This window comes from Pristiophorus japonicus, unplaced genomic scaffold, assembly GCF_044704955.1.
Source record: "Pristiophorus japonicus isolate sPriJap1 unplaced genomic scaffold, sPriJap1.hap1 HAP1_SCAFFOLD_43, whole genome shotgun sequence".
Taxonomy (NCBI): domain Eukaryota; kingdom Metazoa; phylum Chordata; class Chondrichthyes; family Pristiophoridae; genus Pristiophorus; species Pristiophorus japonicus.
In genome coordinates this window covers 1,537,356-1,609,444 of record NW_027254201.1, presented here as the reverse complement: position 1 = coordinate 1,609,444, position 72,089 = coordinate 1,537,356, and positions in this window count along the sequence as shown.

The following is a 72,089-nucleotide window of genomic DNA, read 5'->3' as shown; positions in this document are numbered from 1 at the left end:
CTCACATTCACACACTCTTGAGCTGGGTCTGGATCACTGGACTCTGAGACTGGTCGCTCACATGCTGAGCCTCACATGCACACACACTTCAGCTGGGTCTGAATCACTGGACCCTGAGACTGGTCACTCACACACTGAGCATTTCATTCACACACACTTCAGCTGGTTCAGGGTCACTGGATCCTGAGACTGGTCCCTCACACACTGAGCCTCACATTCACATACACTTCAGCTGGGTCTGGATCACTGGACCCTGAGACTGGTCACTCACACACTGAGCCTCACATTCACACACACTTCAGCTGGGTCTGGATCACTGGACCCTGAGACTGGTCCCTCACACACTGAGCCTCACATTCACACACACTTCAGCTGGGTCTGGATCACTGGACACTGAGGCTGGTCCCTCACACACTGAGCCTCACATTCACACACTCTTCAGCTGGGTCTGGATCACTAGACCCTGAGACTGGTCCCTCACACACTGAGCCTCATCTTACACACACTTCAGCTGGGTCTGAATCATTGGACCCAGAGCCCGGTCCCTCAAACACTGAGCCTCACATTCACACACACTTCAGCTGGGTCTGGATCACTGGATCCTGAGACTGGTCCCTCACACACTGAGCCTCAAATTCACACACACTTCAGCTGGGTATGGATCACTGGACCCTGAGGCTGGTCCCTCACACACTGAGCCTCACATTCACACACATTTCAGCTGGGTCTGGATCACTGGACCCTGAGACTGGTCCCTCACACACTGAGCCTCACATTCACACACACTTCAGCTGTGTCTGGATCACTGGAACCTGAGACTGGTCCCTCAAACACTGAGCCTCACATTCACACATACTTCAGCTGGGTCTGGATCACTGGACCTTGAGACTGGTTCCTCACACACTGAGCCTCGCATTCACACACACTTCAGCTGGGTCTGGATCACTGGACCCTGAGACTGGTCCCTCACATACTGAGCCTTACATTCACACAAACTTCAGCTGGGTCAGGGTCACTGGATCCTGAGACTGGTCCCTCACACACTGAGCCTCACATTCACACACACTTCAGCTGGGTCTGGATCACTGGACCCTGAGACTGGTCCCTCACACACTGAGCCTCACATTCACACACACTTCAGCTGGGTCTGGATCACTGGACTCTGAGACTGGTCCCTCACATACTGAGCCTCACATACACACACACTAAAGCTGGGTCTGAATCACTGGACCCTGAGACTGGTCACTCACACACTGAGCATTACATTCACACACACTTCAGCTGGGTCAGGGTCACTGGATCCTGAGACTGCTCCCTCACACACTGAGCCTCACATTCACAGACACTTCAGCTGGGTCTGGATCACTGGACCCTGAGACTGGTCACTCAGACACTGAGCCTCACATTCACACACACTTCAGCTGGGTCTGGATCACTGGACCCTGAGACTGGTTCCTCACACACTGAGCCTCACATTCACACACACTTCAGCTGGGTCTGGATCACTGTACTCTGAGACTGGTCCCTCACACACTGAGCCTCACATACACACACACTTCAGCTGGGTCTGAATCACTGGACCCTGAGACTGGTCACTCACACACTGAGCATTACATTCACACACACTTCAGCTGGGTCTGGATCATTGGATACTGAGGCTGGTCCCTCACACACTGAGCCTCACATTCACACACACTTCAGCTGGGTCTCATCACTGGACCCTGAGACTGGTTCCTCACACACTGAGCCTCACATTCACACACACTTCAGCTGGGTCTGGATCACTGGACCCTGAGGCTGGTCCCTCACACACTGAGCCTCACATTCACACACTCTTCAGCTGGGTCTGGATCACTAGACCCTGAGATTGGTCCCTCACACACTGAGCCTCATCTTACACACACTTCAGCTGGGTCTGGATCACTGGACCCAGAGCCCGGTCCCTCAAACACTGAGCCTCACATTCACACACATGTCAGCTGGGTCGGGATCACTGGACTCTGAGACTGGTCACTCACACACTGAGCCTCACATTCACACACACTTCAGCTGAGTCTGGATCACTAGACCCTGAGACCGATCCCTCACACACTGAGACTCATCTCACACACACTTCAGCTGGGTCTGGATCACTGGACCCTGATGCTGGTCCCTCACACACTGAGCCTCACATTCAAACATACTTCAGTTGGGTCTGGATCACTGGTCCCTCAGCGTGGTCCCTCACACATTGAGCCTCACATTCACATATACTTCAGCTGGGTCTGGATCACTGGACCCTGAGGCTGGTCCCTCACACACTGAGCCTCACATTCACACACACTTCAGCTGGGTCTAGATCACTGGACCCTGAGACTGGTCCCTCACACACTGAGCCTCACATTCACACACACTTCAGCTGGGTCTGGATCACTGGACTCTGAGGGTGGTACCTCACACACTGAGCCTCGCATTCACACACACTTCAGCTGGGTCTGGATCACTGGACCCTGAGACTGGTCCCTCACACTCTGAGCCCCACATTCACACACACTTCAGCTGGGTCTGGATCACTGGACCCTGAGACTGGTCCCTCACCCACTGAGCCTGACATTCACACACACTTCAGCTAGGTCTGGATCACTGGACCCTGAGGCTGGACACTCACACACTGAGCCTCACATTCACACATACTTCAGCTGGGTCTGGATCACTAGACCCTGAGACTGGTCCCTCACACACTGAGCCTCATATTCACACACACTTCAGCTGGGTCTGGATCACTGGACCATGAGACTGGTTCCTCACACACTGAGCCTCACATTCACACACACTTCAGCTGGGTCTGGATCACTGGACTCTGAGACTGGTCCCTCACACACTGAGCCTCACATACACACACACTTCAGCTGGGTCTGAATCACTGGACCCTGAGACTGGTCACTCACACACTGAGCATTACATTCACACACACTTCAGCTGGGTCTGGATATTTGGATACTGAGGCTGGTCCCTCACACACTGAGCCTCACATTCACACACACTTCAGCTGGGTCTCATCACTGGACCCTGAGCCTGGTTCCTCACACACTGAGCTTCACATTCACACACACTTCAGCTGGGTCTGGATCACTGGACCCTGAGACTGGTCCCTCACACACTGAGCCTCACATTCACACACACTTCAGCTGGGTCTGGATCACTGGACCCTGAGGCTGGTCCCTCACACACTGAGCCTCACATTCACACACTCTTCAGCTGGGTCTGGATCACTAGACCCTGAGACTGGTCCCTCACACACTGAGCCTCATCTTACACACACTTCAGCTGGGTCTGGATCATTGGACCCAGAGCCCGGTCCCTCAAACACTGAGCCTCACATTCACACACACTTCAGCTGGGTCTGGATCACTGGACCCTGAGACTGGTCCCTCACACACTGAGCCTCACATTCACACACACTTCAGCTGGGTCTGGATCACTGGATCCTGAGACTGGTCCCTCACACACTGAGCCTCAAATTCACACACACTTCAGCTGGGTATGGATCACTGGACCCTGAGGCTGGTCCCTCACACACTGAGCCTCACATTCACACACATTTCAGCTGGGTCTGGATCACTGGACCCTGAGACTGGTCCCTCACACACTGAGCCTCACATTCACACACACTTCAGTTGTGTCTGGATCACTGGAACCTGAGACTGGTCCCTCACACACTGAGCCTCACATTCACACATACTATAGCTGGGTCTGGATCACTGGACCCTGAGACTGGTTACTCACACACTGAGCCTCGCATTCACACACACTTCAGCTGGGTCTGGATCACTGGACCCTGAGACTGGTCCCTCACATACTGAGCCTTACATTCACACAAACTTCAGCTGGGTCAGGGTCACTGGATCCTGAGACTGGTCCCTCACACACTGAGCCTCACATTCACACACACTTCAGCTGGGTCTGGATCACTGGACCCTGAGACTGGTCCCTCACACACTGAGCCTCACATTCACACACACTTCAGCTGGGTCTGGATCACTGGACCTTGAGACTGGTCCCTCACACACTGAGCCTCACATTCACACACACTTGAGCTGGGTCTGGATCACTGGACTCTGAGACTGGTCCCTCACATACTGAGCCTCACATACACACACACTTCAGCTGGGTCTGAATCACTGGACCCTGAGACTGGTCACTCACACACTGAGCATTACATTCACACACACTTCAGCTGGGTCAGGGTCACTGGATCCTGAGACTGGTCCCTCACACACTGAGCCTCACATTCACATACACTTCAGCTGGGTCTGGATCACTGGACCCTGAGACTGGTCACTCAGACACTGAGCCTCACATTCACACACACTTCAGCTGGGTCTGGATCACTGGACCCTGAGACTGGTTCCTCACACACTGAGCCTCACATTCACACACACTTCAGCTTGGTCTGGATCACTGGACTCTGAGACTGGTCCCTCACACACTGAGCCTCACATACACACACACTTCAGCTGGGTCTGAATCACTGGACCTGAGACTGGTCACTCACACACTGAGCATTACATTCACACACACTTCAGCTGGGTCTGGATCATTGGATACTGAGGCTGGTCCCTCACACACTGAGCCTCACATTCACACACACTTCAGCTGGGTCTCATCACTGGACCCTGAGCCTGGTTCCTCACACACTGAGCCTCAATTGACACACACTTCAGCTGGGTCTGGATCACTGGACCCTGAGACTGGTCCCTCACACACTGAGCCTCACATTCACACACACTTCAGCTGGGTCTGGATCACTGGACCCTGAGGCTGGTCCCTCACACACTGAGCCTCACATTCACACACTCTTCAGCTGGGTCTGGATCACTAGACCCTGAGATTGGTCCCTCACACACTGAGCCTCATCTTACACACACTTCAGCTGGGTCTGGATCACTGGACCCAGAGCCCGGTCCCTCAAACACTGAGCCTCACATTCACACACACGTCAGCTCGGTCGGGATCACTGGACTCTGAGACTGGTCCCTCACACACTGAGCCTCACATTCACACACACTTCAGCTGAGTCTGGATCACTAGACCCTGAGACTGATCCCTCACACACTGAGACTCATCTCACACACACTTCAGCTGGGTCAGGATCATTGGACCCTGATGCTGGTCCCTCACACACTGAGCCTCACATTCAAACATACTTCAGCTGGGTCTGGATCACTGGTCCCTCAGGCTGGTCCCTCACACATTGAGCCTCACATTCACATATACTTCAGCTGGGTCTGGATCACTGGACCCTGAGGCTGGTCCCTCACACACTGAGCCTCACATTCACACACACTTCAGCTGGGTCTAGATCACTGGACCCTGAGACTGGTCCCTCACACACTGAGCCTCACATTCACACACACTTCAGCTGGGTCTGGATCACTGGACTCTGAGGGTGGTACCTCACACACTGAGCCTCGCATTCACACACACTTCAGCTGGGTCTGGATCACTGGACCCTGAGACTGGTCCCTCACACACTGAGCCCCACATTCACACACAATTCAGCTGGGTCTGGATCACTGGACCCTGAGACTGGTCCCTCACCCACTGAGCCTGACATTCACACACACTTCAGCTAGGTCTGGATCACTGGACCCTGAGGCTGGACACTCACACACTGAGCCTCACATTCACACACACTTCAGCTGGGTCTGGATCACTAGACCCTAAGACTGGTCCCTCACACACTGAGCCTCATATTCACACACACTTCAGCTGGGTCTGGATCACTGGACACTGAGGCTGGTCCCTCACACACTGAGCCTCACATTCACACACACTTCAGCTGGGTCTGGATCACTGGACCCTGAGGCTGGTCCCTCACACACTGAGCCTCACATTCACACACACTTCAGCTGAGTCTGGATCACTGGACACTGAGGCTGGTCGCTCACACACTGAGCCTCACATTCACACACACTTCAACTGGGTCTGGATCACTGGACCCTGAGGCTGGTCCCTCACACACTGAGCCTCACATTCACACACACTTCTGCTGGGTCTGGATCACTGGACCCTGAGACTGGTCCCTCACACACTGAGCCTCACATTCACACACACTTCAGCTGGGTCTGGATCACTGGACCCTGAGGCTGGTCCCTCACACACTAAGCCTCACATTCACACACTCTTCAGCTGGGTCTGGATCACTAGACCCTGAGACTGGTCCCTCACACACTGAGCCTCATCTTACACACAATTCAGCTGGGTCTGGATCACTGGACCCTGAGACTGGTCCCTCACACACTGAGCCTCACATTCACACACACTTCAGCTGTGTCTGGATCACTGGACCCTGAGACTGGTCCGTCACACACTGAGCCTTACATTCACACACACTTCAGCTGGGTCTGGAACACTGGAAACTGAGACTGCTCCATCACATACTGAGCCTCACATTCACACACACTTCAGCTGGGTCTGGATCACTGGACCCTGAGACTGGTCCCTCACACACTGAGCCTCACATTCACACACACTTCAGCTGGGTCTGGATCACTGGACCCTGAGACTGGTCCCTCACACACTGAGCCTCACATTCACACACACTCTTCAGCTGGGTCTGGATGACTGGACCCTGAGACTGGTCCCTCACACACTGAGCCTCACATTCACACTCACTTCTGCTGGGTCTGGATCACTGGACCCTGAGACTGGTCCCTCACACACTGAGCCTCACATTCACACACACTTCAGCTGGGTCTGCATCACTGGACCCTGAGACTGGTCCCTCACACACTGAGCCTCACATTCACACACACTCTTCAGCTGGGTCTGGATGACTGGACCCTGAGACTGGTCCCTCACACACTGAGCCTCACATTCACACACACTTCTGCTGGGTCTGGATCACTGGACCCTGAGAGTGGTCCCTCACACACTTAGCCTCTCATTCACACACACTTCAGCTGGGTCTGGATCACTGGACCCTGAGACTGGTCCCTCACACACTGAGCCTCACATTCACACACACTTCAGCTGGGTCTGGATCACTGGACCCTGAGGCTGGTCCCTCACACACTGAGCCTCACATTCACACACACTTCTGCTGGGTCTGGATCACTGGACCCTGAGTCTGGTCCCTCACACACTGAGCCTCACATTCACACACACTTCAGCTGGGTCTGGATCACTGGACCCTAAGACTGGTCCCTCACACACTGAGCCTCACATTCACACACACTTCAGCTGGGTCTGGATCACTTGATCCTGAGACTGGTCGCTCAAACACTGAGCCTCACATTCACACACACTTCAGATGGGTCTGGATCACTGGACCTGAGACTGATCCCTCACACACTGAGCCTCACATTCACACACACTTCAGCTGGGTCTGCATCACTGGACCCTGAGACTGGTCCCTCACACACTGAGCCTCACATCCACACACACTTCTGCTGGTTCTGGTTCACTGGACCCTGAGACTGGTCCCTCACACACTGAGCCTCACATTCACACACACTTCAGCTGGGTCTGGATCACTGGACCCTGAGACTGGTCCCTCACACACTGAACCTCACATTCACACACAGTTCAACTGGGTGGATCACTGGACCCTGAGACTGTTCCCTCACACACTGAGCCTCACATTCACACACACTTCAGCTGGGTCTGGATCACTGGACCCTGAGACTGGTCCCTCACACACTGAGCCTCACATTCACACACACTTCAGCTGGGTCTGGATCACTGGATCCTGAGACTGGTCCCTCACACACTGAGCCACAAATTCACACACACTTCAGCTGGGTATGGATCACTGGACCCTGAGGCTGGTCCCTCACACACTGAGCCTCACATTCACACACATTTCAGCTGGGTCTGGATCACTGGACCCTGAGACTGGTCCCTCACACACTGAGCCTCACATTCACACACACTTCAGCTGTGTCTGGATCACTGGAACCTGAGACTGGTCCCTCACACACTGAGCCTCACATTCACACATACTTCAGCTGGGTCTGGATCACTGGACCCTGAGACTGGTTCCTCACACACTGAGCCTCGCATTCACACACACTTCAGCTGGGTCTGGATCACTGGACCCTGAGACTGGTCCCTCACATACTGAGCCTTACATTCACACAAACTTCAGCTGGGTCAGGGTCAATGGTTCCTGAGACTGGTCCCTCGCACACTGAGCCTCACATTCACACACACTTCAGCTGGGTCTGGATCACTGGACCCTGAGACTGGTCCCTCACACACTGAGCCTCACATTCACACACACTTCAGCAGGGTCTGGATCACTGGACCTTGAGACTGGTCCCTCACACACTGAGCCTCACATTCACACACTCTTGAGCTGGGTCTGGATCACTGGACTCTGAGACTGGTCGCTCACATACTGAGCCTCACATACACACACACTTCAGCTGGGTCTGAATCACTGGACCCTGAGACTGGTCACTCACACACTGAGCATTTCATTCACACACACTTCAGCTGGTTCAGGGTCACTGGATCCTGAGACTGGTCCCTCACACACTGAGCCTCACATTCACATACACTTCAGCTGGGTCTGGATCACTGGACCCTGAGACTGGTCACTCACACACTGAGCCTCACATTCACACACACTTCAGCTGGGTCTGGATCACTGGACCCTGAGACTGGTCCCTCACACACTGAGCCTCACATTCACACACACTTCAGCTGGGTCTGGATCACTGGACCCTGAGGCTGGTCCCTCACACACTGAGCCTCACATTCACACACTCTTCAGCTGGGTCTGGATCACTGGACCCTGAGACTGGTCCCTCACACACTGAGCCTCACATTCACACACACTTCAGCTGGGTCTGGATCACTGGATCCTGAGACTGGTCCCTCACACACTGAGCCTCAAATTCACACACACTTCAGCTGGGTATGGATCACTGGACCCTGAGGCTGGTCCCTCACACACTGAGCCTCATATTCACACACATTTCAGCTGGGTCTGGATCACTGGACCCTGAGACTGGTCCCTCACACACTGAGCCTCACATTCACACACACTTCAGCTGTGTCTGGATCACTGGAACCTGAGACTGGTACCTCACACACTGAGCCTCACATTCACACATACTTCAGCTGGGTCTGGATCACTGGACCCTGAGACTGGTTCCTCACACACTGAGCCTCGCATTCACACACACTTCAGCTGGGTCTGGATCACTGGACCCTGAGACTGGTCCCTCACATACTGAGCCTTACATTCACAAACTTCAGCTGGGTCAGGGTCACTGGATCCTGAGACTGGTCCCTCACACACTGAGCCTCACATTCACACACACTTCAGCTGGGTCTGGATCACTGGACCCTGAGACTGGTCCCTCACACACTGAGCCTCACATTCACACACACTTCAGCTGGGTCTGGATCACTGGACCTTGAGACTGGTCCCTCAAACACTGAGCCTCACATTCACACACACTTGAGCTGGGTCTGGATCACTGGACTCTGAGACTGGTCCCTCACATACTGAGCCTCACATACACACACACTTCAGCTGGGTCTGAATCACTGGACCCTGAGACTGGTCACTCACACACTGAGCATTACATTCACACACACTTCAGCTGGGTCAGGGTCACTGGATCCTGAGACTGGTCCCTCACACACTGAGCCTCACATTCACATACACTTCAGCTGGGTCTGGATCACTGGACCCTGAGACTGGTCACTCAGACACTGAGCCTCACATTCACACACACTTCAGCTGGGTCTGGATCACTGGACCCTGAGACTGGTTCCTCACACACTGAGCCTCACATTCACACACACTTCAGCTGGGTCTGGATCACTGGACCCTGAGACTGGTCACTCAGACACTGAGCATTACATTCACACACACTTCAGCTGGGTCTGGATCATTGGATACTGAGGCTGGTCCCTCACACACTGAGCCTCACATTCACACACACTTCAGCTGGGTCTCATCACTGGACCCTGAGACTGGTTCCTCACACACTGATCCTCACATTCAAACACACTTCAGCTGGGTCTGGATCACTGGACCCTGAGGCTGGTCCCTCACACACTGAGCCTCACATTCACACACTCTTCAGCTGGGTCTGGATCACTAGACCCTGAGATTGGTCCCTCACACTCTGAGCCTCATCTTACACACACTTCAGCTGGGTCTGGATCACTGGACCCAGAGCCCGGTCCCTCAAACACTGAGCCTCACATTCACACACACGTCAGCTGGGTCGGGATCACTGGACTCTGAGACTGGTCCCTCACACACTGAGCCTCACATTCACAAACACTTCAGCTGAGTCTGGATCACTAGACCCTGAGACTGATCCCTCACACACTGAGACTCATCACACACACACTTCAGCTGGGTCTGGATCACTGGACCCTGATGCTGGTCCCTCACACACTGAGCCTCACATTCAAACATACTTCAGTTGGGTCTGGATCACTGGTCCCTCAGGCTGGTCCCTCACACATTGAGCCTCACATTCACATATACTTCAGCTGGGTCTGGATCACTGGACCCTGAGGCTGGTCCCTCACACACTGAGCCTCACATTCACACACACTTCAGCTGGGTCTAGATCACTGGACCCTGAGACTGGTCCCTCACACACTGAGCCTCACATTCACACACACTTCAGCTGGGTCTGGATCACTGGACCCTGAGACTGGTCCCTCACCCACTGAGCCTGACATTCACACACACTTCAGCTAGGTCTGGATCACTGGACCCTGAGGCTGGACACTCACACACTGAGCCTCACATTCACACACACTTCAGCTGGGTCTGGATCACTAGACCCTGAGACAGGTCCCTCACACACTGAGCCTCATATTCACACACACTTCAGCTGGGTCTGGATCACTGGACCCTGAGACTGGTTCCTCACACACTGAGCCTCACATTCACACACACTTCAGCTGGGTCTGGATCACTGGACTCTGAGACTGGTCCCTCACACACTGAGCCTCACATACACACACACTTCAGCTGGGTCTGAATCACTGGACCCTGAGACTGGTCACTCACACAGTGAGCATTACATTCACACACACTTCAGCTGGGTCTGGATCATTGGATACTGAGGCTGGTCCCTCACACACTGAGCCTCACATTCACACACACTTCAGCTGGGTCTCATCACTGGACCCTGAGCCTGGTTCCTCACACACTGAGCTTCACATTCACACACACTTCAGCTGGGTCTGGATCACTGGACCCTGAGACTGGTCCCTCACACACTGAGCCTCACATTCACACACACTTCAGCTGGGTCTGGATCACTGGACCCTGAGGCTGGTCCCTCACACACTGAGCCTCACATTCACACACTCTTCAGCTGGGTCTGGATCACTAGACCCTGAGACTGGTCCCTCACACACTGAGCCTCACATACACACACTTCAACTAGGTCTGGATCACTGGACTCTGAGACTGGTCCCACACACACTGAGCCTCACATTCACACACACTTCAGCTGGGTCTGCATCACTAGATCCTGAGGCTGATCCCTCATACACTGAGCCTCACATTCACACACACTTCAGCTGGGTCTGGATCAATGGATCCTGAGGCTGGTCCCTCACACACTGAGCCTCACAATCACACGCACTTCAGCTGGGTCTGGATCACTTGACCCTGATACTGGTCCCTCACACACTGAGCCTCACATTCACACACACTTCAGCTGGGTCTGGATCACTGGACCCTTAGGATGGTCCCTCACACACTGAGCCTCACATTCACACACACTTCAGCTGGGTCTGGATCAATGGACCCTGAGACTGGTCCCTCAATCATTGAGCCTCACATTCACACACGCTTCAGCGGGGTCTGGATCACTGGACCATGAGACTGGTCCCTCACACACTGAGCCTCACATTCACTCACACTTCAGCTGGTTGTGGATCACTGGATCCTGAGACTGGTCCCTCACACACTGAGCCTCACATTCACACACACTTCAGCTGGGTCTGGATCACTGGACCCTGAGGATGGTCCCTCACACACTGAGCCTCACATTCACACACACTTCAGCTGGTTCTGGATCACTGGACCCTGAGACTGGTCCCTCACACACTGAGCCTCACATTCACACACACTTCAGCTAGGTCTGGATCACTGGTCCCTGAGGCTGGTCCCTCACACACTGAGCCTCACATTCACACACACTTCAGCTGGGTCTGGATCACTAGACCCTGAGGCTGGTCCCTCATACACTGAGCCTCACATTCACACACACTTCAGCTGGGTCTGGATCATTGGACCCTGAGACTGGTCCCTCAAACACTGAGCCTCACATTCATGCACACTTCAACTGGGTCTGGATCACTGGACCCTGAGGCTGGTCCCTCACATACTGAACCTTACATTCACACACACTTCAGATGGGTCTGGTTCTCTAGACCCTGAGGCTAGTGCCTCACACACTGAGCCTCACATTCACACACACTTCAGCTGGGTCTGGATCACTAGACCCTGAGGCTGGTCCCTCATACACTGAGCCTCACATTCACACACACTTCAGCTGGGTCTGGATCATTGGACCCTGAGACTGGTCCCTCAAACACTGAGCCTCACATTCACGCACACTTCAACTGGGTCTGGATCACTGGTCCCTGAGGCTGGTCCCTCACATACAGAACCTTACATTCACACACACTTCAGATGGGTCTGGTTCTCTAGACCCTGAGGCTAGTGCCTCACATACTGGGGCTCACATTCACACACACTTCAGCTGGGTCTGGATCACTGGATCCTGAGGCTGGTCCCTCACACACTGAGCCTCACATTCACACACACTTCAGCTGGGTCTGGATCACTGGACCCTGATACTGGTCCCTCACAAACTGAGCCTCACATTCACACAAACTTCAGCTGGGTCTCGATCACTGGACCCTGAGGCTGGTCCCTCATACACTGAGCCTCACATTCACACACACTTCAGCTGGTTTTGGATCACTGGACCCTGCGACTGGTCCCTCAAACACTGAGCCTCACATTCACACACACTTCAGCTGGGTCTGGATCACTGGACCCTGAGACTGGTCCCTCACACACTGAGCCTCACATTCACACAAACTTCAGCTGGGACTGGATCACTGGTCCCTGAGGCTGGTCCCTCACACACTGAGCCTCACATTCACACACACTTCAGCTGGGTCTGGATCACTAGACCCTGAGGCTGGTCCCTCATACACTGAGCCTCACATTCACACACACTTCAGCTGGGTCTGGATCATTGGACCCTGAGACTGGTCCCTCAGACACTGAGCCTCACATTCACACACACTTCAGCTGGGTCTGGATCACTGGAACCTGAGACTGGTCCCTCACACACTGAGCCTCACATTCACACACACTTCAGCTGGGTCTGGATCACTGGACCATGAGGCTGATCCCTCATACACTGAGCCTCACATTCACACACACTTCAGCTGGGTCTGTATCACATATCCTGAGGCTGGTCCCTCACACACTGAGCCTCACAATCACACACACTTCAGCTGGGTGTGGATCAATGGATCCTGAGACTGGTCCCTCAAACACTGAGCCTCACATTCACACACACTTCAGCTGGGTCTGGATCACTAGACCCTGAGGCTGGTCCCTCATACACTGAGCCTCACATTCACAGACACTTCAGCTGGGTCTGGATCACTGGACCCTGAGACTGGTCCCTCACACATTGAGCCTCACATTCACACACGCTTCAGCGGGGTCTGGATCACTGGACCATGAGACTGGTCCCTCACACACTGAGCCTCACATTCACTCACACTTCAGCTGGGTGTGGATCACTGGATCCTGAGACTGGTCCCTCACACACTGAGCCTCACATTCACACACACTTCAGCTGGGTCTGGATCACTGGACCCTGAGGATGGTCCCTCACACACTGAGCCTCACTTTCACACACACTTCAGCTGGGTCTGGATCACTGGTCCCTGAGACTGGTCCCTCACACACTGAGCCTCACATTCACACACACTTCAGCTGGGTCTGGATCACTGGTCCCTGAGGCTGGTCCCTCTCACACTGAGCCTCACATTCACACACACTTCAACTGGGTCTGGATCACTGGACTCTGAGACTGGTCCCACACACACTGAGCCTCACATTCACCCAAACTTCAGCTGGGTCTGGATCACTGGACCCTGAGACTGGTCCGTCATACACTGAGCCTCACATTCACACACACTTCAGCTGGGTCTGGATCACTGGACCCTGAGACTGGTCCCTCAAACACTGAGCATCGCATTCACTCACACTTCAGCTGGGTCTGGATCACTGGATCCTGAGATTGGACCCTCACACACTGAGCCTCACATTAACACACACTTCAGCTGGGTCTGGATCACTGCACCATGAGGCCGGTCCCTCACACACTGAGCCTGACATTCACACACACTTCAGCTGGGTCTGGATCACTGGACCCTGAGACTGGTCCCTCAAACACTGAGCCACACATTCACACACACTTCAGCTGGGTCTGGATCACTGGACCCTGAGGCTGGTCACTCATACACTGAGCCTCACATTCACACACACTTCAGCTGGGTCTGGATCACATATCCTGAGGCTGGTCCCTCACACACTGAGCCTCACAATCACACACACTTCAGCTGGGTGTGGATCACTGGATCCTGAGACTGGTCCCTCAAACACTGAGCCTCACATTCACACACACTTCAGCTGGGTCTGGATCACTAGACCCTGAGGCTGGTCCCTCATACACTGAGCCTCACATTCACAGACACTTCAGTTGGGTCTGGATCACTAGACCCTGAGACTGGTCCCTCACACATTGAGCCTCACATTCACACACGCTTCAGCGAGGTCTGTATCACTGGACCATGAGGCTGATCCCTCATACACTGAGCCTCACATTCACACACACTTCAGCTGGGTCTGGATCACATATCCTGAGGCTGGTCCCTCACACACTGAGCCGCACAATCACACACACTTCAGCTGGGTGTGGATCACTGGATCCTGAGACTGGTCCCTCAAACACTGAGCCTCACATTCACACACACTTCAGCTGGGTTTGGATCACTGGTCCCTGAGACTGGTCCCTCACACACTGAGCCTCACATTCACACACACTTCAACTGGGTCTGGATCACTGGTCCCTGAGGCTGGTCCCTCACACACTGAGCCTCACATTCACACACACTTCAGCTGGGTCTGGATCACTGGACCATGAGGCTGATCCCTCATACACTGAGCCTCACATTCACACACACTTCAGCTGGGTCTGGATCACATATCCTGAGGCTGGTCCCTCACACACTGAGCCTCACAATCACACACACTTCAGCTGGGTGTGGATCACTGGATCCTGAGACTGGTCCCTCAAACACTGAGCCTCACATTCACACACACTTCAGCTGGGTCTGGATCACTAGACCCTGAGGCTGGTCCCTCATACACTGAGCCTCACATTCACAGACACTTCAGCTGGGTCTGGATCACTGGACCCTGAGACTGGTCCCTCACACATTGAGCCTCACATTCACACACGCTTCAGCGGGGTCTGGATCACTGGACCATGAGACTGGTCCCTCACACAATGAGCCTCACATTCACTCACACTTCAGCTGGGTGTGGATCACTGGATCCTGAGACTGGTCCCTCACACACTGAGCCTCACATTCACACACACTTCAGCTGGGTCTGGATCACTGGACCCTGAGGATGGTCCCTCACACACTGAGCCTCACTTTCACACACACTTCAGCTGGGTCTGGATCACTGGTCCCTGAGGCTGGTCACTCACACACTGAGCCTCACATTCACACACACTTCAACTGGGTCTGGATCACTGGACTCTGAGACTGGTCCCACACACACTGAGCCTCACATTCACACACACTTCAGCTGGGTCTGGATCACTGGACCCTGAGAGTGGTCCGTCATACACTGAGCCTCACATTCACACACACTTCAGCTGGGTCTGGATCACTGGACCCTGAGACTTGTCCCTCAAACACTGAGCATCGCATTCACTCACACTTCAGCTGGGTCTGGATCACTGGATCCTGAGATTGGACCCTCACACACTGAGCCTCACATTCACACACACTTCAGCTGGGTCTGGATCACTGGACCATGAGGCCGGTCCCTCACACACTGAGCCTGACATTCACACACACTTCAGCTGGGTCTGGATCACTGGACCCTGAGACTGGTCCCTCAAACAATGAGCCACACATTCAAACACACTTCAGATGGGTCTGGATCACTGGACCCTGAGGCTGGTCACTCACACACTGAGCCTCACATTCACACACACTTCAGCTGGGTCTGGATCACTAGACACTGAGGCTGGTCCCGCATACACTGAGCCTCACATTCACACACACTTCAGCTGGTTTATGATCGCTGGACCCTGCGACTGGTCCCTCAAACACTGAGCCTCACATTCACACACACTTCAGCTGGGTCTGGATCACTGGACCCTGAGACTGGTCCCTCAGACACTGAGCCTCACATTTACACACACTTCAGCTGGGTCTGGATCACTGGACCCTGAAACTGGTCCCACACACACTGAGCCTCACATTCACACACACTTCAGCTGGTTCTGGATCACTGGACCATGAGGCTGATCCCTCATACACTGAGCCTCACATTCACACACACTTCAGCTGGGTCTGGATCACATATCCTGAGGCTGGTCCCTCACACACTGAGCCTCACAATCACACACACTTCAGCTGGGTGTGGATCACTGGATCCTGAGACTGGTCCCTCAAACACTGAGCCTCACATTCACACACACTTCAGCTGGGTCTGGATCACTAGACCCTGAGGCTGGTCCCTTATACACTGAGCCTCACATTCACACACACTTCAGCTGGGTCTGGATCACTGGACCCTGAGACTGGTCCCTCACACATTGAGCCTCACATTCACACACGCTTCAGCGGGGTCTGGATCACTGGATCATGAGACTGGTCCCTCACACACTGAGCCTCACATTCACTCACACTTCAGCTGGGTCTGGATCACTAGACCCTGAGGCTGGTCCCTCATACACTGAGCCTCACATTCACAGACACTTCAGCTGGGTCTGGATCACTGGACCCTGAGACTGGTCCCTCACACATTGAGCCTCACATTCACACACGCTTCAGCGGGGTCTGGATCACTGGACCATGAGACTGGTCCCTCACACACTGAGCCTCACATTCACTCACACTTCAGCTGGGTGTGGATCACTGGATCCTGAGACTGGTCCCTCACACACTGAGCCTCACATTCACACACACTTCAGCTGGGTCTGGATCACTGGACCCTGAGGATGGTCCCTCACACACTGAGCCTCACTTTCACACACACTTCAGCTGGGTCTGGATTACTGGTCCCTGAGGCTGGTCCCTCACACACTGAGCCTCACATTCACACACACTTCAACTGGGTCTGGATCACTGGACTCTGAGACTGGTCCCACACACACTGAGCCTCACATTCACACACACTTCAGCTGGGTCTGGATCACTGGACCCTGAGACTGGTCCGTCATACACTGAGCCTCACATTCACACACACTTCAGCTGGGTCTGGATCACTGGACCCTGAGACTTGTCCCTCAAACACTGAGCATCGCATTCACTCACACTTCAGCTGGGTCTGGATCACTGGATCCTGAGATTGGACCCTCACACACTGAGCCTCACATTCACACACACTTCAGCTGGGTCTGGATCACTGGACCATGAGGCCGGTCCCTCACACACTGAGCCTGACATTCACACACACTTCAGCTGGGTCTGGATCACTGGACCCTGAGACTGGTCCCTCAAACAATGAGCCACACATTCACACACACTTCAGATGGGTCTGGATCACTGGACCCTGAGGCTGGTCACTCACACACTGAGCCTCACATTCACACACACTTCAGCTGGGTCTGGATCACTAGACACTGAGGCTGGTCCCGCATACACTGAGCCTCACATTCACACACACTTCAGCTGGTTTATGATCGCTGGACCCTGCGACTGGTCCCTCAAACACTGAGCCTCACATTCACACACACTTCAGCTGGGTCTGGATCACTGGACCCTGAGACTGGTCCCTCAGACACTGAGCCTCACATTTACACACACTTCAGCTGGGTCTGGATCACTGGACCCTGAAACTGGTCCCTCACACACTGAGCCTCACATTCACACACACTTCAGCTGGTTCTGGATCACTGGACCATGAGGCTGATCCCTCATACACTGAGCCTCACATTCACACACACTTCAGCTGGGTCTGGATCACATATCCTGAGGCTGGTCCCTCACACACTGAGCCTCACAATCACACACACTTCAGCTGGGTGTGGATCACTGGATCCTGAGACTGGTCCCTCAAACACTGAGCCTCACATTCACACACACTTCAGCTGGGTCTGGATCACTAGACCCTGAGGCTGGTCCCTTATACACTGAGCCTCACATTCACACACACTTCAGCTGGGTCTGGATCACTGGACCCTGAGACTGGTCACTCACACATTGAGCCTCACATTCACACACGCTTCAGCGGGGTCTGGATCACTGGACCATGAGACTGGTCCCTCACACACTGAGCCTCACATTCACTCACACTTCAGCTGGGCGTGGATCACTGGATCCTGAGACTGGTCCCTCACACACTGAGCCTCACATTCACATACACTTCAGCTGGGTCTGGATCACTGGAACTTGAGGATGGTCCCTCACACAATGAGCCTCACTTTCACACACACTTCAGCTGGGTCTGGATCACTGGTCCCTGAGACTGGTCCATCACACACTGAAACTCACTTTCACACACACTTCAGCTGGGTCTGGATCACTGGTCCCTGAGTCTGGTCCCTCACACACTGAGCCTCACATACACACACTTCAACTGGGTCTGGATCACTGGACTCTGAGACTGGTCCCACACACACTGAGCCTCACATTCACACACACTTCAGCTGGGTCTGCATCACTAGATCCTGAGGCTGATCCCTCATACACTGAGCCTCACATTCACACACACTTCAGCTGGGTCTGGATCAATGGATCCTGAGGCTGGTCCCTCACAGACTGAGCCTCACAATCACACGCACTTCAGCTGGGTCTGGATCACTGGACCCTGAGACTGGTCCCTCACACACTGAGCCTCACATTCACACACACTTCAGCTGGGTCTGAATCAATGGACCCTGAGACTGGTCCCTCAATCATTGAGCCTCTCATTCACACACGCTTCAGCGGGGTCTGGATCACTGGACCATGAGACTGGTCCCTCACACACTGAGCCTCACATTCAGTCACACTTCAGCTGGTTGTGGATCACTGGATCCTGAGACTGGTCCCTCACACACTGAGCCTCACATTCACACACACTTCAGCTGGGTCTGGATCACTGGACCCTGAGGATGGTCCCTCACACACTGAGCCTCACATTCACACACACTTCAGCTGGTTCTGGATCACTGGACCCTGAGACTGGTCCCTCACACACTGAGCCTCACATTCACACACACTTCAGCTAGGTCTGGATCACTGGTCCCTGAGGCTGGTCCCTCACACACTGAGCCTCACATTCACACACACTTCAGCTGGGTCTGCATCACTAGACACTGAGGCTGGTCCCTCATACACTGAGCCTCACATTCACACACACTTCAGCTGGGTCTGGATCATTGGACCCTGAGACTGGTCCCTCAAACACTGAGCCTCACATTCACGCACACTTCAAATGGGTCTGGATCACTGGACCCTGAGGCTGGTCCCTCACATACTGAACCTTACATTCACACACACTTCAGATGGGTCTGGTTCTCTAGACCCTGAGGCTAGTGCCTCACACACTGAGCCTCACATTCACACACACTTCAGCTGGGTCTGGATCAGTAGACCCTGAGGCTGGTCCCTCATACACTGAGCCTCACATTCACACACACTTCAGCTGGGTCTGGATCATTGGACCCTGAGACTGGTCCCTCAAACACTGAGCCTCACATTCACGCACACTTCAACTGGGTCTGGATAACTGGTCCCTGAGGCTGGTCCCTCACATACTGAACCTTACATTCACACACACTTCAGATGGGTCTGGTTCTCTAGACCCTGAGGCTAGTGCCTCACATACTGGGGCTCAAATTCACACACACTTCAGCTGGGTCTGGATCACTGGATCCTGAGGCTGGTCCCTCACACACTGAGCCTCACATTCACACACACTTCAACTGGGTCTGGATCACTGCACCCTGATACTGGTCCCTCACAAACTGAGCCTCACATTCACACAAACTTCAGCTGGGTCTCGATCACTGGACCCTGAGGCTGGTCACTCCTACACTGAGCCTCACATTCACACACACTTCAGCTGGTTTTGGATCACTGGACCCTGCGACTGGTCCCTCAAACACTGAGCCTCACATTCACACACACTTCAGCTGGGTCTGGATCTCTGGACCCTGAGACTGGTCCCTCACACACTGAGCCTCACATTCACACACACTTCAGCTGGGTCTGGATCACTGGACCCTGAGGCTGGCCCCTCATAAACTGAGCCTCACATTCACACACACTTCAGGTTCTGGATCACTGGATCCTGAGGCTTTTCCCTCACACACTGAGCCTCACATTCACACACACTTCAGCTGGGTCTGGATCACTGGACCCTGAGACTGGTCCGTCATACACTGAGCCTCACATTCACACACACTTCAGCTGGGTCTGTATCACTGGACCCTGAGACTGGTCCCTCACACACTGAGCCTCACATTCACACACACTTCAGCTGGGTCTGGATCACTGGACCCTCAGGCTGGTCCCTCACACACTGAGCCTCACATTCACACACACTTCAGCTGGGTCTGGATTACTAAACCCTGAGGCTGGTCCCTCATACACTGAGCCTCACATTCACACACACTTCAGCTGGGTCTGGATCACTGGACCCTGAGGCTGGTCACTCACACACTGAGCCTCACATTCACACACACTTCAGCTGGGTCTGGATCACTAGACACTGAGGCTGGTTCCTCATACACTGAGCCTCACATTCACACACACTTCAGCTGGTTTATGATCACTGGACCCTGCGACTGGTCCCTCAAACACTGAGCCTCACATTCACACACACTTCAGCTGGGTCTGGATCACTGGACCCTGAGACTGGTCCCTCAGACACTGAGCCTCACATTCACAGAAACTTCAGCGGGGTCTGGATCACTGGACCATGAGACTGGTCCCTCAAAAACTGAGCCTCACTTTCACACACATTTCAGCTGGGTCTGGATCACTGGTCCCTGAGACTGGTCCCTCACACACTGAGCCTCACATTCACACACACTTCAGCTGGGTCTGGATCACTGGTCCCTGAGGCTGGTCCCTCACACACTGAGCCTCACATTCACACACACTTCAACTGGGTCTGGATCACTGGACTCTGAGACTGGTCCCACACACACTGAGCCTCACATTCACACACACTTCAGCTGGGTCTGGATCACTAGACCCTGAGGCTGATCCCTCATACACTGAGCCTCACATTCACACACACTTCAGCTGGGTCTGGATCAATGGATCCTGAGGCTGGTCCCTCACACACTGAGCCTCACAATCACACGCACTTCAGCTGGGTCTGGATCACTGGACCCTGATAGTGGTCCCTCACACACTGAGCCTCACATTCACACACACTTCAGCTGGGTCTGGATCACTGGACCCTGAGACTGGTCCCTCACACACTGAGCCTCACATTCACACACACTTCAGCAGGGTCTGGATCACTGGACCCTGAGACTGGTCCCTCAATCATTGAGCCTCTCATTCACACACGCTTCAGCGGGGTCTGGATCACTGGACCATGAGACTGGTCCCTCACACACTGAGCCTCACATTCACTCACACTTCAGCTGGTTGTGGATCACTGGATCCTGAGACTGGTCCCTCACACACTGAGCCTCACATTCACACACACTTCAGCTGGGTCTGGATCACTGGACCCTGAGGATGGTCCCTCACACACTGAGCCTCACATTCACACACACTTCAGCTGGGTCTGGATCACTGGACCATGAGACTGGTCCCTCACACACTGAGCCTCACATTCACACACACTTCAGCTGGGTCTGGATCACTGGTCCCTGAGGCTGGTCCCTCACACACTGAGCCTCAACTTCACACACACTTCAGCTGGGTCTGGATCACTAGACCCTGAGGCTGGTCCCTCATACACTGAGCCTCACATTCACACACACTTCAGCTGGGTCTGGATCATTGGACCCTGAGACTGGTCCCTCAAACACTGAGCCTCACATTCACGCACACTTCAACTGGGTCTGGATCACTGGACCCTGAGACTGGTCCCACACACACTGAGCCTCACATTCACACACACTTCAGCTGGGTCTGGATCACTAGACCCTGAGGCTGGTCCCTCACGCACTGAGCCTCACATTCACACACACTTCAGCTGGGTCTGGATCACTGGACCCTGAGGCTGGTCCCTCACATACTGAACCTTACATTCACACACACTTCAGATGGGTCTGGTTCTCTAGACCCTGAGGCTAGTGCCTCACATACTGGGGCTCACATTCACACACACTTCAGCTGGGTCTGGATCACTGGATCCTGAGGCTGGTCCCTCACACACTGAGCCTCACATTCACACACACTTCAGTTGGGTCTGGATCACTGGACCCTGATACTGGTCCCTCACAAACTGAGCCTCACATTCACACACACTTCAGCTGGGTCTCGATCACTGGACCCTGAGACTGGTCCCTCACACACTGAGCATCACATTCACACACACTTCAGCTGTGTCTGGATCACTGGACCCTGAGGATGGTCCCTCACACACTGAGCCCCACTTTCACACACACTTCAACTGGGTCTGGATCACTGGTCCCTGAGACTGGTCCATCACACACTGAACCTCACATTCACACACATTTCAGCTGGGTCTGGATCACTGGTCCCTGAGGCTGGTCCCTCACACACTGAGCCTCACATTCACACACACTTCAACTGGGTCTGGATCACTGGACTCTGAGACTGGTCCCACACACACTGAGCCTCACATTCACACACACTTCAGCTGGGTCTGGATCACTAGACCCTGAGGCTGATCCCTCATACACTTAGCCTCACATTCACACACACTTCAGCTGGGTCTGGATCAATGGATCCTGAGGCTGGTCCCTCACACACTGAGCCTCACAATCACACGCACTTCAGCTGGGTCTGGATCACTGGACCCTGAGACTGGTCCCTCAATCATTGAGCCTCTCATTCACACACGCTTCAGCGGGGTCTGGTTCACTGGACCATGAGACTGGTCCCTCACACATTGAGCCTCACATTCACTCACACTTCAGCTGGTTGTGGATCACTGGATCCTGAGACTGGTCCCTCACACACTGAGCCTCACATTCACACACACTTCAGCTGGGTCAGGATCACTGGACCCTGAGACTGGTCCCTCACACACTGAGCCTCACATTCACACACACTTCAGCTGGGTCTGGATCACTGGTCCCTGAGGCTGGTCCCTCACACACTGAGCCTCACATTCACACACACTTCAGGTTCTGGATCACTGGATCCTGAGGCTTTTCCCTCACACACTGAGCCTCACATTCACACACACTTCAGCTGGGTCTGGATCACTGGACCCTGAGACTGGTCCGTCATACACTGAGCCTCACATTCACACACACTTCAGCTGGGTCTGGATCACTGGACCCTGAGGCTGGTCCCTCACACACTGAGCCTCACATTCACACACACTTCAGCTGGGTCTGGATCACTGGACCCTGAGGCTGGTCCCTCACACACTGAGCCTCACATTCACACACACTTCAGCTGGGTCTGGATCACTAAACCCTGAGGCTGGTCCCTCATACACTGAGCCTCACATTCACACACACTTCAGCTGGGTCTGGATCACTGGACCCTGAGGCTGGTCACTCACACACTGAGCCTCACATTCACACACACTTCAGCTGGGTCTGGATCACTAGACACTGAGGCTGGTCCCTCATACACTGAGCCTCACATTCACACACACTTCAGCTGGTTTATGATCACTGGACCCTGCGACCGGTCCCTCAAGCACTGAGCCTCACATTCACACACACTTCAGCTGGATCTGGATCACTGGACCCTGAGACTGGTCCCTCAGACACTGAGCCTCACATTCACACACACATCAGCTGGGTCTGGATCACTGGACCCTGAGACTGGTCCCTCACACACTGAGCCTCACATTCACACACACTTCAGCTGGGTCTGGATCACTGGACCATGAGGCTGATCCCTCATACACTGAGCCTCACTTTCACACACACTTCAGCTGGGTCTGGATCACATATCCTGAGGCTGGTCCCTCACACACTGAGCCTCACAATCACACACACTTCAGCTGGGTGTGGATCACTGGATCCTGAGACTGGTCCCTCAAACACTGAGCCTCACATTCACACACACTTCAGCTGGGTCTGGATCACTAGACCCTGAGGCTGGTCCCTCATACACTGAGCCTCACATTCACACACACTTCAGCTGGGTCTGGATCACTGGACCCTGAGACTGGTCCCTCACACATTGAGCCTCACATTCACACAAGCTTCAGCGGGGTCTGGATCACTGGACCATGAGACTGGTCCCTCACACACTGAGCCTCACATTCACTCACACTTCAGCTGGGTGTGGATCACTGGATCCTGAGACATGTTCCTCACACACTGAGCCTCACATTCACACACACTTCAGCTGGGTCTGGATCACTGGACCCTGAGGATTTTCCCTCACACACTGAGCCTCACTTTCACACACAATTCAGCTGGGTCTGGATCACTGGTCCCTGAGACTGGTCCCTCACACACTGAGCCTCACATTCACACACACTTCAGCTGGGTCTGGATCACTGGTCCCTGAGGCTGGTCCCTCACACACTGAGCCTCACATTCACACACACGTCAACTGGGTCTGGATCACTGGACTCTGAGACTGGTCCCACACACACTGAGCCTCACATTCACATACACTTCAGCTGGGTCTGGATCACTAGACCCTGAGGCTGATCCCTCATACACTGAGCCTCACATTCACACACACGTCAGCTGGGTCTGGATCAATGGATCCTGAGGCTGGTCCCTCACACACTGAGCCTCACAATCACCCGCACTTCAGCTGGGTCTGGATCACTGGACCCTGATACTGGTCCCTCACACACTGAGCCTCACATTCACACACACTTCAGCTGGGTCTGGATCACTGGACCCTGAGACTGGTCCCTCACACACTGAGCCTCACATTCACACACACTTCAGCTGGGTCTGGATCACTGGACCCTGAGACTGGTCCCTCAATCATTGAGCCTCTCATTCACACACGCTTCAGCGGGGTCTGGATCACTGGACCATGAGACTGGTCCCTCACACACTGAGCCTCACATTCACTCATACTTCAGCTGGTTGTAGATCACTGGATCCTGAGACTGGTCCCTCACACACTGAGCCTCACATTCACACACACTTCAGCTGGGTCTGGATCACTGGACCCTGAGGATGGTCCCTCACGCACTGAGCATCACATTCACACACACTTCAGCTGGGTCTGGATCACTGGACCCTGAGACTGGTCCCTCACACACTGAGCCTCACATTCACACACACTTCAGCTGGGTCTGGATCACCGGTCATTGAGGCTGGTCCCTCACTCACTGAGCCTCAACTTCACACACACTTCAGCTGGGTCTGCATCACTAGACCCTGAGGCTGGTCCCTCATACACTGAGCCTCACATTCACACACACTTCAGCTGGGTCTGGATCATTGGACCCTGAGACTGGTCCCTCAAACACTGAGCCTCACATTCACGCACACTTCAACTGGGTCTGGATCACTGGTCCCTGAGACTGGTCCCTCACACACTGAGCCTCACATTCACACACACTTCAGCTGGGTCTGGATCACTGGACCCTGAGGCTGGTCACTCACACACTGAGCCTCACATTCACACACACTTCAGCTGGGTCTGGATCACTAGACACTGAGGCTGGTCCCTCATACACTGAGCCTCACATTCACACACACTTCAGCTGGTTTATGATCACTGGACCCTGCGACTGGTCCCTCACACACTGAACCTCACTTTCACACACACTTCAGCTGGGTCTGGATCACTGGTCCCTGAGACTGGTCCCTCACACACTGAGCCTCACATTCACACACACTTCAGCTGGGTCTGGATCACTGGTCCCTGAGGCTGGTCCCTCACACACTGAGCCTCACATTCACACACACTTCAACTGGGTCTGGATCACTGGACTCTGAGACTGGTCCCACACACACTGAGCCTCACATTCACACACACTTCAGCTGGGTCTGGATCACTAGATCCTAAGGCTGATCCCTCATACACTGAGCCTCACATTCACACACACTTCAGCTGGGTCTGGATCAATGGATCCTGAGGCTGGTCCCTCACACACTGAGCCTCACAATCACACGCACTTCAGCTGGGTCTGGATCACTGGACCCTGAAACTGGTCCCTCACACACTGAGCCTCACATTCACACACACTTCAGCTGGGTCTGGATCACTGGACCCTGAGACTGGTCCCTCAATCATTGAGCCTCTCATTCACACACGCTTCAGCGGGGTCTAGATCACTGGACCATGAGACTGGTCCCTCACACACTGAGCCTCACATTCACTCACACTTCAGCTGGTTGTGGATCACTGGATCCTGAGACTGGTCCCTCACACACTGAGCCTCACATTCACACACACTTCAGCTGGGTCTGGATCACTGGACCCTGAGGATGGTCCCTCACACACTGAGCCTCACATTCACACACACTTCAGCTGGGTCTGGATCACTGGACCCTGAGACTGGTCCCTCACACACTGAGCCTCACATTCACACACACTTCAGCTGGGTCTGGATCACTGGTCCCTGAGGCTGGTGCCTCACACAATGAGCCTCAACTTCACACACACTTCAGCTGGGTCTGGATCACTAGACCCTGAGGCTGTTCCCTCATACACTGAGCCTCACATTCACACACACTTCAGCTGGGTCTGGATCATTGGACCCTGAGACTGGTCCCACACACACTGAGCCTCACATTCACACACACTTCAGCTGGGTCTGGATCACTAGACCCTGAGGCTGGTCCCTCACACACTGAGCCTCACATTCACACACACTTCAGCTGGGTCTGGATCACTGGACCCTGAGGCTGGTCCCTCACAAACTGAACCTTACATTCACACACACTTCAGATGGGTCTGGTTCTCTAGACCCTGAGGCTAGTGCCTCACATACTGGGGCTCACATTCACACACACTTCAGCAGGGTCTGGATCACTGGATCCTGAGGCTGGTCCCTCACACACTTAGCCTCACATTCACACACACTTCAGCTGGGTCTGGATCACTGGACCCTGAGACTGGTCCCACACACACTGAGTCTCACATTCACACACACTTCAGCTGGGTCTGGATCACTAGACCCTGAGGCTGGTCTCTCACACACTGAGCCTCACATTCACACACACTTCAGCTGGGTCTGTATCACTGGACCCTGAGGCTGGTCCCTCACATACTGAACCTTACATTCACACACACTTCAGATGGGTCTGGTTCTCTAGACCCTGAGGATAGTGCCTCACATACTGGGGCTCACATTCACACACACTTCAGCTGGGTCTGGATCACTGGATCCTGAGGCTTGTCCCTCACACACTGAGCCTCACATTCACACACACTTCAGCTGAGTCTGGATCACTGGACCCTGATACTGGTCCCTCACAAACTGAGCCTCACATTCACACACACTTCAGCTGGGTCTGGATCACTAAACCCTGAGGCTGGTCCCTCACACACTGAGCCTCACATTCACACACACTTCAGCTGGGTCTGGATCACTGGACCCTGACACTGGTCCCTCACAAACTGAGCCTCACATTCACACACACTTCAGCTGGGTCTCGATCACTGGACCCTGAGGCTGGTACCTCATACACTGAGCCTCACATTCACACACACTTCAGCTGGTTTTGGATCACTGGACCCTGCGACTGGTCCCTCAAACACTGAGCCTCACATTCACACACACTTCAGCTGGGTCTGGATCACTGGACCCTGAGACTGGTCCCTCACACACTGAGCCTCACATTCACACACACTTCAGCTGGGTCTGGATCACTGGACCCTGAGGATGGTCCCTCACACACTGAGCCTCACTTTCACACACACTTCAGCTGGGTCTGGATCACTGGTCCCTGAGACTGGTCCCTCACACACTGAGCCTCACATTCACACACACTTCAGCTGGGTCTGGATCACTGGTCCCTGAGGCTGGTCCCTCACACACTGAGCCTCACATTCACACACACTTCAGCTGGGTCTGGATCACTAGATCCTAAGGCTGATCCCTCATACACTGAGCCTCACATCCACACACACTTCAGCTGGGTCTGGATCAATGGATCCTGAGGCTGGTCCCTCACACACTGAGCCTCACAATCACACGCACTTCAGCTGGGTCTGGATCACTGGACCCTGAAACTGGTCCCTCACACACTGAGCCTCACATTCACACACACTTCAGCTGGGTCTGGATCACTGGACCCTGAGACTGGTCCCTCACACACTGAGCCTCACATTCACACACACTTCAGCTGGGTCTGGATCACTGGACCCTGAGACTGGTCCCTCAATCATTGAGCCTCTCATTCACACACGCTTCAGCGGGGTCTAGATCACTGGACCATGAGACTGGTCCCTCACACACTGAGCCTCACATTCACTCACACTTCAGCTGGTTGTGGATCACTGGATCCTGAGACTGGTCCCTCACACACTGAGCCTCACATTCACACACACTTCAGCTGGGTCTGGATCACTGGACCCTGAGGATGGTCCCTCACACACTGAGCCTCACATTCACACACACTTCAGCTGGGTCTGGATCACTGGACCCTGAGACTGGTCCCTCACACACTGAGCCTCACATTCACACACACTTCAGCTGGGTCTGGATCACTGGTCCCTGAGGCTGGTCCCTCACACACTGAGCCTCAACTTCACACACACTTCAGCTGGGTCTGGATCACTAGACCCTGAGGCTGTTCCCTCATACACTGAGCCTCAAATTCACACACACTTCAGCTGGGTCTGGATCATTGGACCCTGAGACTGGTCCCACACACACTGAGCCTCACATTCACACACACTTCAGCTGGGTCTGGATCACTAGACCCTGAGGCTGGTCCCTCACACACTGAGCCTCACATTCACACACACTTCAGCTGGGTCTGGGTCCCTGGACCCTGAGGCTGGTCCCTCACAAACTGAACCTTACATTCACACACACTTCAGATGGGTCTGGTTCTCTAGACCCTGAGGCTAGTGCCTCACATACTGGGGCTCACATTCACACACACTTCAGCAGGGTCTGGATCACTGGATCCTGAGGCTGGTCCCTCACACACTTAGCCTCACATTCACACACACTTCAGCTGGGTCTGGATCACTGGACCCTGAGACTGGTCCCACACACACTGAGTCTCACATTCACACACACTTCAGCTGGGTCTGGATCACTAGACCCTGAGGCTGGTCTCTCACACACTGAGCCTCACATTCACACACACTTCAGCTGGGTCTGTATCACTGGACCCTGAGGCTGGTCCCTCACATACTGAACCTTACATTCACACACACTTCAGATGGGTCTGGTTCTCTAGACCCTGAGGCTAGTGCCTCACATACTGGGGCTCACATTCACACACACTTCAGCTGGGTCTGGATCACTGGATCCTGAGGCTTGTCCCTCACACACTGAGCCTTACATTCACACACACTTCAGCTGAGTCTGGATCACTGGACCCTGATACTGGTCCCTCACAAACTGAGCCTCACATTCACACACACTTCAGCTGGGTCTGGATCACTAAACCCTGAGGCTGGTCCCTCACACACTGAGCCTCACATTCACACACACTTCAGCTGGGTCTGGATCACTGGACCCTGAGGATGGTCCCTCACACACTGAGCCTCACTTTCACACACACTTCAGCTGGGTCTGGATCACTGGTCCCTGTTACTGGTCCATCACACACTGAACCTCACATTCACACACACTTCAGCTGGGTCTGGATCACTGGTCCCTGAGGCTGGTCCCTCACAGACTGAGCCTCACATTCACACACACTTCAGCTGGGTCTGGATCACTAGTCGCTGAGGCTGATCCCTCATACACTGAGCCTCACATTCACACACACTTCAGCTGGGTCTGGATCAATGGATCCTGAGGCTGGTCCCTCACACACTGAGCCTCACAATCACACGCACTTCAGCTGGGTCTGGATCACTGGACCCTGATACTGGTCCCTCACACACTGAGCCTCACATTCACACACACTTCAGCTGGGTCTGGATCACTGGACCCTGAGACGGGTCCCTCACACACTGAGCCTCACATTCACACACACTTCAGCTGGGTCTGGATCACTGGACCCTGATACTGGTCCCTCAATCATTGAGCCTCTCATTCACACACGCTTCAGCGGGGTCTGGATCACTGGACCATGAGACTGGTCCCTCACACACTGAGCCTCACATTCACTCACACTTCAGCTGGTTGTGGATCACTGGATCCTGAGACTGGTCCCTCACACACTGAGCCTCACATTCACACACACTTCAGCTGGGTCTGGATCACTGGACCCTGAGGATGGTCCCTCACACACTGAGCCTCACATTCACACACACTTCAGCTGGGTCTGGATCAATGGACCCTGAGACTGGTCCCTCACACACTGAGCCTTACTTTCACACACACTTCAGCTGGGTCTGGATCACTGGTCCCTGAGGCTGGTCCCTCACACACTGAGCCTCACATTCACACACACTTCAGCTGGGTCTGGATCACAAGTCCCTGAGGCTGGTCCCTCACACACTGAGCCTCACATTCACACACACTTCAGCTGGGTCTGGATCACTGGACCCTGAGGCTGGTCCCTCACATACTGAACCTTACATTCACACACACTTCAGATGGGTCTGGTTCTCTAGACCCTGAGGCTAGTGCCTCACATACTGGGGCTCACATTCACACACACTTCAGCTGGGTCTGGATCACTGGATCCTGAGGCTGGTCCCTCACACACTGAGCCTCACATTCACACACACTTCAGCTGGGTCTGGATCACTGGACCCTGATACTGGTCCCTCACAAACTGAGCCTCACATTCACACACACTTCAGCTGGGTCTCGATCACTGGACCCTGAGGCTGGTCCCTCATACACTGAGCCTCACATTCACACACACTTCAGCTGGTTTTGGATCACTGTACCCTGCGACTGGTCCCTCAAACACTGAGCCTCACATTCACACACACTTCAGCTGGGTCTGGATCACTGGACCCTGAGACTGGTCCCTCACACACTGAGCCTCACATTCACACACACTTCAGCTGGGTCTGGATCACTGGACCCTGAGGCTGGTCCCTCATAAACTGAGCCTCACATTCACACACACTTCAGGTTCTGGATCACTGGATCCTGAGGCTTTTCCCTCACACACTGAGCCTCACATTCACACACACTTCAGCTGGGTCTGGATCACTGGACCCTGAGACTGGTCCGTCATACACTGAGCCTCACATTCACACACACTTCAGCTGGGTCTGGATCACTGGACCCTGAGACTGGTCCCTGACACACTGAGCCTCATATTCACACACACTTCAGCTGGGTCTGGATCACTGGACCCTGAGGCTGGTCCCTCACACACTGAGCCTCACATTCACACACACTTCAGCTGGGTCTGGATCACTAAACCCTGAGGCTGGTCCCTCATACACTGAGCCTCACATTCACACACACTTCAGCTGGGTCTGGATCACTGGACCCTGAGGCTGGTCACTCACACACTGAGCCTCACATTCACACACACTTCAGCTGGGTCTGGATCACTAGACACTGAGGCTGGTCCCTCATACACTGAGCCTCACATTCACACACACTTCAGCTGGTTTATGATCACTGGATCCTGCGACTGGTCCCTCAAACACTGAGCCTCACATTCACACACACTTCAGCTGGGTCTGGATCACTGGACCCTGAGACTGGTCCCTCAGATACTGAGCCTCACATTCACACACACATCAGCTGGGTCTGGATCACTGGACCGTGAGACTGGTCCCTCACACACTGAGCCTCACATTCACACACACTTCAGCTGGGTCTGGATCACTGGACCATGAGGCTGATCCCTCATACACTGAGCCTCACATTCACACACACTTCAGCTGGGTCTGGATCACAAATCCTGAGGCTGGTCCCTCACACACTGAGCCTCACAATCACACACACTTCAGCTGGGTGGGGATCACTGGATCCTGAGACTGGTCCCTCAAACACTGAGCCTCACATTCACACACACTTCAGCTGGGTCTGGATCACTAGACGCTGAGGCTGGTCCCTCATACACTGAGCCTCACATTCACACACACTTCAGCTGGGTCTGGATCACTGGACCCTGAGACTGGTCCCTCACACATTGAGCCTCACATTCACACACGCTTCAGCGGGGTCTGGATTACTGGACCATGAGACTGGTCCCTCACACACTGAGCCTCACATTCACTCACACTTCAGTTGGGTGTGGATCACTGGATCCTGAGACATGTCCCTCACACACTGAGCCTCACATTCACACACACTTCAGCTGGGTCTGGATCACTGGACCCTGAGACTGGTCCCACACACACTGAGCCTCACATTCACATACACTTCAGCTGGGTCTGGATCACTAGACCCTGAGGCTGATCCCTCATACACTGAGCCTCACATTCACACACACTTCAGCTGGGTCTGGATCAATGGATCCTGAGGCTGGTCCCTCACACACTAAGCCTCACATTCACACACACTTCAGCTGGGTCTCGATCACTGGACCCTGATACTGGTCCCTCACACACTGAGCCTCACATTCACACAAACTTCAGCTGGTTTTGGATCACTGGACCCTGCGACTGGTCCATCAAACACTGAGCCTCACATTCACACACACTTCAGCTGGGTCTGGATCACTGGACCCTGAGACTGGTCCCTCACACACTGAGCCTCACATTCACACACACTTCAGCTGGGTCTGGATCACTGGACCCTGAGGCTGGTCCCTCATAAACTGAGCCTCACATTCACACACACTTCAGCTGGGTCTGGATCACTAGACCCTGAGGCTGGTCCCTCATACACTGAGCCTCACATTCACACACACTTCAGCTGGGTCTGGATCATTGGACCCTGAGACTGGTCCCTCAAACACTGAGCCTCACATTCACGCATACTTCAAGTGGGTCTGGATCACTGGACCCTGAGACTGGTCCCACACACACTGAGCCTCACATTCACACACACTTCAGCTGGGTCTGGATCACTGGACCCTGAGGCTGGTCCCTCACACACTGAGCCTCACATTCACACACACTTCAGCTGGGTCTGGATCACTGGACCCTGAGGCTGGTCCCTCACATACTGAACCTTACATTCACACACACTTCAGATGGTTCTGGTTCTCTAGACCCTGAGGCTTTTCCCTCACACACTGAGCCTTACATTCAAACACACTTCAGCTGGGTCTGGATCACTGGACCCTGAGACTGGTCCGTCATACACTGAGCCTCACATTCACACACACTTCAGCTGGGTCTGGATCACTAAACCCTGAGGCTGGTCCCTCATACACTGAGCCTCACATTCACACACACTTCAGCTGGGTCTGGATCATTGGACACTGAGACTGGTCCCTCAAACACTGAGCCTCACATTCACACACACTTCAGCTGGGTCTGGATCACTGGACCCTGAGACTGGTCCCTCACACACTGAGCCTCACATTCACACACACTTCAGCTGGGTCTCGATCACTGGACCCTGAGGCTGGTCCCTCATACACTGAGCCTCACATTCACACACACTTCAGCTGGTTTTGGATCACTGGACCCTGCGACTGGTCCATCAAACACTGAGCCTCACATTCACACACACTTCAGCTGGGTCTGGATCACTGGACCCTGAGACTGGTCCCTCACACACTGAGCCTCACATTCACACACACTTCAGCTGGGTCTGGATCACTTGACCCTGAGGCTGGTCCCTCATAAACTGAGCCTCACATTCACACACACTTCAGGTTCTGGATCACTGGATCCTGAGGCTTTTCCCTCACACACTGAGCCTTACATTCACACACACTTCAGCTGGGTCTGGATCACTGGACCCTGAGAGTGGTCCGTCATGCACTGAGCCTCACATTCACACACACTTCAGCTGGGTCTGGATCACTGGACCCTGAAACTGGTCCCTCACACACTGAGCATCACATTCACACACACTTCAGCTGGGTCTGGATCACTGGACCCTGAGGCTGGTCCCTCACACACTGCGCCTCACATTCACACACACTTCAGCTGGGTCTGGATCACTAAACTCTGAGGCTTGTCCCTCATACACTGAGCCTCACATTCACACACACTTCAGCTGGGTCTGGATCACTGGACCCTGAGGCTGGTCACTCACACACTGAGCCTCACATTCACACACACTTCAGCTGGGTCTGGATCACTAGACACTGAGGCTGGTCCCTCATACACTGAGCCTCACATTCACACACACTTCAGCTGGTTTATGATCACTGGACCCTGCGACTGGACCCTCAAACACTGAGCCTCACATTCACACACACTTCAGCTGGGTCTGGATCACTGGACCCTGAGACTGGTCCCTCAGACACTGAGCCTCACATTCACACACACTTCAGCTGGGTATGGATCACTGGACCCTGAGACTGGTCCCTCACACACTGAGCCTCACATTCACACACACTTCAGCTGGGTCTGGATCACTGGACCCTGAGGATGGTCCCTCACACACTGAGCCTCACATTCACACACACTTCAGCTGGGTCTGGATCACTGGACCCTGAGACTCGTCCCTCACACACTGAGCCTCACATTCACACACACTTCAGCTGGGTCTGGATCACTGGTCCCTGAGGCTGGTCCCTCACACACTGAGCCTCACATTCACACACACTTCAGCTGGGTCTGGATCACTGGACCCTGAGGCTGGTCCCACACAAACTGAGCCTCACATTCACACACACTTCAGCTGGGTCTGGATCACTGGACCCTGAGGCTGGTCCCTCACAAACTGAACCTTACATTCACACACACTTCAGATGGGTCTGGATCACCGGACCCTGAGGCTGGTCCCTCAAACACTGAGCCTCACATTCACGCACACTTCAACTGGGTCTGGATCACTGGACCCTGAGACTGGTCCCCCACACACTGAGCCTCACATTCACACACACTTCAGCTGGGTCTGGATCACTAGACCCTGAGGCTGGTCCCACACACACTGAGCCTCACATTCACACACACTTCAGCTGGGTCTGGATCACTAGACCCTGAGGCTGGTCCCTCACACACGGAGCCTCACATTCACACACACTTCAGCTGGGTCTGGATCACTGGACCCTGAGGCTGGTCCCTCACAAACTGAACCTTACATTCACACACACTTCAGATGGGTCTGGTTCTCTAGACCCTGAGGCTAGTGCCTCACATACTGGGGCTCACATTCACACACACTTCAGCTGGGTCTGGATCACTGGATCCTGAGGCTGGTCCCTCACACACTGAGCCTCACATTCACACACACTTCAGCTGGGTCTGGATCACTGGACCCTGATACTGGTTCCTCACAAACTGAGCCTCACATTCACACACACTTCAGCTGGGTCTCGATCACTGGACCCTGAGGCTGGTCCCTCATACACTGAGCCTCACATTCACACACACTTCAGCTGGTTTTGGATCACTGGACCCTGCGACTGGTCCCTCAAACACTGAGCCTCACATTCACACACACTTCAGCTGGGTCTGGATCACTGGACCCTGAGACTGGTCCCTCACACACTGAGCCTCACATTCACACACACTTCAGCTGGGTCTGGATCACTGGACCCTGAGGCTGGTCCCTCATAAACTGAGCCTCACATTCACACACACTTCAAGTTCTGGATCACTGGATCCTGAGGCTTTTCCCTCACACACTGAGCCTCACATTCACACACACTTCAGCGGGGTCTGGATCACTGGACCCTGAGACTGGTCCGTCATACACTGAGCCTCACATTCACACACACTTCAGCTGGGTCTGGATCACTAAACCCTGAGGCTGGTCCCTCATACACTGAGCCTCACATTCACACACACTTCAGCTGGGTCTGGATCACTAGACCCTGAGGCTGGTCCCTCACACAGTGAGCCTCACATTCACACACACTTCAGCTGGGTCTGGATCACTGGACCCTGAGGCTGGTCCCGCACACACTGAGCATTACATTCACACACACTTCAGATGGGTCTGGTTCTCTAGACCCTGAGGCTTGTGCCTCACACACTGGGGTTCACATTCACACACACTTCAGCTGGGTCTGGATCACTGGATCCTGAGGCTGGTCCCTCACACACTGAGCCTCACATTCACACACACTTCAGCTGGGTCTGGATCACTGGACCCTGATACTGGTCCCTCACACAATGAGCTTCACACTCACACAAACTTCAGCTGGGTCTCGATCACTGGACCCTGAGGCTGGTCCCTCAAAAACTGAGCCTCACATTCACACACACTTCAGCTGGATCTGGATCACTGGACACTGAGACTGGTCCCTCACAAACTGAGCCTCACATTCACACAAACTTCAGCTGGGTCTGGATCACTGGACGCTGAGACTGGTCCCTCACACACTGAGCCTCACATTCACACACACTTCAGCTGGGTCTGGATCACTGGAACCTGAGACTGGTCCCTCACACACTGAGCATCACATTCACACACACTTCAGCTGGGTCTGGATCATTGGACCCTGAGACTGGTCCCTCAAACACTGAGCCTCACATTCACGCACACTTCAGCTGGGTCTGGATCACTGGACCCTGAGACTGGTCCCACACACACTGAGCCTCACATTCACACACACTTCAGCTGGGTCTGGATCACTGGACCCTGAGACTGGTCCCACACACACTGAGCCTCACATTCACACACACTCCAGCTGGGTCTGGATCACTAGACCCTGAGGCTGGTCCCTCATAAACTGAGCCTCACATTCACACACACTTCAGGTTCTGGATCACTGGATCCTGAGGCTTTTCCCTCACACACTGAGCCTCACATTCACACACACTTCAGCTGGGTCTGGATCACTGGACCCTGAGACTGGTCCGTCATACACTGAGCCTCACATTCACACACACTTCAGCTGGGTCTGGATCACTAAACCCTGAGGCTGGTCCCTCATACACTGAGCCTCACATTCACACACACTTCAGCTGGGTCTGGATCATTGGACCCTGAGACTGGTCCCTCACACACTGAGCCTCACATTCACACAAACTTCAGCTGGGTCTGGCTCACTAGACCCTGAGGCTGGTCCCTCACACAGTGAGCCTCACATTCACACACACTTCAGCTGGGTCTGGATCACTGGACCCTGAGACTGGTCCCACACACACTGAGCCTCACATTCACACACACTCCAGCTGGGTCTGGATCACTAGACCCTGAGGCTGGTCCCTCATATACTGAGCCTCACATTCACACACACTTCAGGTTCTGGATCACTGGATCCTGAGGCTTTTCCCTCACACACTGAGCCTCACATTCACACACACTTCAGCTGGGTCTGGATCACTGGACCCTGAGACTGGTCCGTCATACACTGAGCCTCACATTCACACACACTTCAGCTGGGTCTGGATCACTAAACCCTGAGGCTGGTCCCTCATACACTGAGCCTCACATTCACACACGCTTCAGCTGGGTCTGGATCATTGGACCCTGAGACTGGTCCCTCAAAAACTGAGCCTCACATTCACACACACTTCAGCTGGGTCTGGATCACTGGACCCTGAGACTGGTCCCTCACACACTGAGCCTCACATTCACACAAACTTCAGCTGGGTCTGGCTCACTAGACCCTGAGGCTGGTCCCTCACACAGTGAGCCTCACATTCACACACACTTCAGCTGGGTCTGGATCACTGGACCCTGAGGCTGGTCCCGCACACACTGAGCATTACATACACACACTTCAGATGGGTCTGGTTCTCTAGACCCTGAAGCTCGTGCCTCACACACTGGGGTTCACATTCACACACACTTCAGCTGGGTCTGGATCACTGGATCCTGAGGCTGGTCCCTCACACACTGAGCCTCACATTCACACACACTTCAGCTGGGTCTGGATCACTGGGCCCTGATACTGGTCCCTCACACAATGAGCCTCACACTCACACACACTTCAGCTGGGTCTCGATCACTGGACCCTGAGGCTGGTCCCTCAAAAACTGAGCCTCACATTCACACACACTTCAGCTGGATCTGGATCACTGGACACTGAGACTGGTCCCTCACAAACTGAGCCTCACATTCACACAAACTTCAGCTGGGTCTGGATCACTGGACGCTGAGACTGGTCCCTCACACACTGAGCCTCACATTCACACACACTTCAGCTGGGTCTGGATCACTGGAACCTGAGACTGGTCCCTCACACACTGAGCCTCACATTCACACACACTTCAGCTGGGTCAGGATCACTTGACCCAGAGTCTGGTCCCTCACACACTGAGCCTCACATTCACACACACTTCAGCTGGGTCTGGATCACTGGACCCTGAGACTGGTCCCTCACACACTGAGCATCGCATTCACTCACACTTCAGCTGGGTCTGGATCACTGGATCCTGAGATTGGTCCCTCACACACTGAGCCTCACATTCACACACACTTCAGGTGGGTCTGGATCACTGGACCCTGAGACTGGTCCCTCACACACTGAGCCTCACATTCACTCACACTTCAGCTGGGTGTGGATCACTGGATCCTGAGACTGGTCCCTCACACACTGAGCCTCGCATTCACACACACTTCAGCTGGGTCTGTATCACTGGACCCTGAGGATGGTCCCTCACACACTGAGCCTTACTTTCACACAAGCTTCAGCTGGGTCTGGATCACAGGACTCTGAGACTGGTCCCTCAGACACTGAGCCTCACATTCACACACACTTCAGCTGGGTCTGGATCACTGGACACTGAGACTGGTCCCTCACACATTGAGCCTCACATTCACACACGCTTCAGCGGGGTCTGGATCACTGGACCATGAGACTGGTCCCTCACACACTGAGCCTCACATTCACTCACACTTCAGCTGGGTGTGGATCACTGGATCCTGAGACTGGTCCCTCACACACTGAGCCTCGCATTCACACACACTTCAGCTGGGTCTGTATCACTGGACCCTGAGGATGGTCCCTCACACACTGAGCCTCACTTTCACACAAGCTTCAGCTGGGTCTGGATCACAGGACTCTGAGACTGGTCCCTCAGACACTGAGCCTCACATTCACACACACTTCAGCTGGGTCTGGATCACTGGTCCCTGAGACTGGTCCCTCACACACTGAGCCTCACATTCACACACACTTCAGCTGGGTCTGGATCATTGGACCCTGAGACTGGTCCCTCAAACACTGAGCCTCACATTCACGCACACTTCAACTGGGTCTGGATCACTGGACCCTGAGACTGGTCCCACACACACTGAGCCTCACATTCACACACACTTCAGCTGGGTCTGGATCACTAGACCCTGAGGCTGATCCCTCATACACTGAGCCTCACATTCACACACACTTCAGCTGGGTCTGGATCACTGGACCCTGAGACTGGTCCCACACACACTGAGCCTCACATTCACACACACTCCAGCTGGGTCTGGATCACTAGACCCTGAGGCTGATCCCTCATACACTGAGCCTCACATTCACACACACTTCAGCTGGGTCTGGATCACTGGATCCTGAGGCTGGTCCCTCACACACTGAGCCTCACAATCACACACAATTCAGCTGGGTCTGGATCACTGGACCCTGATACTGGTCCCTCACACACTGAGCCTCACATTCACACACACTTCAGCTGGGTCTGGATCATTGGACCCTGAGACTGGTCCCTCACACACTGAGCCTCACATTCACACACACTTCAGCTGGGTCTGGATCACTGGACCCTGCGACTGGTCCCTCACACATTGAGGCTCTCATTCACACACGCTTCAGCGGGGTCTGGATCACTGGACCATGAGACTGGTCCCTCACACACAGAGCCTCACATTCACTCACACTTCAGCTGGTTGTGGATCACTGGATCCTGAGACTGGTCCCTCACACACTGAGCCTCACATTCACACACACTTCAGCTGGGTCTGGATCACTGGACCCTGAGACTGGTCCCTCACACACTGAGCCTCACATTCACACACACTTCAGCTGGGTCTGTATCACCTGATCCTGAGGCTGGTCCCTCACACACTGAGCCTCACATTCACACACACTTCAGCTTGGTCTGGATCACTGGATCTGAGACTGGTCCCTCACACACTGAGCCTCACATTCACACACAGTTCAGCTGGGTCTGGATCACTGGACACTGAGGCTGGTCCCTCATACACTGAGCCTCACATTCACACACACTTCAGCTGGGTCTGGATCACTGGATCCTGAGGCTTTTCCCTCACACACTGAGCTTCACATTCACACACACTTCAGCTGGGTCTGGATCGCTGGATCCTGAGACTGGTCCGTTTTACACTGAGCCTCACATTCACACACACTTCAGCTGGGAAGGATCGCTGGACCCTGAGACTGGTCCTTCGCACACTGAACCACACATTCACAGACACTTTAGCTGGATCTGGATCACTGGACCCTGAGGCTGGTCCCTCATAAACTGAGCCTCACATTCACACACACTTCAGGTTCTGGATCACTGGATCCTGAGGCTTTTCCCTCACACACTGAGCCTGACATTCACACACACTTCAGCTGGGTCTGGATCACTGGACCCTGAGACTGGTCCGTCATACACTGAGCCTCACATTCACACACACTTCAGCTGGGTCTGGATCACTAAACCCTGAGGCTGGTCCCTCATACACTGAGCCTCACATTCACACACACTTCAGCTGGGTCTGGCTCATTGGACCCTGAGACTGGTCCCTCAAACACTGAGCCTCACATTCACACACACTTCAGCTGGGTCTGGATCACTGGACCCTGAGACTGGTCCCTCACACACTGAGCCTCACATTCACACAAACTTCAGCTGGGTCTGGCTCACTAGACCCTGAAGCTGGTCCCTCACACAGTGAGCCTCACATTCACACACACTTCAGCTGGGTCTGGATCACTGGACCCTGAGGCTGTCCCGCACACACTGAGCATTACATTCACACACACTTCAGATGGGTCTGGTTCTCTAGACCCTGAGGCTCGTGCCTCACACACTGGGGCTCACATTCACACACACTTCAGCTGGGTCTGGATCACTGGATCCTGAGGCTGGTCCCTCACACACTGAGCCTCACATTCACACACACTTCAGCTGGATCTGGATCACTGGACACTGAGACTGGTCCCTCACAAACTGAGCCTCACATTCACACAAACTTCAGCTGGGTCTGGATCACTGGACGCTGAGACTGGTCCCTCACACACTGAGCCTCACATTCACACACACTTCAGTTGGTTCTGGATCACTGGAACCTGAGACTGGTCCCTCACACACTGAGCCTCACATTCACACACACTTCAGCTGGGTCTGGATCACTAGACCCTGAGTCTGGTCCCTCACACACTGAGCCTCACATTCACACACACTTCAGCTGGGTCTGGATCACTGGACCCTGAGACTGGTCCCTCACACACTGAGCATCGCATTCACTCACACTTCAGCTGGGTCTGGATCACTGGATCCTGAGATTGGTCCCTCACACACTGAGCCTCACATTCACACACACTTCAGCTGGGTCTGGATCACTGGACCCTGAGACTGGTCCCTCAAACACTGAGCCTCACATTCACACACACTTCAGCTGGGTCAGGATCACTGGACCCTGAGACTGGTCCCACACACACTGAGCCTCACATTCACACACACTTCAGGTGGGTCTGGATCACTGGACCCTGAGACTGGTCCCTCACACACTGAGCCTCACATTCACACACACTTCAGCTGGGTCTGGATCACTGGACCCTGAGACTGGTCCCTCACACATTGAGCCTCACATTCACACACGCTTCAGCGGGGTCTGGATCACTGGACCATGAGACTGGTCCCTCACACACTGAGCCTCACATTCACTCACACTTCAGCTGGGTGTGGATCACTGGATCCTGAGACTGGTCCCTCACACACTGAGCCTCGCATTCACACACACTTCAGCTGGGTCTGTATCACTGGACCCTGAGATTGGTCCCTCACACACTGAGCCTCACATTCACACAAGCTTCAGCTGGGTGTGGATCACAGGACCCTGAGACTGGTCCCTCAGACACTGAGCCTCACATTCACACACACTTCAGCTGGGTCTGGATCACTGGTCCCTGAGACTGGTCCCTCACACACTGAGCCTCACATTCACACACACTTCAGCTGGGTCTGGATCACTGGTCCCTGAGGCTGGTCCCTCACACACTGAGCCTCACATTCACACACACTTCAGCTGGGTCTGGATCATTGGACCCTGAGACTGGTCCCTCAAACACTGAGCCTCACATTCACGCACACTTCAACTGGGTCTGGATCACTGGACCCTGAGACTGGTCCCACACACACTGAGCCTCACATTCACACACACTGCAGCTGGGTCTGGATCACTAGACCCTGAGGCTGATCCCTCATACACTGAGCCTCACATTCACACACACTTCAGCTGGGTCTGGATCACTGGATCCTGAGGCTGGTCCTTCACACACTGAACCTCACAATCACACACACTTCAGCTGGGTCTGGATCACTGGACCCTGATACTGGTCCCTCACACACTGAGCCTCACATTCACACACACTTCAGCTGGGTCTGGATCACTGGACCCTGAGACTGGTCCCTCACACACTGAGCCTCACATTCACACACACTTCAGCTGGGTCTGGATCACTGGACCCTGCGACTGGTCCCTCACACATTGAGCCTCTCATTCACACACGCTTCAGCGGGGTCTGGATCACTGGACCATGAGACTGGTCCCTCACACACAGAGCCTCACATTCACTCACACTTCAGCTGGTTGTGGATCACTGGATCCTGAGACTGGTCCCTCACACACTGAGCCTCACAGTCACGCACACTTCAACTGGGTCTGGATCATTGGACCCTGAGACTGGTCCCACACACACTGAGCCTCACATTCACACAAACTTCAGCTGGGTCTGGATCACTTGACCCTGAGGCTGATCCCTCATACACTGAGCCTCACATTCACACACACTTCAGCTGGGTCTGGATCACTGGACCCTGAGACTGGTCCCACACACTGAGCCTCACATTCACACACACTCCAGCTGGGTCTGGATCACTAGACCCTGAGGCTGATCCCTCATACACTGAGCCTCACATTCACACACACTTCAGCTGGGTCTGGATCACTGGATCCTGAGGCTGGTCCCTCACACACTGAGCCTCACAATCACACACACTTCAGCTGGGTCTGGATCACTGGACCCTGATACTGGTCCCTCACACACTGAGCCTCACATTCACACACACTTCAGCTGGGTCTGGATCACTGGACCCTGAGACTGGTCCCTCACACACTGAGCCTCACATTCACACACACTTCAGCTGGGTCTGGATCACTGGACCCTGCGACTGGTCCCTCACACATTGAGCCTCTCATTCACACACGCTTCAGCGGGGTCTGGATCACTGGACCATGAGACTGGTCCCTCACACACAGAGCCTCACATTCACTCACACTTCAGCTGGTTGTGGATCACTGGATCCTGAGACTGGTCCCTCACACACTGAGCCTCACATTCACACACACTTCAGCTGGGTCTGGATCACTGGACCCTGAGACTGGTCCCTCACACACTGAGCCTCACATTCACACACACTTCATCTGGTTCTGGATCACCTGATCCTGAGGCTGGTCCCTCACACACTGAGCATCACATTCACACACACTTCAGCTGGGTCTGGATCACTGGACCCTGAGACTGGTCCCTCACACACTGAGCCTCACATTCACACACAGTTCAGCTGGGTCTGGATCACTGGACACTGAGGCTGGTCCCTCATACACTGAGCCTCACATTCACACACACTTCTGCTGGGTCTGGATCACTGGATCCTGAGGCTTTTCCCTCACACACTGAGCTTCACATTCACACACACTTCAGCTGGGTCTGGATCGCTGGATCCTGAGACTGGTCCGTTTTACACTGAGCCTCACATTCACACACACTTCAGGTGGGTCTGGATCGCTGGAATATGAGACTGGTCCTTCGCACACTGAACCACACATTCACAGACACATTAGCTGGATCTGGATCACTGGACCCTGAGGCTAGTCCCTCACACACTGAGCCTCACATTCACACACACTGCAGCTGCGTCTCGATCACTGGACCCTGAGGCTGGTCCCTCAAACACTGGGCCTCACATTCACACAAAATTCAGCTGGGTCTGGATCACTGGATCCTGAGGCTGGTCCCTCATACATTGAGCCTCACATTCACACACACTTCAGCTGGGTCTGGATCACTGGACCCTGAGACTGGTCCCTCACACACTGAGCCTCACATTCACACACACTTCAGCTGGGTCTGAATCACTGGACCCTGAGACTTTTCCCTCACACACTGAGCCTCACATTCACACACACTTCAGCTGGGTCTGGATCACTGGACCCTGAGACTGGTCCCTAAAACACTGAGCATTACATTCACACACACTTCAGCTGGGTCTGGATCAATGGACCCTGAGGCTGGTCCCTCCCACACTGGGCCTCACATTCACACACACTTCAGCTGGGTCTCGATCACGAGACCCTGAGACTGATCCCTCAAACACTGAGCCTCACATTCACACACACTTCAGCTGGGTCTGGATCACTGGATCCTTAGACTGGTCCCTCACACACTGAGCCTCACATTCACACACACTTCAGTTGGTTCTGGATCACTGGAACCTGAGACTGGTCCCTTACACACTGAGCCCCACATTCACACACACTTCAGCTGGGTCTGGATCACTAGACCCTGAGGCTGGTCCCTCAGACACTGAGCCTCACATTCACACACACTTCAGCTGGGTGTGGATCACTGGACCCTGAGGCTGGTCCCTCACACACTGAGCCTCACATTCACACACACTTCAGTTGGTTCTGGATCACTGGAACCTGAGACTGGTCCCTTACACACTGAGCCCCACATTCACACACACTTCAGCTGGGTCTGGATCACTAGAACCTGAGGCTGGTCCCTCAGACACTGAGCCTCACATTCACACACACTTCAGCTGGGTGTGGATCACTGGACCCTGAGGCTGGTCCCTCACACACTGAACCTCACATTCACACACACTTCAGCTGGGTCTGGATCACTGGTCCCTGAGGCTGGTCCCTCACACACTGAGCCTCACATTCACACACGCTTCAGCGGGGTCTGGATCACTGGACCATGTGACTGGTCCCTCACACACTGAGCCTCACATTCACTCACACTTCAGCTGGGTGTGGATCACTGGATCCTGAGACTGGTCCCTCACACACTGAGCCTCACATTCACACACACTTCAGCTGGGTCTGGATCACTGGACCCTGATACTGGTCCCTCACACAATGAGCCTCACACTCACACACACTTCAGCTGGGTCTCGATCACTGGACCCTGAGGCTGGTCCCTCAGACACTGAGCCTCACATTCACACACACTTCAGCTGGGTGTGGATCACTGGATCCTGAGACTGGTCCCTTACACACTGAGCCTCACATTCACACACACTTCATCTGGTTCTGGATCACCTGATCCTGAGGCTGGTCCCTCACACACTGAGCATCACATTCACACACACTTCAGCTGGGTCTGGATCACTGGACCCTGAGACTGGTCCCTCACACACTGAGCCTCACATTCACACACAGTTCAGCTGGGTCTGGATCACTGGACACTGAGGCTGGTCCCTCATACACTGAGCCTCACATTCACACACACTTCTGCTGGGTCTGGATCACTGGATCCTGAGGCTTTTCCCTCACACACTGAGCTTCACATTCACACACACTTCAGCTGGGTCTGGATCGCTGGATCCTGAGACTGGTCCGTTTTACACTGAGCCTCACATTCACACACACTTCAGGTGGGTCTGGATCGCTGGAATATGAGACTGGTCCTTCGCACACTGAACCACACATTCACAGACACTTTAGCTGGATCTGGATCACTGGACCCTGAGGCTAGTCCCTCACACACTGAGCCTCACATTCACACACACTGCAGCTGCGTCTCGATCACTGGACCCTGAGGCTGGTCCCTCAAACACTGGGCCTCACATTCACACAAAATTCAGCTGGGTCTGGATCACTGGATCCTGAGGCTGGTCCCTCATACATTGAGCCTCACATTCACACACACTTCAGCTGGGTCTGGATCACTGGACCCTGAGACTGGTCCCTCACACACTGAGCCTCACATTCACACACACTTCAGCTGGGTCTGAATCACTGGACCCTGAGACTGGTCCCTCACACACTGAGCCTCACATTCACACACACTTCAGCTGGGTCTGGATCACTGGACCCTGAGACTGGTCCCTAAAACACTGAGCATTACATTCACACACACTTCAGCTGGGTCTGGATCAATGGACCCTGAGGCTGGTCCCTCCCACACTGGGCCTCACATTCACACACACTTCAGCTGGGTCTCGATCACGAGACCCTGAGACTGATCCCTCAAACACTGAGCCTCACATTCACACACACTTCAGCTGGGTCTGGATCACTGGATCCTTAGACTGGTCCCTCACACACTGAGCCTCACATTCACACACACTTCAGTTGGTTCTGGATCACTGGAACCTGAGACTGGTCCCTTACACACTGAGCCCCACATTCACACACACTTCAGCTGGGTCTGGATCACTAGACCCTGAGGCTGGTCCCTCAGACACTGAGCCTCACATTCACACACACTTCAGCTGGGTGTGGATCACTGGACCCTGAGGCTGGTCCCTCACACACTGAGCCTCACATTCACACACACTTCAGTTGGTTCTGGATCACTGGAACCTGAGACTGGTCCCTTACACACTGAGCCCCACATTCACACACACTTCAGCTGGGTCTGGATCACTAGACCCTGAGGCTGGTCCCTCAGACACTGAGCCTCACATTCACACACACTTCAGCTGGGTGTGGATCACTGGACCCTGAGGCTGGTCCCTCACACACTGAACCTCACATTCACACACACTTCAGCTGGGTCTGGATCACTGGTCCCTGAGGCTGGTCCCTCACACACTGAGCCTCACATTCACACACGCTTCAGCGGGGTCTGGATCACTGGACCATGTGACTGGTCCCTCACACACTGAGCCTCACATTCACTCACACTTCAGTTGGGTGTGGATCACTGGATCCTGAGACTGGTCCCTCACACACTGAGCCTCACATTCACACACACTTCAGCTGGGTCTGGATCACTGGACCCTGATACTGGTCCCTCACACAATGAGCCTCACACTCACACACACTTCAGCTGGGTCTCGATCACTGGACCCTGAGGCTGGTCCCTCAGACACTGAGCCTCACATTCACACACACTTCAGCTGGGTGTGGATCACTGGATCCTGAGACTGGTCCCTTACACACTGAGTCTCAAATTCACACACACTTCAGTTGGGTCTGGATCACTGGAACCTGAGACTGGTCCCTCACACACTGAGCCTCACATTCACACACACTTCAGCTGGGTCTGGATCAATGGACCCTGAGGCTGGTCCCTCCCACACTGGGCCTCACATTCACACACACTTCAGCTGGGTCTGGATCACTAGACCCTGAGGCTGGTCCCTCAGACACTGAGCCTCACATTCACACACACTTCAGCTGGGTGTGGATCACTGGACCCTGAGGCTGGTCCCTCACACACTGAACCTCACATTCACACACACTTCAGCTGGGTCTGCATCACTGGTCCCTGAGGCTGGTCCCTCACACACTGAGCCTCACATTCACACACGCTTCAGCGGGGTCTGGATCACTGGACCATGTGACTGGTCCCTCACACACTGAGCCTCACATTCACTCACACTTCAGCTGGGTGTGGATCACTGGATCCTGAGACTGGTCCCTCACACACTGAGCCTCACATTCACACACACTTCAGCTGGGTCTGGATCACTGGACCCTGATACTGGTCCCTCACACAATGAGCCTCACACTCACACACACTTCAGCTGGGTCTCGATCACTGGACCCTGAGGCTGGTCCCTCAAAAACTGAGCCTCACATTCACACACACTTCAGCTGGATCTGGATCACTGGACACTGAGACTGGTCCCTCACAAACTGAGCCTCACATTCACACACACTTCAGCTGGGTCTGGATCACTAGACCCTGAGTCTGGTCCCTCACACACTGAGCCTCACATTCACATACACTTCAGCTGGGTCTGGATCACTGGACCCTGAGACTGGTCCCTCACACACTGAGCATCGCATTCACTCACACTTCAGCTGGGTCTGGATCACTGGATCCTGAGATTGGTCCCTCACACACTGAGACTCACATTCACACACACTTCAGCTGGGTCTGGATCACGGGACCCTGAGACTGGCCCCTCAAACACTGAGCCTCACATTCACACACACTTCAGCTCGGTCAGGATCACTGGACCCTGAGACTGGTCCCACACACACTGAGCCTCACATTCACACACAGTTCAGGTGGGTCTGGATCACTGGACCCTGAGACTGGTCCCTCACACACTGAGCCTCGCATTCACACACACTTCAGCTGGGTCTGGATCACTGGACCCTGAGACTGGTCCCTCAAACATTGAGCCTCACATTCACACACGCTTCAGCGGGGTCTGGATCACTGGACCATGAGACTGCTCCCTCACACACTGAGCCTCACATTCACTCACACTTCAGCTGGGTGTGGATCACTGGACCCTGAGACTGTTCCCTCAAACACTGAGCCTCACATTCACACACACTTCAGCTGGGTCTGGATCACTGGACCCTGAGGATGGTCCCTCACACACTGAGCCTCACTTTCACACACGCTTCAGCTGGGTCTGGATCACTGGACCCTGAGACTGGACCCTCACACACTGAGCCTCACATTCACACACACTTCAGCTGGGTCTGGATCACTGGTCCCTGAGACTGGTCCCTCACACACTGAGCCTCACATTCACACACACTTCAGCTGGGTCTCGATCACTGGCCCCTGAGGCTGGTCCCTCACAAACTGAGCCTCACATTCACACACACTTCAGCTGGGTCTGGATCATTGGACCCTGAGACTGGTCCCTCAAACACTGAGCCTCACAGTCACGCACACTTCAACTGGGTCTGGATCACTGGACCCTGAGACTGGTCCCACACACACTGAGCCTCACATTCACACACACTTCAGCTGGGTCTGGATCACTAGACCCTGAGGCTGATCCCTCATACACAGAGCCTCACATTCACACACACTTCAGCTGGGTCTGGATCACTGGACCCTGAGACTGGTCCCACACACACTGAGCCTCACATTCACACACACTCCAGCTGGGTCTGGATCACTTGACCCTGAGGCTGATCCCTCATACACTGAGCCTCACATTCAAACACACAACAGCTGGGTCTGGATCACTGGATCCTGAGGCTGGTCCCTCACACACTGAGCCTCACAATTACACACACTTCAGCTGGGTCTGGATCACTGGACCCTGATACTGGTCCCTCACACAATGAGCCTCACATTCACACACACTTCAGCTGGGTCTGGATCACTGGAACCTGAGACTGGTCCCTCACACACTGAGCCTCACATTCACACACACTTCAGCTGTGTCTGGATCACTGGACCCTGAGACTGGTCCCTCACACATTGAGCCTCTCATTCACACACGCTTCAGCGGGGTCTGGATCACTGGACCATGAGACTGGTCCCTCACACACTGAGCCTCACATTCACACACACTTCAGCTGGGTCTGGATCACTGGACCCTGAGACTGGTCCCTCACACATTGAGCCTGTCATTCACACACGCTTCAGCGGGGTCTGGATCACTGGACCATGAGACTGGTCCCTCACACACAGAGCCTCACATTCACTCATACTTCAGCTGGTTGTGGATCACTGGATCCTGAGACTGGTCCCTCACACACTGAGCCTCACATTCACACACACTTCAGCTGGGTCTGGATCACTGGACCCTGAGACTGGTCCCTCACACACTGAGCCTCACATTCACACACACTTCAGCTGGGTCTGGATCACTGGTCCCTGAGGCTGGTCCCTCACACACTGAGCCTCACATTCACACACACTTCAGCTGGGTCTGGATCACTTGACCCTGAGGCTGGTCCCTCATACACTGAGCCTCACATTCACACACACTTCAGCTGGGTCTGGATCATTGGACCCTGAGACTGGTCCCTCAAACACTGAGCCTCACATTCACGCACACTTCAACTGGGTCTGGATCACTGGACCCTGAGACTGGTCCCAAACACAGAGCCTCACATTCACACACACTTCAGCTGGGTCTGGATCACTGGACCCTGATACTGGTCCCTCACACAATGAGCCTCACACTCACACACACTTCAGCTGGGTCTCGATCACTGGACCCTGAGGCTGGTCCCTCAAAAACTGAGCCTCACATTCACACACACTTCAGCTGGATCTGGATCACTGGACACTGAGACTGGTCCCTCACAAACTGAGCCTCACATTCACACAAACTTCAGCTGGGTCTGGATCACTGGACGCTGAGACTGGTCTCTCACACACTGAGCCTCACATTCACACACACTTCAGCTGGGTCTGGATCACTGGAACCTGAGACTGGTCCCTCACACACTGAGCCTCACATTCACACAAGCTTCAGCTGGGTCTGGATCACAGGACTCTGAGACTGGTCCCTCAGACACTTAGCCTCACATTCACACAAACTTCAGCTGGGTCTGGATCATTGGACCCTGAGACTGGTCCCTCAAACACTGAGCCTCACATTCACGCACACTTCAACTGGGTCTGGATCACTGGACCCTGAGACTGGTCCCACACACACTGAGCCTCACATTCACACACACTTCAGCTGGGTCTGGATCACTAGACCCTGAGGCTGATCCCTCATACACTGAGCCTCACATTCACACACACTTCAGCTGGGTCTGGATCACTGGACCCTGAGACTGGTCCCTCACACATTGAGCCTCACATTCACACACGCTTCAGCGGGGTCTGGATCACTGGACCATGAGACTGGTCCCTCACACACTGAGCCTCACATTCACTCACACTTCAGCTGGGTGTGGATCACTGGATCCTGAGACTGGTCCCTCACACACTGAGCCTCGCATTCACACACACTTCAGCTGGGTCTGTATCACTGGACCCTGAGGATGGTCCCTCACACACTGAGCCTCACTTTCACACAAGCTTCAGCTGGGTCTGGATCACAGGACTCTGAGACTGGTCCCTCAGACACTTAGCCTCACATTCACACACACTTCAGCTGGGTCTGGATCACTGGTCCCTGAGACTGGTCCCTCACACACTGAGCCTCACATTCACACACACTTCAGCTGGGTCTGGATCATTGGACCCTGAGACTGGTCCCTCAAACACTGAGCCTCACATTCACGCACACTTCAACTGGGTCTGGATCACTGGACCCTGAGACTGGTCCCACACACACTGAGCCTCACATTCACACACACTTCAGCTGGGTCTGGATCACTAGACCCTGAGGCTGATCCCTCATACACTGAGCCTCACATTCACACACACTTCAGCTGGGTCTGGATCATTGGACCCTGAGACTGGTCCCTCAAACACTGAGCCTCACATTCACGCACACTTCAACTGGGTCTGGATCACTGGACCCTGAGACTGGTCCCAAACACAGAGCCTCACATTCACACACACTTCAGCTGGGTCTGGATCACTGGACCCTGATACTGGTCCCTCACACAATGAGCCTCACACTCACACACACTTCAGCTGGGTCTCGATCACTGGACCCTGAGGCTGGTCCCTCAAAAACTGAGCCTCACATTCACACACACTTCAGCTGGATCTGGATCACTGGACACTGAGACTGGTCCCTCACAAACTGAGCCTCACATTCACACAAACTTCAGCTGGGTCTGGATCACTGGACGCTGAGACTGGTCTCTCACACACTGAGCCTCACATTCACACACACTTCAGCTGGGTCTGGATCACTGGAACCTGAGACTGGTCCCTCACACACTGAGCCTCACATTCACACAAGCTTCAGCTGGGTCTGGATCACAGGACTCTGAGACTGGTCCCTCAGACACTTAGCCTCACATTCACACAAACTTCAGCTGGGTCTGGATCATTGGACCCTGAGACTGGTCCCTCAAACACTGAGCCTCACATTCACGCACACTTCAACTGGGTCTGGATCACTGGACCCTGAGACTGGTCCCACACACACTGAGCCTCACATTCACACACACTTCAGCTGGGTCTGGATCACTAGACCCTGAGGCTGATCCCTCATACACTGAGCCTCACATTCACACACACTTCAGCTGGGTCTGGATCACTGGACCCTGAGACTGGTCCCTCACACATTGAGCCTCACATTCACACACGCTTCAGCGGGGTCTGGATCACTGGACCATGAGACTGGTCCCTCACACACTGAGCCTCACATTCACTCACACTTCAGCTGGGTGTGGATCACTGGATCCTGAGACTGGTCCCTCACACACTGAGCCTCGCATTCACACACACTTCAGCTGGGTCTGTATCACTGGACCCTGAGGATGGTCCCTCACACACTGAGCCTCACTTTCACACAAGCTTCAGCTGGGTCTGGATCACAGGACTCTGAGACTGGTCCCTCAGACACTTAGCCTCACATTCACACACACTTCAGCTGGGTCTGGATCACTGGTCCCTGAGACTGGTCCCTCACACACTGAGCCTCACATTCACACACACTTCAGCTGGGTCTGGATCATTGGACCCTGAGACTGGTCCCTCAAACACTGAGCCTCACATTCACGCACACTTCAACTGGGTCTGGATCACTGGACCCTGAGACTGGTCCCACACACACTGAGCCTCACATTCACACACACTTCAGCTGGGTCTGGATCACTAGACCCTGAGGCTGATCCCTCATACACTGAGCCTCACATTCACACACACTTCAGCTGGGTCTGGATCACTGGACCCTGAGACTGGTCCCACACACACTGAGCCTCACATTCACACACACTCCAGCTGGGTCTGGATCACTAGACCCTGAGGCTGATCCCTCATACACTGAGCCTCACATTCACACACACTTCAGCTGGGTCTGGATCACTGGATCCTGAGGCTGGTCCCTCACACACTGAGCCTCACAATCACACACACTTCAGCTGGGTCTGGATCACTGGACCCTGATACTGGTCCCTCACACACTGAGCCTCACATTCACACACACTTCAGCTGGTTCTGGATCACTGGACCCTGAGACTGGTCCCTCACACACTGAGCCTCACATTCACACACACTTCAGCTGGGTCTGGATCACTGGACCCTGCGACTGGTCCCTCACACATTGAGGCTCTCATTCACACATGCTTCAGCGGGGTCTGGATCACTGGACCATGAGACTGGTCCCTCACACACAGAGCCTCACATTCACTCACACTTCAGCTGGTTGTGGATCACTGGATCCTGAGACTGGTCCCTCACACACTGAGCCTCACATTCATACACACTTCAGCTGGGTCTGGATCACTGGACCCTGAGACTGGTCCCTCACACACTGAGCCTCACATTCACACACACTTCAGCTGGGTCTGTATCACCTGATCCTGAGGCTGGTCCCTCACACACTGAGCCTCACATTCACACACACTTCAGCTTGATCTGGATCACTGGATCTGAGACTGGTCCCTCACACACTGAGCCTCACATTCACACACAGTTCAGCTGGGTCTGGATCACTGGACCCTGAGGCTGGTCCCTCATAAACTGAGCCTCACATTCACACACACTTCAGGTTCTGGATCACTGGATCCTGAGGCTTTTCCCTCACACACTGAGCCTCACATTCACACACACTTCAGCTGGGTCTGGATCACTGGACCCTGAGACTGGTCCGTCATACACTGAGCCTCACATTCACACACACTTCAGCTGGGTCTGGATCACTAAATCCTGAGGCTGGTCCCTCACACACTGAGCCTCACATTCACACACACTTCAGCTGGGTCTGGATCACTGGACCCTGAGACTGGTCCGTCATACACTGAGCCTCACATTCACACACACTTCAGCTGGGTCTGGATCACTAAATCCTGAGGCTGGTCCCTCATACACTGAGCCTCACATTCACACACACTTCAGCTGGGTCTGGATCATTGGACCCTGAGACTGGTCCCTCAAACACTGAGCCTCACATTCACACACACTTCAGCTGGGTCTGGATCACTGGACCCTGAGACTGGTCCCTCACACACTGAGCCTCACAATCACACAAACTTCAGCTGGGTCTGGCTCACTAGACCCTGAGGCTGGTCCCTCACACAGTGAGCCTCACATTCACACACACTTCAGCTGGGTCTGGATCACTGGACCCTGAGGCTGTCCCGCACACACTGAGCATTACATTCACACACACTTCAGGTGGGTCTGGTTCTCTAGACCCTGAGGCTCGTGCCTCACACACTGGGGCTCACATTCACACACACTTCAGCTGGGTCTGGATCACTGGATCCTGAGGCTGGTCCCTCACACACTGAGCCTCACATTCACACACACTTCAGCTGGGTCTGGATCACTGGACCCTGATACTGGTCCCTCACACAATGAGCCTCACACTCACACACACTTCGGCTGGGTCTCGATCACTGGACCCTGAGGTTGGTCCCTCAAAAACTGAGCCTCACATTCACACACACTTCAGCTGGATCTGGATCACTGGACACTGAGACTGGTCCCTCACAAACTGAGCCTCACATTCACACAAACTTCAGCTGGGTCTGGATCACTGGACGCTGAGACTGGTCCCTCACACACTGAGCCTCACATTCACACACACTTCAGCTGGGTCTGGATCACTGGAACCTGAGACTGGTCCCTCACACACTGAGCCTCACATTCACACACACTTCAGCTGGGTCTGGATCACTGGACCCTGAGTCTGGTCCCTCACACACTGAGCCTCACATTCACACACACTTCAGCTGGGTCTGGATCACTGGACCCTGAGACTGGTCCCTCACACCCTGAGCATCGCATTCACTCACACTTCAGCTGGGTCTGGATCACTGGATCCTGAGATTGGTCCCTCACACACTGAGCCTCACATTCACACACACTTCAGCTGGGTCTGGATCACTGGACCCTGAGACTGGTCCCTCAAACACTGAGCCTCACATTCACACACACTTCAGCTGGGTCAGGATCACTGGACCCTGAGACTGGTCCCACACACACTGAGCCTCACATTCACACACACTTCAGGTGGGTCTGGATCACTGGACCCTGAGACTGGTCCCTCACACACTGAGCCTCACATTCTCACACACTTCAGCTGGGTCTGGATCACTGGACCCTGAGACTGGTCCCTCACACATTGAGCCTCACATTCACACACGCTTCAGCGGGGTCTGGATCACTGGACCATGAGTCTGGTCCCTCACACACTGAGCCTCACATTCACTCACACTTCAGCTGGGTCTGGATCACTGGTCCCTGAGACTGGTCCCTCACACACTGAGCCTCACATTCACACACACTTCAGCTGGGTCTGGATCACTGGTCCCTGAGGCTGGTCCCTCACACACTGAGCCTCACATTCACACACACTTCAGCTGGGTCTGGATCATTGGACCCTGAGACTGGTCCCTCAAACACTGAGCCTCACATTCACGCACACTTCAACTGGGTCTGGATCACTGGACCCTGAGACTGGTCCCACACACACTGAGCCTCACATTCACACACACTTCAGCTGGGTCTGGATCACTAGACCCTGAGGCTGATCCCTCATACACTGAGCCTCACATTCACACACACTTCAGCTGGGTCTGGATCACTGGATCCTGAGGCTGGTCCCTCACACACTGAACCTTACAATCACACACACTTCAGCTGGGTCTGGATCACTGGACCCTGATACTGGTCCCTCACACACTGAGCCTCACATTCACACACACTTCAGCTGGGTCTGGATCACTGGACCCTGAGACTGGTCCCTCACACACTGAGCCTCACATTCACACACACTTCAGCTGGGTCTGGATCACTGGACCCTGCGACTGGTCCCTCACACATTGAGCCTCTCATTCACACACGCTTCAGCGGGATCTGGATCACTGGACCATGAGACTGGTCCCTCACACACAGAGCCTCACATTCACTCACACTTCAGCTGGTTGTGGATCACTGGATCCTGAGACTGGTCCCTCACACACTGAGCCTCACATTCACACACAATTCAGCTGGGTCTGGATCACTGGACCCTGAGACTGGTCCCTCACACACTGAGCCTCACATTCACACACACTTCAGCTGGGTCTGGATCACCTGATCCTGAGGCTGGTCCCTCACACACTGAGCCTCACATTCGCACAAACTTCAACTGGGTCTGGATCACTGGACACTGAGTCTGGTCCCTCACACACTGAGCCTCACATTCACACACAGTTCAGCTGGGTCTGGATCACTGGACACTGAGGCTGGTCCCTCATACACTGAGCCTCACATTCACACGCACTTCTGCTGGGTCTGGATCACTGGATCCTGAGGCTTTTCCCTCACACACTGAGCTTCACATTCACACACACTTCAGCTGGGTCTGGATCGCTGGATCCTGAGACTGGTCCGTTTTACACTGAGCCTCACATTCACACACACTTCAGCTGGGTCTGGATCGCTGGACCCTGAGACTGGTCCTTCGCACACTGAACTACACATTCACAGACACTTTAGCTGGATCTGGATCACTGGACCCTGAGGCTAGTCCCTCACACACTGAGCCTCACATTCACACACACTGCAGCTGCGTCTCGATCACTGGACCCTGAGGCTGGTCCCTCAAACACTGGGCCTCACATTCACACAAAATTCAGCTGGGTCTGGATCACTGGATCCTGAGGCTGGTCCCTCACACATTGAGCCTCACATTCACACACACTTCAGCTGGGTCTGGATCACTGGAGCCTGAGACTGGTCCCTCACACACTGAGCCTCACATTCACACACACTTCAGCTGGGTCTGAATCACTGGACCCTGAGACTGGTCCCTCACACACTGAGCCTCACATTCACACACACTTCAGCTGGGTCTGGATCACTGGACCCTGAGACTGGTCCCTCAAACACTGAGCATTACATTCACACACACTTCAGCTGGGTCTGGATCACTAGACCCTAAGGCTGTTCACTCAAACACTGAGCCTCACATTCACACACACTTCAGCTGGGTCTGGATCACTGGATCCTGAGACTGGTCCCTTACACACTGAGCCTCACATTCACACACACTTCAGTTGGGTCTGGATCACTGGAACCTGAGACTGGTCCCTCACACACTGAGCCTCACATTCACACACACTTCAGCTGGGTCTGGATCAATGGACCCTGAGGCTGGTCCCTCCCACACTGGGCCTCACATTCACACACACTTCAGCTGGGTCTCGATCACGAGACCCTGAGACTGATCCCTCAAACACTGAGCCTCACATTCACACACACTTCAGCTGGGTCTGGATCACTGGATCCTTAGACTGGTCCCTCACACACTGAGCCTCACATTCACACACACTTCAGTTGGTTCTGGATCACTGGAACCTGAGACTGGTCCCTTACACACTGAGCCCCACATTCACACACACTTCAGCTGGGTCTGGATCACTAGACCCTGAGGCTGATCCCTCAGACACTGAGCCTCACATTCACACACACTTCAGCTGGGTGTGGATCACTGGACCCTGAGGCTGGTCCCTCACACACTGAACCTCACATTCACACACACTTCAGCTGGGTCTGGATCACTGGTCCCTGAGGCTGGTCCCTCACACACTGAGCCTCCAATTCACACACGCTTCAGCGGGGTCTGGATCACTGGACCATGTGACTGGTCCCTCAAAAACTGAGCCTCACATTCACACACACTTCAGCTGGATCTGGATCACTGGTCACTGAGACTGGTCCCTCACAAACTGAGCCTCACATTCACACAAACTTCAGCTGGGTCTGAATCACTGGACGCTGAGACTGGTCCCTCACACACTGAGCCTCACATTCACACACACTTCAGCTGGGTCTGGATCACCAGACCCTGAGTCTGGTCCTCACACACTGAGCCTCACATTCACACACACTTCAGCTGGGTCTGGATCACTGGACCCTGAGACTGGTCCCTCACAAACTGAGCATCGCATTCACTCACACTTCAGCTGGGTCTGGATCACTGGATCCTGAGATTGGTCCCTCACACACTGAGACTCACATTCACACACACTTCAGCTGGGTCTGGATCACGGGACCCTGAGACTGGTCCCTCAAACACTGAGCCTCACATTCACACACACTTCAGCTGGGTCAGGATCACTGGACCCTGAGACTGGTCCCACACACACTGAGCCTCACATTCACACACAGTTCAGGTGGGTCTGGATCACTGGACCCTGAGACTGGTCCCTCACACACTGAGCCTCGCATTCACACACACTTCAGCTGGGTCTGGATCACTGGACCCTGAGACTGGTCCCTCAAACATTGAGCCTCACATTCACACACGCTTCAGCGGGGTCTGGATCACTGGACCATGAGACTGCTCCCTCGCACACTGAGCCTCACATTCACTCACACTTCAGCTGGGTGTGGATCACTGGATCCTGAGACTGGTCCCTCACACACTGAGCCTCACATTCACACACACTTCAGCTGGGTCTGGATCACTGGACCCTGAGGATGGTCCCTCACACACTGAGCCTCACTTTCACACACGCTTCAGCTGGGTCTGGATCACTGGACCCTGAGACTGGTCCCTCACACACTGAGCCTCACATTCACACACACTTCAGCTGGGTCTGGATCACTGGTCCCTGAGACTGGTCCCTCACACACTGAGCCTCACATTCACACACACTTCAGCTGGGTCTGGATCACTGGTCCCTGAGGCTGGTCCCTCACAAACTGAGCCTCACATTCACACACACTTCAGCTGGGTCTGGATCATTGGACCCTGAGACTGGTCCCTCAAGCACTGAGCCTCACAGTCACGCACACTTCAACTGGGTCTGGATCACTGGACCCTGAGACTGGTCCCACACACACTGAGCCTCACATTCACACAAACTTCAGCTGGGTCTGGATCACTTGACCCTGAGGCTGATCCCTCATACACTGAGCCTCACATTCACACACAATTCAGCTGGGTCTGGATCACTGGACCCTGAGACTGGTCCCACACACACTGAGCCTCACATTCACACACACTCCAGCTGGGTCTGGATCACTAGACCCTGAGGCTGATCCCTCATACACTGAGCCTCACATTCACACACACTTCAGCTGGGTCTGGATCACTGGATCCTGAGGCTGGTCCCTCACACACTGAGCCTCACAATCACACACACTTCAGCTGGGTCTGGATCACTGGACCCTGATACTGGTCCCTCACACACTGAGCCTCACATTCACACACACTTCAGCTGGGTCTGGATCACTGGACCCTGAGACTGGTCCCTCACACACTGAGCCTCACATTCACACACACTTCAGCTGGGTCTGGATCACTGGACCCTGCGACTGGTCCCTCACACACAGAGCCTCACATTCACTCACACTTCAGCTGGTTGTGGATCACTGGATCCTGAGACTGGTCCCTCACACACTGAGCCTCACATTCACACACACTTCAGCTGGGTCTGGATCACTGGACCCTGAGACTGGTCCCTCACACACTGAGCCTCACATTCACACACACTTCAGCTGGTTCTGGATCACCTGATCTTGAGGCTGGTCCCTCACACACTGAGCCTCACATTCACACACACTTCAGCTGGGTCTGGATCACTGGACCCTGAGACTGGTCCCTCACACACTGAGCCTCACATTCACACACAGTTCAGCTGGGTCTGGATCACTGGACACTGAGGCTGGTCCCTCATACACTGAACCACACATTCACAGACACTTTAGCTGGATCTGGATCACTGGACCCTGAGGCTAGTCCCTCACACACTGCGCCTCACATTCACACACACTGCAGCTGCGTCTCGATCACTGGACCCTGAGGCTGGTCCCTCAAACACTGGGCCTCACATTCACACAAAATTCAGCTGGGTCTGGATCACTGGATCCTGAGGCTGGTCCCTCATACATTGAGCCTCACATTCACACACACTTCAGCTGGGTCTGGATCACTGGACCCTGAGACTGGTCCATCACACACTGAGCCTCACATTCACACACACTTCAGCTGGGTCTGAATCACTGGACCCTGAGACTGGTCCCTCACACACTGAGCCTCACATTCACACACACTTCAGCTGGGTCTGGATCACTGGACCCTGAGACTGGACCCTCAAACACTGAGCATTACATTCACACACACTTCAGCTGGGTCTGGATCACTAGACCCTAAGGCTGGTCACTGAAACACTGAGCCTCACATTCACACACACTTCAGCTGGGTCTGGATCACTGGATCCTGAGACTGGTCCCTTACACACTGAGCCTCACATTCACACACACTTCAGTTGGGTCTGGATCACTGGAACCTGAGACTGGTCCCTCACACACTGAGACTCACATTCACACACACTTCAGCTGGGTCTGGATCAATGGACCCTGAGGCTGGTCCCTCCCACACTGGGCCTCACATTCACACACACTTCAGCTGGGTCTCGATCACTGGATCCTTAGACTGGTCCCTCACACACTGAGCCTCACATTCACACACACTTCAGTTGGTTCTGGATCACTGGAACCTGAGACTGGTCCCTTACACAATGAGCCCCACATTCACACACACTTCAGCTGGGTCTGGATCACTAGACCCTGAGGCTGGTCCCTCAGACACTGAGCCTCACATTCACACACACTTCAGCTGGGTGTGGATCACTGGACCCTGAGGCTGGTCCCTCACACACTGAACCTCACATTCACACACACTTCAGCTGGGTCTGGATCACTGGTCCCTGAGGCTGGTCCCTCACACACTGAGCCTCACATTCACACACGCTTCAGCGGGGTCTGGATCACTGGACCATGTGACTGGTCCCTCACACACTGAGCCTCACATTCACTCACACTTCAGCTGGGTGTGGATCACTGGATCCTGAGACTGGTCCCTCACACACTGAGCCTCACATTCACACACACTTCAGCTGGGTCTGGATCACTGGACCCTGATACTGGTCCCTCACACAATGAGCCTCACACTCACACACACTTCAGCTGGGTCTCGATCACTGGACCCTGAGGCTGGTCCCTCAAAAACTGAGCCTCACATTCACACACACTTCAGCTGGATCTGGATCACTGGACACTGAGACTGGTCCCTCACAAACTGAGCCTCACATTCACACACACTTCAGCTGGGTCTGGATCACTAGACCCTGAGTCTGGTCCCTCACACACTGAGCCTCACATTCACATACACTTCAGCTGGGTCTGGATCACTGGACCCTGAGACTGGTCCCTCACACACTGAGCATCGCATTCACTCACACTTCAACTGGGTCTGGATCACTGGATCCTGAGATTGGTCCCTCACACACTGAGACTCACATTCACACACACTTCAGCTGGGTCTGGATCACGGGACCCTGAGACTGGTCCCTCAAACACTGAGCCTCACATTCACACACACTTCAGCTGGGTCAGGATCACTGGACCCTGAGACTGGTCCCACACACACTGAGCCTCACATTCACACACAGTTCAGGTGGGTCTGGATCACTGGACCCTGAGACTGGTCCCTCACACACTGAGCCTCGCATTCACACACACTTCAGCTGGGTCTGGATCACTGGACCCTGAGACTGGTCCCTCAAACATTGAGCCTCACATTCACACACGCTTCAGCGGGGTCTGGATCACTGGATCATGAGACTGCTCCCTCACACACTGAGCCTCACATTCACTCACACTTCAGCTGGGTGTGGATCACTGGATCCTGAGACTGGTCCCTCACACACTGAGCCTCACATTCACACACACTTCAGCTGGGTCTGGATCACTGGACCCTGAGGATGGTCCCTCACACACTGAGCCTCACTTTCACACACGCTTCAGCTGGGTCTGGATCACTGGACCCTGAGACTGGACCCTCACACACTGAGCCTCACATTCACACACACTTCAGCTGGGTCTGGATCACTGGTCCCTCAGACTGGTCCCTCACACACTGAGCCTCACATTCACTCACACTTCAGCTGGGTCTGGATCACTGGCCCCTGAGGCTGGTCCCTCACAAACTGAGCCTCGCATTCACACACACTTCAGCTGGGTCTGGATCATTGGACCCTGAGACTGGTCCCTCAAACACTGAGCCTCACAGTCACGCACACTTCAACTGGGTCTGGATCACTGGACCCTGAGACTGGTCCCACACACACTGAGCCTCACATTCACACACACTTCAGCTGGGTCTGGATCACTAGACCCTGAGGCTGATCCCTCATACACAGAGCCTCACATTCACACACACTTCAGCTGGGTCTGGATCACTGGACCCTGAGACTGGTCCCACACACACTGAGCCTCACATTCACACACACTCCAGCTGGGTCTGGATCACTTGACCCTGAGGCTGATCCCTCATACACTGAGCCTCACATTCAAACACACAACAGCTGGGTCTGGATCACTGGATCCTGAGGCTGGTCCCTCACACACTGAGCCTCACAATTACACACACTTCAGCTGGGTCTGGATCACTGGACCCTGATACTGGTCCCTCACACAATGAGCCTCACATTCACACACACTTCAGCTGGGTCTGGATCACTGGACCCTGAGACTGGTCCCTCACACACTGAGCCTCACATTCACACACACTTCAGCTGGGTCTGGATCACTGGACCCTGAGACTGGTCCCTCACACATTGAGCCTCTCATTCACACACGCTTCAGCGGGGTCTGGATCACTGGACCATGAGACTGGTCCCTCACACACAGAGCCTCACATTCACTCACACTTCAGCTGGTTGTGGATCACTGGATCCTGAGACTGGTCCCTCACACACTGAGCCTCACATTCACACACACTTCAGCTGGGTCTGGATCACTGGACCCTGAGACTGGTCCCTCACACACTGAGCCTCACATTCACACACACTTCAGCTGGGTCTGGATCACTGGTCCCTGAGGATGGTCCCTCACACAATGAGCCTCACATTCACACACACTTCAGCTGGGTCTGGATCACTGGACCCTGAGACTGGTCCCTCACACACTGAGCCTCACATTCACACACACTTCAGCTGGGTCTGGATCACTGGACCCTGAGACTGGTCCCTCACACATTGAGCCTCTCATTCACACACGCTTCAGCGGGGTCTGGATCACTGGACCATGAGACTGGTCCCTCACACACAGAGCCTCACATTCACTCACACTTCAGCTGGTTGTGGATCACTGGATCCTGAGACTGGTCCCTCACACACTGAGCCTCACATTCACACACACTTCAGCTGGGTCTGGATCACTGGACCCTGAGACTGGTCCCTCACACACTGAGCCTCACATTCACACACACTTCAGCTGGGTCTGGATCACTGGTCCCTGAGGATGGTCCCTCACACACTGAGCCTCACATTCACACACACTTCAGCTGGGTCTGGATCACTAGACCCTGAGGCTGGTCCCTCATACACTGAGCCTCACATTCACACACACTTCAGCTGGGTCTGGATCATTGGACCCTGAGACTGGTCCCTCAAACACTGAGCCTCACATTCACGCACACTTCAACTGGGTCTGGATCACTGGACCCTGAGACTGGTCCCACACACACGGAGCCTCACATTCACACACACTTCAGCTGGGTCTGGATCACTAGACCCTGAGGCTGGTCCCTCATACACTGAGCCTTACATTCAAACACACAACAGCTGGGTCTGGATCACTGGATCCTGAGGCTGGTCCCTCACACACTGAGCCTCACAATTACACACACTTCAGCTGGGTCTGGATCACTGGACCCTGATACTGGTCCCTCACACACTGAGCCTCACATTCACACACACTTCAGCTGGGTCTGGATCACTGGACCCTGAGACTGGTCCCTCACACACTGAGCCTCACATTCACACACACTTCAGCTGGGTCTGGATCACTGGACCCTGAGACTGGTCCCTCACACACTGAGCCTCACATTCACACACACTTCAGCTGGGTCTGGATCACTGGACCCTGAGACTGGTCCCTCACACACTGAGCCTCACATTCACACACACTTCAGCTGGGTCTGGATCACTGGTCCCTGAGGCTGGTCCCTCACACACTGAGCCTCACATTCACACACACTTCAGCTGGGTCTGGATCACTAGACCCTGAGGCTGGTCCCTCATACACTGAGCATCACATTCACACACACTTCAGCTGGGTCTGGATCATTGGACCCTGAGACTGGTCCCTCAAACACTGAGCCTCACATTCACGCACACTTCAACTGGGTCTGGATCACTGGACCCTGAGACTGGTCCCAAACACAGAGCCTCACATTCACACACACTTCAGCTGGGTCTGGATCACTAGACCCTGAGGCTGGTCCCTCACACACTGAGCCTCACAATTACACACAGTTCAGCTGGGTCTGGATCACTGGACCCTGATACTGGTCCCTCACACACTGAGCCTCACATTCACACACACTTCAGCTGGGTCTCGATCACTGGACCCTGAGGCTGGTCCCTCATAAACTGAGCCTCACATTCACACACACTTCAGGTTCTGGATCATTGGGCCCTGAGGCTTTTCCCTCACACACTGAGCCTCACATTCACACACACTTCAGCTGGGTCTGGATCACTGGACCCTGAGACTGGTCCGTCATACACTGAGCCTCACATTCACACACACTTCAGCTGGGTCTGGATCACTGGACCCTGAGACTGGTCCCTCACACACTGAGCCTCACATTCACACACACGTCAGCTGGGTCTGGATCACTGGACCCTGAGGCTGGTCCCTCACACACTGAGCCTCACATTCACACACACTTCAGCTTGGTCTGGATCACTAAACCCTGAGGCTGGTCCCTCATACACTGAGTCTCACATTCACACACACTTCAGCTGGGTCTGGATCATTGGACCCTGAGGCTGGTCCCTCACACACTGAGCATTACATTCACACACACTTCAGATGGGTCTGGTTCTCTAGACCCTGAGGCTCGTGCCTCACACACTGGGGCTAACATTCACACACACTTCAGCTGCGTCTGGATCACTGGACCCTGAGACTGGTCCCTCACACACTGAGCATCGCATTCACTCACACTTCAGCTGGGTCTGGATCACTGGATCCTGAGATTGGTCCCTCACACACTGAGCCTCACATTCACACACACTTCAGCTGGGTCTGGATCACTGGACCCTGAGACTGGTCCCTCAAACACTGAGCCTCACATTCACACACACTTCAGCTGGGTCAGGATCACTGGACCCTAAGGCTGCTCCCTCACACACTGAGCCTCACATTCACACACACTTCAGCTGGGTCTGGATCACTAGACCCTGAGGCTGGTCCCTCATACACTGAGCCTCACATTCACACATTTCAGCTGGTTTTGGATCACTGGACCCTGCGACTGGTCCCTCAAACACTGAGCCTCACATTCACACACACTTCAGCTGGGTCTGGATCACTGGATCCTGAGACTGGTCCCTCACACACTGAGCCTCACATTCACACAGACTTCAGTTGGTTCTGGATCACTGGAACCTGAGACTGGTCCCTCAGACACTGAGCGTCACATTCACACACACTTCAGCTGTGTCTCGATCACGTGACCCTGAGACTGATCCCTCAAACACTGAGCCTCACATTCACACACACTTCAGTTGGTTCTGGATCACTGGAACCTGAGACTGGTCCCTTACACACTGAGCCCCACATTCACACACACTTCAGCTGGGTCTGGATCACTAGACCCTGAGGCTGGTCCCTCACACACTGAGCCTCACATTCACACACACTTCAGCTGGGTGTGGATCACTGGAACCTGAGGCTGGTCCCTCACACACTGAACCTCACATTCACACACACTTCAGCTGGGTCTGGATCACTGGTCCCTGTGGCTGGTCCCTCACACACTGAGCCTCACATTCACACACGCTTCAGCGGGGTCTGGATCACTGGACCATGAGACTGGTCCCTCACACACTGAGCCTCACATTCACTCACACTTCAGCTGGGTGTGGATCACTGGATCCTGAGACTGGTCCCTCACACACTGAGCCTCACATTCACACACACTTCAGCTGGGTCTGGATCACTGGATCCTGATACTGGTCCCTCACACAATGAGCCTCACACTCACACACACTTCAGCTGGGTCTCGATCACTGGACCCTGAGGCTGGTCCCTCAAAAACTGAGCCTCACATTCACACACACTTCAGCTGGATCTGGATCACTGGACACTAAGACTGGTCCCTCACAAACTGAGCCTCACATTCACACAAACTTCAGCTGGGTCTGGATCACTGGACGCTGAGACTGGTCCCTCACACACTGAGCCTCACATTCACACACACTTCAGCTGGGTCTGGATCACTAGACCCTGAGTCTGGTCCCTCACACACTGAGCCTCACATTCACACACACTTCAGCTGGGTCTGGATCACTGGACCCTGAGACTGGTCCCTCACACACTGAGCATCGCATTCACTCACACTTCAGCTGGGTCTGGATCACTGGATCCTGAGATTGGTCCCTCACACACTGAGACTCACATTCACACACACTTCAGCTGGGTCTGGATCACGGGACCCTGAGACTGGTCCCTCAAACACTGAGCCTCAGATTCACACACACTTCAGCTGGGTCAGGATCACTGGACCCTGAGGCTGCTCCCTCACACACTGAGCCTCACATTCACACACACTTCAGCAGGGTCTGGATCACTAGACCCTGAGGCTGGTCCCTCATACACTGAGCCTCACATTCACACACACTTCAGCTGGTTTTGGATCACTGGACGATGCGACTGGTCCCTCAAACCCTGAGCCTCACATTCACACACACTTCAGCTGGGTCTGGATCACTGGACCCTGAGACTGGTCCCTCAGACACTGAGCGTCACATTCACACACACTTCAGCTGGGTCTGGATCACTGGACCCTGAGACTGGTCCCTCACACACGGAGCCTCACATTCACACACACTTCAGCTGGGTCTGGATCACTGGACCCTGAGGCTGGTCCCTCATACATTGAGCCTCACATTCACACACACTTCAGGTTCTGGATCACTGGATCCTGAGGCTGGTCCCTCACACACTGAGCCTGACATTCACACACACTTCAGCTGGGTCTGGATCACTGGACCCTGAGACTGGTCCGTCATATACTGAGCCTCACATTCACACACACTTCAGCTGGGTCTGGATCACTGGACACTGAGACTGGTCCTTCACACACTGAACCACACATTCACAGACACTTTAGCTGGATCTGGATCACTGGACCCTGAGGCTGGTCCCTCACACACTGAACCTCACATTCACACATACTTCAGCTGGGTCTGGATCACTGGACCCTGAGACTGGTCCGTCATACACTGAGCCTCACATTCACACACACTTCAGCTGGGTCTGGATCACTGGACCCTGAGACTGGTCCTTCATACATTGAACCACACATTCACAGACACTTTAGCTGGATCTGGATCACTGAACCCTGAGGCTGGTCCCTCACACACTGAACCTCACATTCGCGCAAACTTCAGCAGGGTCTGGATCACTGGATCCTGAGACTGGTCCTTCACTCACTGAACCACACATTCACAGACACTTTAGCTGGATCTGGATCAATGGACACTGAGGCTGGTCCCACACACGCGGAGCCTCACATTCACACACACTTCAGCTGGGTCTGGATCACTGGACCCTGAAGCTGGTCCCTCACACACTGAGCCTTACATTCACATGCACTTCAGCTGGGCCTGAATCACTGGACCTTGAGACTGGTCCCTCACACACTGGGCCTCACATTCACACACACTTCAGTTGGGTCTGGATCACTGGATCCTGAGGCTGGTCCCTCACACACTGAGCCTCACATTCACACACACTTCAGCTGGGTCTGGATCACTGGACCCTGATACTGGTCCCTCACACACTGAGCCTCACATTCACACACACTTCAGCTGGGTCTGGATCACTAGACCCTGAGGCCGGTCCCTCACACACTGAGCATCACATTCACACACACTTCACCTTGGTCTGGATCACTGGACCCTGAGTCTGGTCCCTCACACACTGAGCCTCACATTCACACAAAGTTCAGATGGGTCTGGGTCTCTAGACCCTGAGGCTAGTGCCTCACACACTGGGGCTCACATTCACACACACTTCAGCTGGGTCTGGATCACTGGATCCTGAGGCTGGTCCCTCACACACTGAGCCTCACATTCACACACACTTCAGCTGGGTCTGGATTACTGGACCCTGATACTGGTCCCTCACACACTGAGCCTCACATTCACACACACTTCAGCTGGGTCTCGATCACTGGACCCTGAGGCTGGTCCCTCAAACACTGAGCCTCACATTCACACACACTTCAGCTGGGTCTGGATCACTGGACACTGAGACTGGTCCCTCACACACTGAGCCTCACATTCACACACACTTCAGCTGGGTCTGGATCACTGAACGCTGAGACTGGTCCCTCAAACACTGAACCACACATTCACAGACACTTTAGCTGGATCTGGATCACTGGACCCTGAGGCTGGTCCCACACACGCGGAGCCTCACATTCACACACACTTCAGCTGGGTCTGGATCACTGGACCCTGAAGCTGGTCCCTCACACACTGAGCCTCACATTCACACACACTTCAGCTGGGTCTGGATCACTGAACCCTGAGACTGGTCCCTCACACACTGATCATTACATTCACACACACTTCAGCTGGGTCTGGATCACTAGACTCTGAGGCTGGTCCCTCACACACTGAGCCTTACATTCACATACACTTCAGCTGGGTCTGGATCAATGGACCCTGAGACTGGTCCCTCACACACTGAGCCTCACATTCACACACACTTCAGCTGGGTCTGGATCACTGGACCCTGAGGCTTGTCCCTCACAAACTGAGCCTCACATTCACACATACTTCAGCTGGCTCTGGATCACTAGACCCTGAGGCTGGTCCCTCACACACTGAGCCTCACATTCACACATACTTCAACTGGGTCTGGATCACTCGACCCTGAGACTGGTCCCTCACACAATGAGCCTCACATTCTCACACACTTCAGCTGGGTCTGGATCACTTGACCCTGAGGCTGGTCACTCACACACTGAGCCTCACATTCACACACACTTCAGCTGGGTCTGGATCTCTAGACCCTAGGCTCGTGCCTCACACATTGGGCCTCACATTCACACACACTTCAGCTGGGTCTGGATCACTGGATCCTGAGGCTGGTCCCTCACACACTGCGCCTCACATTCACACACACTTCAGCTGGGTCTGGATCACTGGACCCTGATACTGGTCCCTCACACACTGAGCCTCACATTCACACACACTTCAGCTGGGTCTGGATCACGAGACCCTGAGGCTGGTCCCTCACACACTGAGCATTACATTCACACACACGTCAGCTGGGTCTGGATCACTAGACCCTAAGGCCGGTCCCTCACACACTGAGCATCACATTCACACACACGTCAGCTGGGTCTGGATCACTAGAACCTGAGGCTGGTCCCTCACACACTGAGCCTCAAATTCACACACACTTCAGCTTGGTCTGGATCACTGGACCCTGAGTCTGGTCCCTCACACACTGAGCCTCACATTCACTCAAACATCAGATGGGTCTGGGTCTCTAGACCCTGAGGCTAGTGCCTCACACACTGGGGCTCACATTCACACACACTTCAGCTGGGTCTGGATCACTGGATCCTGAGGCTGGTCCCTCACACACTGAGCCTCACATTCACACACACTTCAGCTGGGTCTGGATCACTGGACCCTGATACTGGTCCCTCACACACTGAGCCTCACATTCACACACACTTCAGCTGGGTGTCGATCACTGGACCCTGAGGCTGGTCCCTCAAACACTGAGCCTCACATTCACACAGAGTTCAGCTGGGTCTGGATCACTGGACACTGAGACTGGTCCCTCACACACTGAGCCTCACATTCACACACACTTCAGCTGGGTCTGTATCACTGGACGCTGAGACTGGTCCCTCACACACTGAGCCTCACATTCACACACACTTCAGCTGGGTCTGGATCACTGGACCTTGAGACTGGTCCCTCACACACTGAGCATCACATTCACACAAACTTCAGCTGGGTCTGCATCACTGAACCCTGAGACTGGTCCCTCACACACTGAGCCTCACATTCACACACACTTCAGCTGGGTCTGGATCACTGGACCCTGAGGATGGTCCCTCACACACTGAGCCTCACATTCACACACACGTCAGCTGGGTCTGGATCACTGGACCATGAGGCCGGTCCCTCACACACTGAGCCTCACATTCACACACACTTCAGCTGGGTCTGCATCACTGGACCCTGAGACATGTCTCTCAAACACTGGGCCTCACATTCACTCACACTTCAGCTGGGTCTGGATGACGACCCTGAGGCTGGTCCCTCACACACTGAGCCTCACATTCACACACACTTCAGCTGGTTTTGGATCACTGGACCCTGCGACTGGTCCCTCAAACACTGAGCCTCACATTCACACACACTTCAGCTGGGTCTGGATCACTGGACCCTGAGGCTGATCCCTCATACACTGATCCTCACATTCACACACACTTCAGCTGGGTCTGGATCACTGGATCCTGAGGCTGGTCCCTCACACACGAAGCCTCACATTCACACACACTTCAGCTGGATCTGGATCACTGGACCCTGAGGATGGTCCCTCACACACTGAGCCTCACATTCACACACACTTCAGCTGGGTCTGGATCACTGGACCATGAGGCCGGTCCCTCACACACTGAGCCTCACATTCACTCACACCTCAGCTGGGTCTGCATCACTGGACCCTGAGACATGTCCCTCAAACACTGAACCTCACATTCACACACACTTCAGCTGGGTCTGGATGACTGGACCCTGAGGCTGGTCGCTCACACACTGAGCCTCACATTCACACACACTTCAGCTGGGTCTGGATCACTCGACCCTGTGGCTGGTCCCTCATACACTGAGCCTCACATACACACACACTTCAGCTGGTTTTGGATCACTGGACCCTGCGACTGGTCCCTCAAACACTGAGCCTCACATTCACACACACTTCACCTGCGTCTGGATCACTGGACACTGAGACTGGTCCCTCACACACTGAGCCTCACATTCACACACACTTCAGCTGGGTCTGGATCACTGGACGCTGAGACTGGTCCCTCACACACTGAGCCTCACATTCACACGCACTTCAGCTGGGTCTGGATCACTGGACCTTGAGACTGGTCCCTCACACACTGAGCATCACATTCACACAAACTTCAGCTGGGTCTGGGTCACTGGACCCTGAGACTGGTCCCTCACACACTGAGCCTCACATTCACACACACTTCAGCTGGGTCTGGATCACTGGACCCTGAGGATGGTCCCTCACACACTGAGCCTCACATTCACACACACTTCAGCTGGGTCTGGATCACTGGACCATAAGGCCGGTCCCTCACACACTGAGCCT